The sequence below is a fragment of the Vigna unguiculata genome, chromosome 10 (genome assembly GCF_004118075.2).
Source record: "Vigna unguiculata cultivar IT97K-499-35 chromosome 10, ASM411807v1, whole genome shotgun sequence".
In the NCBI taxonomy this organism is placed as follows: domain Eukaryota; kingdom Viridiplantae; phylum Streptophyta; class Magnoliopsida; order Fabales; family Fabaceae; genus Vigna; species Vigna unguiculata.
The window spans coordinates 31,925,728-31,997,816 of NC_040288.1; the positions used below are offsets into that span (position 1 = coordinate 31,925,728).

Below are 72,089 nucleotides of genomic sequence, written 5' to 3' on the forward strand. Positions count from 1 at the left end.
ACCTAGGTTATTTCTACTCCTTACCTTTTATCTATTATTTATTATTGTTATAAGAATTATCAAGTCTCTTATTAATATTCTTTGATTCATATACATGTTAGTATTATTATTGTTCTAATAATTATTATTATGTTATTTCATATTTTTATTATTAATAGTATTATTTGAGTAATCATTTTCTAACATAAAATCATTGAGGAGGAGAAGAAGAGTAAGAGACTATGTGCATAGTGCAAATATGTTGTAGAAAAAATTATGAGCCAATTAAAGCTTCAGAAACAAAAACTAGTAGTGTTCAAATTAGCAAGTTAGAAGGAAGAATGCTTCAATCTTTCCCACGTCGACAAACAATCATCTTCATCTAGCAAACAAAAAGGGTGATCCAAGATCACAAAAAATATATTATCTTCACATGATGAAGGATTATCTTGTTCCTTTTTAAGATTATTGAATATGGTGTGAGTTGATTAAGAAAGCAAAGTGAAATCCCCACTGGACATTAAGATAGCAAGCTATCTAGATGTGAAGGTTCCTTTCACAAAGCTCAAGAGAAGAAGATGATGGATTGATTCGAAACAAAAAGGAAATGGAAAGCACATAAACCATAGAAAACCAAGAACAATTAAAGGAAGAAGAAAACATAAAATGGAAAGGAAAGAAATGGTAAAAATGTGAGAAGCACGCCACTACAAGGGTAGGCTAGAAGCCATGGCAACCTTGAGGATGAGTGGATGTGTGCCGCCACTTGCTATGCAAGATAAGGCTTAAAAGTATTCACTCCCAAGGGAGGAAACTCTCACAAATGGTTGAGACACAAGAGTGTTTTACTTCAAAATGTTGGTACATAGGTACACTTGTTTATACCTTTTACTTTATGCTTTATGCCTTTGCTTTACTCTCACATCCACATCATTTATGCTCCCCAATCATCACGCGCCACCTAGCATTGCTTTCTTACTCCTAATTAACCTACAAAGCAAATAAACATAGATTAGCATGTTGGCTTAAGTCAAGTCAACTATAGTCAACAAGTCAAACCTAGTCAAAGGTCAACAAGTCAACTAAAGTTGATTCAACTAAGTCAACTTAGAGAATCAAAAATAACAAACACAAATGAAAGGGATGAAGGATTAGTGAACTTCCTTTCTAAACATGCTTGGTCTTCTTAAGCATGTGCCTTTATCCTTGGTTGGGGTCAATCCTTCATCATCACATCTTATCTAGGAGTGGATGTTTGACAATGAATACTCAATTATTAGCTAGGAGTGAATGTTATTCAAAGGATATTGTTTAAGCCAAAAGTGACTTGTAGAAAGAATACTTGAAGGAAATTAGTCACAAGTAGTGTAGGAAAGAATAGTTAGTTGAGCCAATGGTGGTATGGAAAATAATAGTGGGTAATATCATAAGTGGCTTGAGAAAGAATAATTGGTTGAGTTAAACCAAGAGTAACTTGGTAAAAGAGTATTCAAAGGACTAAACAAGGGTAACTACTAGATGTAATCCGTATAATCAAACAAATTAGTATAAAAAAATATTGTGTATACCCTATCTTTTGTACCTTGCATGTTATTAATGTCTCGAGAGATGTTGTACAAACACTTAATACAAAAAAATATTTTAAACAAGTACAAAGAAAATTTCACATATAACACTACAAGAAATCTCACGTTTAGCATCTTATAATCCCATGCAAATGGGAAAAAAAATGAACAAAATAGTTTCGGTTTGCATGTGTGTGTGACCTACCTTATTACTAGGTGGCTAATGAGTTTTGCGAGGATATGTGAAACCAACTCGAGTAGTGCCAATCAGACCGACCATAGAAATGGACATTAGCGTCACTCATTGTTTTATTTTAAAATAAATGTCATAGTGGGGACAAACCCTTGCTTATTGTTTTTTTATAATAAATATTATAATTATGGACAAGTAGACCCTCACTTATTTTTTTTTCTAATAAATATTATAGTTAAGGCTTAAATACTTTTTTGGTCTTCATTTTGGTAGTGTTTATTGCAGATGGTCCTCATTTTGACAAAATGTTTAAAATGGTCCTCATTTTTACTGAATGTTTAAAATGGTCCTCATTTTCGCATTTCGTGTTTTATTTTGTCTTTTTCTGTGACACCGTTTAAATCATTAACGGAACATTGTACATGTGGTGCGATTTGTATTAGGATGTGTTACGTGCCACCTGTACAATGCTCCGTTAATGATTTAAACGGCGTCACAGAAAATGATCAAATAAAACACGAATTGCGAAAATGAGGACCATTTTAAACATTCGGTAAAAATGAGGACCATTTTAAACATTCTGTCAAAATGAGAACCATCCATAACAAACACTACAAAAATGATGACTAAAAAGGTATTTAAGCCTATTGTTAAAGACGGCCTAACCCTCGCTAACTTTTTTTTGAAAATAAAAATCATAGTTCGAGATGGTGTGGCCCTCACTACCTATTTTCTTTTAAATAAATATCATAGTTAGAGGTGGTCTGGCCCTTGTTAACTATTTTTTTTTTTAATATCAGAGAGATAGTCTAGCCCTCACTAATGAAAATGATTTAAAAAAAATATATGTTGGTCATTTATTAGCACTTATACTTATGTAATAAATGACAACTGGTGTAAATATTTATCATTATCACCTATACTTGTGTAAATATTTACAGAAATACCACGGGAGGCATTTTTAAAAATATTTGCATAGATTTTAGTTCTTTAGAGAACTAAAGTCTATACTAGTATAATCACATCTTAAAAGACGTATTTTTTCTTGGAATCAAAACCTATTAGATAATTTGAAATACGTTTTTTACATTAATGAGTTTTCTACAGCATGTAAAACTATAAAATCTTAATATAAAAGATGAGTCAAATTTGTATGTGACACATCATTAATCAATTTTAAAAAAAATAACAAATTATCTATTTAAAACATAGTGAAAATTACAAAATATTAGAATTAATTTAGATCATATTATTAAATATAGATACAAAATTATTAATTAAACTTTGTTTCTATTAAAAGTTGTGAAATAATTCAAGGTGGTTATGAGTGACAAGACTTTTATGGAACTCTAGATGATAAGATATTAGTGACACCATATTTATTATCACAATACATTTCGTTCTCAGCCACACTTTGATGGTCCATGCAAAATTGTTTTTATGGGCAACGACCATGTCAGGTTCTCATCAATAGTATTCAGACTTTATTGTTTTATTTAGCCAAGCAGATGATAAAATGGGGAAAATGAAAAGAATAAAAACTGAAATTATTTAAATTAATTTATATAACTATAAATAAAAGAATTACAATAATCTTTTTAATGTTATTTAGTTGAATAATATTATTTATTTTATTATAATAAAAATATAAATATTAATAGAAACTTAATGATATAATAATACTATTAAAAATATAATTGTGTGTGTATATAGATACATATATTAAATTTTATAACATAATTAATTATCTTAAAAATGTAATGGATTATCTGTTACATTTCTACAAAATTTTAGTTAGGCATGAGATGTTATCAGTCTCGACATAATATTGCGAGTGTAAATTCCTTCGGAATATGCAATTTAAAGATTATTCAGTAACAGCGTAAAATAACTTTGTATTGTCATTAATAAATTATTATTTATGATAATTTTTTATTTTTAAAATTAGATCAATAGTTTTCTGTAATTGACTGTGAGTACCTTATTATTAATATCTCTTATTCTCAAATATCAAATATTAATTTCAAGTTTAAACAATGAAGTACCTTTTTCAACTTGTTCTAATCACCATAGTTTTTGTAACCACTTATGTACTCATGTCAACCTTCAAACCAATGAAAACCTCAAAATACCCTCCTGGACCTTGGAAACCTGACTCACCAAAAACTTGCCAAATTTTATAAAATTTATGGTCCTATAATGAGTCTCAAGCTTGGTAGCACTACCACCATAGTCATTTCTTCTCCACATGGTGCCAAAGAAGTAGTTCAAAAATATGATCAAATCTTTTTCGACAATCCCAGATACTGGTTTGTAAAAAAAGAGGGTACTAGATTTGATTGATATAGAATTGGTACACACTTCAGAAACAAGTGGCAAGAATAAGACTGTATGTATAATTTTTTGAATTTTTACTCCTATAAAAGTTTTTTGGATCACCAATGATTTGTAGTTCTTATCTATCACATACGTCACAAAAATTGACAAATAACAAGGTTAAGTACTTTTATTGGGTCACTGGTTTGCAATAAAAGAGGCCTACCAAGTCTCATATAGGAGTGATACACACTATAGAAATAAGTGGCGAGCAGCTTAAGGTTTTATGTACAATATTTTGAAACTTTACTCCAATGAAGGTTATCTGGACCACCAATGATTTGCAGTTAAAAAACATGCCTACTATGTCTAATACATAACTCCTAAATAATACACAAATAAGGGTGAGCAGCTCAAGACTTTCTATACAAGTACAAATATGTGAGTCATTCTATCATTATCCTTCCTATAAATATCAAATACAATTCATTACAACATAAATTTACATCTTTTTCAATGTGCATTGCTATGTTTGAATAAATAACAATGTACGTTACTAAATTAGAATAATTAAATCTAAGTCTTGAATCATTGATTCTCTACAGGTATTGTCTTCATCTAGTATCCAGTCACACACATATTTCTCCTCTAATGTGTTGTAGTAGTTCTCAATGACAAATCTAAACCAAAAATTTTCGGGAAGCTAAAATAATATACTCAAAATTTATATTTTTAATTATTGTCACTAATTCAATAAAAAAATACATAATTTAATATAGCTATAACTATAAAAAAATTGCACATATCTAAAGGATTGTCTATCTTTCAGATTCTTGAACTCATAAATAATTGAATCATAACTATTTTTCAACTATTTTTTTCAATTTAAATTACCATATTATATGCAAACTACTCATCTTCAATGTTCATATATTGAGAATGGATAAAAGACTCGTGGGATTGCACGAAGGGCGGGGGGCTATATTTTTGGGAGCGAACTCCAATTGAATATGAATTCATCTTCACCGGTAGTTTTATCACTTTTAAAAAATAAATTTAATTATTTTGTTCTTCTTCAATACACCTGTTTAAAAAAAGTTTAAGACTAAAATATAATTTATAATAATCTAATAAAAAATTTAGAGACACAATTACTATAAAAACTATGATAATCAAGTGACAATTAAAAACCAGCCACGAAAAACCACATCATAGATTACTTCTTCTATATTCATAAAAAAATGAATATACACAAGAGTCATGAGATAGTGTTGAATATTAAAATAACATTTCACCATCAAGTGTGACAAAGAGAGTTACATTTTTTTCTTCAAGGATAGAAGAGAAGAAATGAAAAATAATGGCAGAAATAATGAGTGTATTTAATTTTTTTTCTTCAACAACAAAAGAAAACATGTAAGCACATAAGCATAAGAGATGAGAGATGAGTACAACATTTGAAAAACTCAAAAGATAATGAAAAGAGAAAAAAAATTATTAAACTTTTTCTCTTTTTTATATTTGATTTTATGTTTTATTATTGATTTATATTAAGTGTTATACTTTATAAAAGAAATAAATAAAAAATATCTAATTTAATTTTCATTCATTTTCAATATATTATTACCTAATTTAAAATTGTACATATAATTTAAAAAATTTAAAAATACATCTAATTTAAAAATTTTCAAAATATATATAATTTAAAAAAAATCAAAAATGGACATTGACACAGAGCAAAACATAAACAAAGGAACGAACTCTGAAACAATTGAAGGAAGTAAACAATGGTACACCCAAACAACGGACCGAGAGCGACAATGACGATGACGATGGAGCACAACGAAACAAGGACCACAACGCAAGATAAATCTGAGGAAGCCAAACCCAAACAATAGAGCGAATTGAAATAAGCTTTGTATTTTGTATTTGATTCGTTGCACCACTCAAATTTTGGATTCCATGGATAAAACATGGCTTCATCACCACCTGAAAAAGAAAAATAGAAAATTGATTTTAAAAATGTCGCATGCACGTGCCAAAATAGATACTAAATTATTAGTTGATTTTTTTTTGTTCTATTAAAAGTTGTGAAAGAATTTAACTTAGTTATGTTCCTTGACAAGACGCTTATGGAACTCTAGATTATAAGATATTAGTATCACACGATATTTATCTTTTAACAAAGTTTTTCTAACAAATTTCTCGTAATGACAACGTGGCAATCTCATTGGATGAAAACTATGTTTAGTGTGGGTTAAAAGAAAGGTTTAGTATGACTTAAAAAGAAAACAACGTAAAGGTTTGGTGTGATTTGAAAAACAAAGTAAAATGAATTTTTTAACAACTAAATTTTGACAACTTTATGTTACAATCTGAGATGACATCTTTTAAGTAGATTCTCATTTTTTTGTTTATCCATGTCTCTGTATTCTAAAATCACTTAGAAGATAACACCTCAGGTTGTAAAAGAAAATTATCAAAATTTAGTTATCAAAATATTATTATCTTATAAATTTTTGAACAATTAAATTTTGATAATTTTTTTTTATAATTTAAGATGACATTTATAAAAGTGAATTTTTTTCATTTACTCATTTATCTATATTTCAAAATCATATAAAAAAGATATCGTATCATATTATAAAAAACAGTTCTCAAAATATGATTGTCTTGTGTCAGAAACATTTCGTTCTGGCCACACTTTGATGGTCCATACAAAATTTGTTCTATCGACAAGGACCATGTCACGTTCTCATTAATAGTATTCAGACTTTATTGTTCTCATTAATAATGTTTTTTCAGTCTTCCTTTTCAGCAAAACAATGGAGTACCTTCTTCCACTTGTTCTAATCACCATAGTGTGTGTAACCATTCATGTACTCATCTCAACCTTCAAACCAAAGAAACCCTCAAAATACCCTCCAGGGCCTCGCTCTCTTCCCATCATAGGAAACATCTTGGACCTTGGAAACCTTCCTCACCAAACACTTGCAAAACTTTCTAAAATTTATGGTCCTATAATGAGTCTGAAGCTTGGTAGCACTACCACCATATGCATTTCCTCTCCACATGTTGCCAAAGAAGTACTGCAAAAAAATGATCAAATCTTTGCCAACAGGACAATCCCAGATTCTGTTCGACTTTTTAATCATCACAAACTTTCAGTGGTGTGGTTGCCACCTTCAGCACTGTGGAGGACCCTTAGGAGAGTTTGTGCTACCAAAGTCTTCTCTTCTCAGCAGCTTGATTCCACACAAGTTTGTCGACAGAGGAAGGTGCAAGAATTGATGGATTATGTGAAGGAAAGATGTGAGAAAGGTGAAGCCTTTGATATTGGTGAGGCTTCCTTCACAACTGTGCTTAATTCCATATCAAACACTTTCTTCTCCATGGATTTTGCTCATTACGCTTCCGACAAATCTCAAGAGTTCAAGGACATCATTTGGGGTATGATGGAAGAAGCTGGAAGGCCTAATATTGTCGACTTTTTACCAATCTTTCGCATGCTTGACCCACAAGGTGCACGGAGAAGAATGAATGGTTACTTTGAAAAGTTATTTGCGTTTTTTGATGGGCTCATAGAAGAAAGATTGCGTTTAAGGGTATTAGAAAATGAAGGCAACGCATGCAAGGACGTGTTGGATTCTGTGTTGGAACTTATGCTTCAAGACAATTCACAAGTGACTCGCACTCTTGTTCTGCATTTGTTTCTGGTGAGTGTGTGTAAAATTTTAATGTCAAATTGTAAATCATTTTACTAATTGGTCACATGTCAGGATTTATTTGTGGCTGGAGTAGACACAACATCAAGCTCGATAGAATGGGCCATGGCTGAGTTGCTACGTAACCCAGAAAAGCTAGAAAAAGTGAGAGAAGAGCTTCAGCAAGTCCTTGTCAAAGGTGAGAAACTAGAAGAATCTCATATCTCAAAGCTTCCTTACCTACAAGCAGTGGTGAAGGAAACTTTCCGCTTGCATCCACCTGCCCCAATGTTAGTGCCACACAAGACAGAAGTTGATGTTGAACTATGTGACTTCATGGTACCTAAAAGTTCCCAAATTCTGGTTAATGTATGGGCCATGGGAAGAGATTCAAGTATTTGGACAAACCCAGATGAATTTAGACCTGAAAGATTCTTGGAAAGTGACCTTGATTTTAAGGGCCAAGATTTTGAGCTAATACCCTTTGGAGCAGGAAGAAGGATCTGTCCTGGATTGCCATTGGCTTCTAGAACTGTGCATATTGTATTGGCCTCTCTTCTGTGTAAGTATAATTGGAAGCTCAAAGATGGAGAGAAGCCACAAGACCTGGATATATCTGAGAAATATGGGATTACTTTGCATAAGGCACAACCTCTCCTAGTCATTCCAATCCAAGCATAACACCACGGAAGATTGTGTTTTATCATAACAAATCTGGTATAAATAAGCATCTGTTTTTGCATAGTTCTTTCTCATGAAACTTCTTTTCTGCCTAAACCTTTGGTAATTGAATTTGCATAGAATAGAAAAAAACATAAGTAAATTATTGAACTTGTATTGGTTTTATTATTTTAATATATTGATATAAAGAGGATTCATTATAGAAAAAAAAAACAAAAAGTCATTATTCCGTGTAAGAATGTGGATTACCAATGTGTTGTTCCACGTAGTAGGGGACGAAGTTAATCAAGCATGTGTTTTGGTTTAGATACTAAACGAGTTTTTGAACTTGCTTAACCTTAATGGGTTAAGAGGTATTCTGAGGAGGGGTAAAGTAAGAATGTGCAGCATTCAAAATGAATTGTTTAGGCTAATATTTGCATCGTTACAAATGCTTCAATTACATCATCTGCTTATGTCGTCGAGCACTTGCAGCTGGAGCCTGATGCTTCGAATTCCTCATAGGTTAAAAGTACACCATACCAGCCTACAACTTCAAACATACTTTTCTACCATTTTTTTTTCAGGTTATTTGCATTTCCAGTTATGGAGGGATACACCTAGGAGTGAAACATGAATCTCTCCAAATAAGCAAATTAACAAATAAGCTGTCATACTTTTCTTCACCCGGATGACAAATCATGAAAAGAACATTAAAAAGTTCAGGGGAATCTTCAAATTCAGTCTTCAAAAAGCAGTTTGTTAATCAAGTCATCAATGGTGATTTGAGGTATGTTAAGGACAAACCTCTTTTCTAACATGTGGTACTCAACAAAGTAGCATCCGAGAGTAATAAGAAAGCCTTTTTTCAAATTCAGATTTTCATTTCTGAGAAAAATCTTAAACAAACGGTGCCTAAAACAAGTGACCTAATGATAATGGAAAAGGCATCCCTCCCACAAGTACATAACAAAAGACTGCCTAGTAGCCTAGTGTCACCAATCCATTCCCTAATAATTAATAAATGCCATCAACAAACGACAATATTCAATCCCCAAAGCTGGGCAGCCAAAACACATAGATACTTTTCTTTTTGGTGCTATATTCCAGTATATAATTATAGCTTAAGAAAGAATGTTAAAGCTACAAAATTTATTCCGCATCACCAGATCTACGATACGGCATGTATCTGTGGTCCTTGGCAGCATTCCTTCTCCTCCTTTTCTCCACAAATGCTTCAAGTTTGCCAGATGACTAAAAATGATGTATGGACAGATTTAGCAGAAAAGACAGTAAACAAGTGGTATAATAGGGTGGGGGCAGGGGTAAACACAAAAAGATGTTCTAAGATATATACCTTGAGCTGATTATATTTCTCAATCAGCCTTTGTTTCCGTATTTCAGCTGCAAGGAATGGAAAAGGATGTCAGCATATATAGTGATGCTTCATCAATGCATTTAACATGTATTTATCTGTTTGTAAATGGAAGAGAGCATGGCAGCAAGGATTACATTTCTTCAGATAAAAGGGACGTTTCCCCTGCTTTGTTGCTTCTCTCTCTTTCTTTTTATGATTGGCCAATATTTCTGTATCAATATTCTTCGTTGAATCAGACTTCATTTGTTTATCCTGAAAAAACATGCAGATATGATGAGTAAATCAATAAATATCATACTTTTGGAGGTAGAAGACAAACTAGTAAAAGTGAAGTACGTACAATCCATGATATACGTTCTTCTATTTCACTTATGCGCTTCGGATCTTTATACTTTTTCAATTGCTTCTTCAGACCCTGGTACAGCAAGATGATGTAATCAGAGTTCATAGAGTAAGCCCTACAAAAAATTCTACACGTATAATCTGGAAGACTACCTGTCTTTCAGCAGGGAGATCGTTTTCATATAAGAAATTATACCTCTTCTTAAACCTGCAAGTCCAAGTACATATATTACAAGAGAAGTTCCAAGATTTAGTTGAAAGCATTGTTTAAAATTAAACTACTTGGTTATGCACTAAGATACTGATCAACATAAGGATCCTTCAACATAGTAGAGGCATAATATGTTTCAAGTAAGGATATCAGAAGCTTTTTATATCAAGAAAGATAATTATTTATGACAGTGAAAAGATTATTATCCACAACAAGGATTATTTCAAACTTGACTGTTTAAAATTTCCTCACATTAAGAAAGTCATTCATTTTAAATTTACATGTTTTTCTTCACTGCTTTAACCACTCTCAGTAAGTTGACTCCTATATAAGAACGGAACTAGCGTCTTCTTTAGATATTAAGTAGTGGCACTTGGCTAGAGATGCTCTAAAACAGCAAAGGCAACCAGAACTAACACAACTTAAAAATAGCACGAAATTTCTTGAAGTTTATAATGATAACTGCATTGCAACTAAACAAGTGTACATGATGACAACATTAAAAAGGCAAAGAAGAAGAGCAAAGAGCACATGTCCAGAGATGAACATACCCATCAGGGTCAAGTGTACCACAGAGAGATTCAAATCGTGGATCACGTACAACCTGACATTATTAACGGTGTAGAAACTCAGAATAATATACATGTATGTAAAATGATGAAAAAATCATTCATCATATCAGTTTTAAAATTTAACATAACTTCCACAACTCAACATCATAGTACCAGCACAAACATTTTAAAACTTCTAATAAACACTTACATAGCCAGAGGTATTGCAATAATTCACTTAACCCATCTCATATCCAAAGTCTACATACATGACACTCATAGTCTTCATAATATGTGAAAATGTGTGTGCATGTGAAAAACAAACAAGATATAGATTGCAATTGGTCTTCCTACTCTACATAAGCTTGCAAATGGCCCTATAGGGTAGTAGCCTAGTAGGTCTAAAATATTAAAATGCTATGGAAGCTTCTACAGGGCCTCATTAGACTTTGAGTTAAACCTCACGAAGAAAGACAGTAACATAAATTTAAAGAAAAAACTAATAGAAAGTTACACTCTTTACAAGGAACAAATAAATCTACCTTCTTTGGAGCTTGGATGACCTCTCTAAAAGCAGAAACTGGCTTCTTGCTACTGGCCTCCATCGGCCTAGTAAAACATTACAAGTTTCTTTGCATCAGGTTTCATGGACACCAGAAACAAAATTAAAAAGAAAAAAAAACTCAATTAAACAGTTAAAAATGCAATACCTATTCTTGTTGGCCCTTTTTAACTTTTTGTCATCTTTGGGTTTCTGAAAAAAAGCATGTGCCCCGTTCGAGCGTGCTTTCTGCAATTCCTCAAACGTTACATCTGCTAACTCCTTCTCTATCTCCTCCTCCTCCTGTAATCATCAAAATCAATCACACTTCGCACTCACTATAAACCTAGTTTTGAAGAAATCCCCAAAAAAAATAAATAAAAACACAACAAATTATAACTTCATGAAACCTTTTCAAGTTACTCACATCTTCTGAGGAACTGTCGGTAATAGAGTCTTCTCTCTCGAGTTTTTCATACTGCGTTTCCATGGATTCTGGGACTGTGGCTCCTTGCTTTTCCCTTTTGACAAGAAAATGAAATCGATTAGTCCCCAAGAAAAAAAGAAAATTATGAATTTTACGTGAAAAAACAAAATTGTTGAAGTTGAAAATGCATAAATTGATTGTGGGAGGAGTACCTGAATCAAGTATTTTAGGGCCAATGTCGAACAAGACGGTTAACGGGTTCAGAGAAGAAAATAAAAAGACTGGTATTTGGTGGCGGAAACGAAAGGCAAAATTAAGACACAGAATGAAAACGCACCGTTTGTGACCAGGAAAAGGAAAAGGGGAAGACAATTGCTTCTGCACCCCCACTCTTGCTACCTGCACCTCCTTGTTCTAACGGGATTACAATTTTGTTTCTGTTTCCCTATTGGTTTTATATTTCAATCACGAATTAAGAAACTCTGCGCAACATCTAAAAAATAATACTGTATAAAATTAAAAATACTCAATGTGACTGTCTTAATCTTTTATTTTGATAACAAATTAAAACTACTTTTACTATAACATTAACAAAATTAAAGTAAAGAGAATAGTTTGTATGATTCTCCTTTTAAGAAAGTTTTTATATTTTCAATATAAATTTGAATGGTATTCTTAAATTAATTTTAATTTGTAATATTATAAAAAAAATGTAGATACGTTCGATGTATTTCTATAATTAATTGAAATTTAAATTATTAACTATATTATACTATGAAATATTAGGAATTTAAAATATTTATATACAATTTTATTTTTTGTAACAGAATCTACTTATGTTATATATTGTTTATAACATTTGTTCAACAAACCTATAAATACAAGATATTATTTAACATAAAAGATATACACTCGGTTATTTTATTCATTATTATATTCATATATTTTATAATTGTCCTTAAATCTCTTTTTAACTTAGGGCATATAGACTTTTGCTTTGCAGTTGAATCTTTTATTTCTCTAAAGATTTCGAGTTATCGATAACTTAGTTATTGATAGAGAAGCCCTTCATGTAAATTGGATAAGAATACTAACCAAAATAAGCAATTATACGTATAACGGTTAAATATGATTGTAATTTTTAAATATGAATGCATTCAAATCTATAATATATAAAGAGGATTTTTGATTTTGTATTTATATTTTAAAATATCAATTTTATCTTTTAAATATAATAATTTTTAAATTTTTAAAAATTGATTGTTATTTTTACAAGTTTCTTATAAAATCGATTATTTATATTTTTTTTTCTTTATTTATTATTTTATCTGTTATGATATATTTTTTTTTATTTTTAATAAATATAATTTTAGTTTATATATTAACTTTTAAATAAAAATACTAACCAAAATAAACAATCATATCTATTAATTTTTTTTACAGGATAGGATATAATATGACATGTGATTGAAATTTGTAAACAACTTAAAGTTCAATGTAAAATATTGTTTTTACGTGTAAAATAAATTTAAGATATTTATTATTTTCTAAGTTTGACAATCAAACTATATTAAAAATTTGAAATAATACATTCAAATTTCCGTCAAAGTAATTTATCATTTTATGACCACTTTTATTTTTTAAGTTTGACCACTTTTTTTAAAAAAATTAATGACATATATTGTGTAAATGGTACATATTAAAACTTGATATTTAATTAAGTTTATTCAATAATTTTATGCTCCGTAATTTTGAGATTACATGCGATTTTTACAGGACCAAGAAGAGCAGGAAAATAAAGTAGATTGATCTATGATTATTTTAAGTCTTTAATTTAATTTTATAAATATTTTATTTCTTTTTAATCCAATTAAACTTTATATCTATCATAAATATTTAATTAGTAAAATAAAAAAATAAACACCTACATATCTATCTATCTATATATATATAAAATTGCGAAATTTGTAAAATATATAAGATAAAAACAATTTTAAAAAATTACGGATAAAATTATTTAAAGAAACAAAAACTGAAATTTATAAGATAAGAAATAGTTTTTTTCACTTTAGTATAAAAGGTCTAACCCGCTTCACTTGAAACAACGAAACCACACAGTAACTGGGGAATGAAACCAATGAACAATGAACAATGAAACGACTCGCGCAGGGAAGAAGAGTAAGGAACAGTTCTGTTGTATTTCTCACGAATTCTTTCGAACAGCGTACGCAAACCCTAACAAAATCGCAGTGATTCACGCTACCGGCGGGGCGCACCTTTGCCGGGAGTTTCGCCGCGAAAATTCTGCCACCACCGACTTCAACGGCGACATTGCCACCCTCTTAGAGAAGCACGTCGAGTCCATATCTCCGCCATTTTACGACGGGGACCGGTGCTTCACTTACTCTCATGTCTTGGATGCGGTTCGTTCCCTCAGCTCACGCCTCCGCTCTATCCTGCTTGGTGGGGATGACCCACACTTGATCACTGCACAATCTCCAGGTTAGTTATTCACTCGACGATGGAATGTTTTGGTACTTAGATTGTAAGCTAGTGTGTATAAACTTGTGAAGGAACACTTAAACAGAGAAAAATAAAACGAGTTAAAATTAGTTTATGCATATAAGTTTTTTTGGTAAAGTTCTCTCATATTAGCCCATTCAGTTTTCTTCTTCTAGAATTGTTTATGGAGGAATTTATTCGAACATAGTGCTTCACTTAAGGGAAAAGGGTATTTAAAAACCGCCCTTGGCAACAAAGACCTAGCACCTAATCAACGTGAGACTTTCGGTAGGGTTGCAACGGTTAGATAGGTAGTCAGTCAGTCAGTTTTCAGTTCCAAAAGCAAGCTACTTGCTTGTAAATGGCAGCATTGAGTGAACTTGTCGTGTGAGTTTTTCTTGTGCTGTTTGATGTGTTTGGTTCCATGAAATTGAAGGGAGAGTAAGGGAGTAGGTTATTTTTCATTTTTAAAATTGTGAAAATTATGAAAATGTTTATAAAAGTGAACAACGCAGCAACATAACGTTGCTTGGAGTAGAACTGGACTCGAGTTTCTTATTCAAGGTATTGTGTTTTAGTTTTTGCAAATGGAAAAATGTGGTTGGATGGGAAAACTCTGCCTAAGGTGGCCAATCAGGTCTTATAATCAAAATTAGTTATCGGCAAAATCAGTTATATTTCACGCCTACTACATGGTAACAAAAAAGTGAATAAGGAATTATTGATGGTTAGTCCAGGTTAAGAAAATGTGTGATTCCACTTCCAAATGTCTGTATTTTAAAAGATTTTACATATGCCTGAATGTGGAAAAGTTTGTGGTTGCATCCTGTATTCTGCTGCAGGTAGCAATGGTGTCAACCGTGAAAAGAGAACTGTACAGAAACCTGAGTCCTTGGAAACTGTCATGCCCAGTGAAGAGGCGTTGGCTGAATCAAGTGAAGAGTATAGGCCAAAGATAGTGGGGATTTATATGCCTCCTTCTGTTGAATATATTGTAGCTGTCCTTTCGGTACTTAGGTGTGGGGAAGCCTTCCTGCCTCTGGATCCGTTTTGGCCAAATGAAAGGATATTGTTTGTTGCCTCTTCTTCAAATGTTGATCTCATTATAGGATCCCAATCTTCTTTTGGTAAAAGAAATTTGGAGAAGCTTGATGAATCACATTGGCTGGTAAAGTCAAGTAGTTGTCCCGTTTTGAATTACTCCATTGACCAAAAACTACTAGATTGTAGTGGTCCAACAAATTTAGCATGGCCATGTGCCAATGAAAAACAAAGATCATTCTGCTATGTGTTGTACACATCTGGATCAACTGGAAAACCCAAGGGAGTGTGTGGCACCGAACAAGGTAACTTACTATAGTGGTTTCTTGTAGCTGTTATTATTGCATATAAAAGCAATATTTTCTATCTAAAATGTTACATTATTTCTTATCCTTGTTACACATGAGAAGAAGCATGTATTATTAACATCACTTGATTGTTTCCAAATCTCTTCGATGTTTTGGCTGTTTACACTATGCATAATGTATTATTGTTGCAAATTTCACATTGACTAGAAATACGGTTATATTATAGTATATGTTGGGTTCTTCAAACGAATATACTTGGGAGAGTTAGTACCCAACCTGAGATATGTGGATATGATAAATCATGAGGTATGAACCAACCCATACATTATATTGACACCATCATTAACCCAAAATCATAAGACAATGAGTTTGTGAGTTTTTCTTCTAATATATTCCTATCTTACGTATCTTCACTCAGGGTGGGACTACCGACTCCATACTTGAATTCCTCACAATCTTCCTGTCAAGTGTGAGTCTCCTCCACTCATTGCAAACTCCCATTCCACCTCAAAAGTGTTCTAGCCATATGTCCTCTACTTGTATAACACCTTCCACAGACAACGCCAATTGTAGTTGGGTTCACAACAGTAACAAAGCAAGATACACAAAAATAAGATTGAAAGAAAACACTCTATTATCATTGGAAGGTATCACAATACATCATACTTTCTATGCCCATAACGGTTTCTACATATAAAACCTAAGCTAAGGGAATAACTTAAAACCATTCAATGAAAAACTATTAAGATAGTTACAACATAACTCACTAGACAGTCTAATTAGTCTCAACATTACGTCTCTAGTAGATAGTCTTCTATTCCCTTCCAATCAGACAGTTTAAACGTATGATTGAGCTCTCTAACATATCATCTGTTGAACATGATTTAGAGCCACTAATTACATAATAATTTTAAAATAAAAATATATAGTTGTTTTGGTTTAGGGATATATTTTTTGTTTTTTGTTTAGATTGAAGGAATGTAATATAGAACAAATAGGCAATAAACAATAACAACTTTACAAAATATGCTTATATATATGAACTTTCATTTTTTAAATTTTTATTAAAGAGGTAGCAATCATTTTTAAAGTTTTATTAAAGAGGTAGCAAAGGAAAATGATTTCAAGTGATATTCAATTCTTTTATTCCTGTTATTGTTCATGAATAAAACTTGACTAAATGCATTTTATCTTTTCTTTTTCCTTGTTATTAAGGTATTTTTCTTTCCTTTATAGGTCATTTTTTTCATTCTTTCCTACTTTTTTTTTCTTTTGTAATATTTATTTATTTTTTCACATATATAGTGTTCTATTTGTTATGACTTGGTGACTAATAAGAATGCCAACAACGATATCAAATTCTTCTAGTTCTAACTCAAAAATTGTAAGTTTATTTCATAAGTTGTTCAACAAGTTGATTATGCTCCTTTATAGACTTATCTCGATTTATTAGACAATGGAACAAAAGAAGGGGGAAATAATTGATGGTCTTGTTATTTTTGTTAAAAAACTTTTCGAAGTTCTTAATCTAGAGTAAAAGCCATTTATTGAAAATTTATGAGATTGGGATTAGTGTGGGCTCAAATGTCAATGAAAAATATTTGAGGAATTGAAATCAGTTGTTGAATTGGTAGAAAATAGGGTAAAACTTAAGTACGTTTTCTTAGCCACTAAAGATAAACATGATAATAGTTTATTAAAAGGGAGGAATAGTGATCCTTTAGAGATAACATTCAACATAGAAGATAGAAACAATCTCAAAGCTTTCATAGCTAAAATATTTTATTCTTATGGGTGTTCTGATACCCTTTCAAGAAGCCCCTATTATGTGAATTCATATTTGTTTGGTACAAATCATATCCATAGTGGCTTTATTTGTCTAGGTACAATGCATTGACGACAATTCTATTCCAACAAGAGAAAACACAAGTTGAGAGGTTACTTAAACTAATTAAATAAGCTTCGAACAGAAAAAGGGTTAGCATAGTCTTTGATAGATGGATGACTTCCTAAAGAAGACCTTTAATTAATTTTGTGCCTACTAGTGAGGGGTTCCTATTTTTGTTTTTAAAAGTTGTTGATGCTACTGATGAAATAAAAAATAAACATTACATAGCTACAAAATGACTAAAGTTATTAAAGAAGTAGGAGAAGAAAATTTGTGCAAGTTATATCAGATAATGCTTCTTTGTGCAAATGGAATATCGTTGAAGTTTGATTTCCGAAATTTCTTTTGACACCTTGTGGTGTTGTTCAAACATTTAAATCTTGCCTTGAATATCGTTGATGTCATTTGTGGTGAGTATAGTTGGATTACAAAAATTGCTAATGATGTTTCTTATGTTAAGAACTCTATCGTAAACCACTTCCTGATAGATTAAGATACACATTTTGAATATGCTATAGTGATGATGTTCATTGCAATCCATTAGCAAACAACTTCGAATGTGAGAAATGGTTGAAAATGGTCAATCTCATGGAGATGCAAAATGTGCATCATAATTTGTCATGGAGTTTTTCATGATAAAGTTCCTAATATAAGAAACATCATCAACAATTTTTGTAACCCAATTACATTCCCCGTAAACGGCATCATTTCATTTTGTATTCTTTGTTGCACATATGTTCTTCAAGGTAAGATTAATAATGTGCACAACACAAGGTATCCAAAAAACTTAAGGAAATGAAACTTCAATCTTTGCACATAGGAGCATTATTTGATATAACTTTTACAAAATTTTCTTCTTCTACTTTTTTAATAACTTCAATCATTTTGTAAACTATGTAATGCTTATTTTTATTTTATATGAAGCATTAATAACTCTTGAAAAAATAGGAACCCCTTCACTAGTGGCCATAAAATTAAATAAAGGTCTTCCTTGGGAATCCGTTCATCTATCAAAGTCTATGTTAACCCCTTTTTCCTTCCAAGTTGATTTAATTGGTTTAGTAACCTCTCATATGTGCTTTCTCTTGTTGTATTAGAGTTGTCCTTAATGCATTATATCCGGGAGGATTAAAACCATTGATATTATGATTTGCAACAAACAAATAAGAATTCACATAATAGGAGTTTCTTTCAAGGTTAAAAGGCAACCCAAGCATTCTACTTAAGAGCTTTGAGATGGTCTTTTTCTTCTATGTTGAATGCCCCTCTAAATGACCACCATTCCTCCTTTTTAATGAATTATTCTCGTGATTATCTTCACTGGGTAAGGGAAGATGCTTTGGTTCACTCTATTTTCCACCAATTGAACAATCGTTCAACTTAATATTCTTCATTGACTTTTTGAGCACTCATTAATTTTGTTCCATAAATTTTCAATAAATGAGGTCTCAATCTAGAGTAAGAAATTTAAAAAAAAAAATTGACAAAAATAGCAATACCATCTCTTGATTCACCTTCCTAGTATTCCTTTGTATAATAATCCGATAAAGTTTAGGAAGGAACATAATCAACTTGTTAAGCATCTTTTGAAATAAACTAAACTAGGAAATTTTTGAGTTAGAACTAGAAGAATTTGGTATTGTTGTTGATATTTTTTTGACTCACAAAGTCATATATAAAATATTACATTTGTTTAGAAATCAAGAATAGAAAGAAAAAAAATAGTAGGAAAGAATGAAAAAAAGTCTATAAAGGTAAGAAGAATACCTTGAGAAGAAGATATAAAATGCACTTGGTCAAGCACTTTCTAGTAAAGAATTGAATGTCACTTTAAATAATTTTTCTTTGCTACAACTTTAATAAAAAGTCTGAAGTGATAATTGACATATATAAGCATATTGGTTAAGGTTATCTCTTATCTGGATATTTGTTCTATATTATATTCTCTCAATCTAAACCAAATCAAAAATTATATTCTCAAAACCAGAACAACTATACATTTTTATTTTAAATTATCATGTATTTTGAAATGAAATGCTTAACTAGTTGAATTTTTTTCTGTTATGCGTTTTTTAATTTTTTATAATTTCTTTAATATTATAGATTTTAATTAATGTTTTGTTGTGATGCATATACTTGAGATTGAGACTGAAAATATATGAGTAGTGGGCTTATGGGACCACTCTCACTTTCTTCTATTTATAATAAAAACTTATCCAAGTACATGGAAGACTAAGAGACTCCATTAGGACCCTAGGTGCATAATTAGATACAGCAGTGGAGGTTTCCCACACTCTACACCCTATACATAGGGTTAATGATACAAAATAGAAGTAATAATTCTAACACATATGAATGTTTATTTTTATACTTTTTAAGATTTTTTAAACTGTTATAGTATTTTATTTGTTGCTAATAATATTTTAAAATTCAGTTTATAACCTATTTAAAACTATTTCTATTTACTGCTATTATTATTTTAAAATTTGTCAGATGCAAAAAACTAGAAGCCTTAAAAAACAAAAGAAAACAGAAATCGATTTTATAGTGTGATTGTTTTATATATTAGTGGAATCTTATATCTGAGTCTAGTTTTGGTGAAAGGGGTACTGTGGATATTGGGGCATGTTGTTGAGTTCAACATGGGCTATAAAGACTTCTATTGGATCAAGGTCTAACCCAAAGGATGGTGCACATTTATACAATAGGATTATTAGTTGTACACCTATAAGCAAAAGTGTTAACTTCTAAGGAATCTTTCTACATATATTAAGCACTTCTTTTTATAATTGTCAGGGTATGACACTTTACATATAAGTACTTTAAGCTTATCTAAACGTATTTGTGTCATATATGTCCTCAACATGAATACGTGGGCTTGCTGAATGTATTGGTGCATTACATACTGAGGTAGACCTAGAACGGTAGTTTTGACCATCTACTTTGTCAAAAGTTATAGTATGAGTCCATGAAGAAGAGGAGATATCCCTTAATGCAACAAAGAAAAAACAGATGGCAACCCTACGGTTGTGAAAGAGAGAAACTATGACCAACCTAGATGACTTGCCAAATGATACCAAAATAAAGAATAGAGGGTCAAAATGAGCTCAGAAGACTTTGGCGAGTCGATCTATGGTGGTCTAAAAGGCTTTTCACTATTGGAATGATGTGCATTAGATGTACTCACCTAGGTCAGTCAAGACATTGATAGTGTGTCAACCAGAATATGGATGCACAGCCATTGAGGTTTGGTCATGCTCCTCGAGGTGCCTGACCCAAGTGTCGGAGGTCGGACAAAACCATGGACGTAACTGGATGGCAATTTCTTTGATGTATAGAGATAGTCAGATAGGGGGTCGACATGCTCTAATACCAATTTGAGAAAAATACAAAAGAATAAGTTGTCTTAAATAAGATCTATTTAAGACAACTTGTTCTAACAATATTTTTTTATGTATATTATATATATTGTAATTGTAGTATATTACAATTGTTTTACTTTTATATTCTTACCAGGTCTTTCTAATCGCTTTTCATGGATGCAAGGAATGTATCCTCTGAATGGACAGGAACTGTTGTTGTTTAAGTCATCAGTTAGCTTCATTGATCACCTACAAGAATTTCTCAGTGGTATTTTGACTGCTTGTGTATTGGTTATTCCTCCTTTCAACGAGCTAAAAGAAAATTTGTATTCTATTATAGATTTCCTGCAGGTATGGTAGTTCTGATTGTGCCTTTCTGATTTATGTATTGCCAATATTATCCAACAATATTACAAATTTATATTTTAAATATCACATGTTTGGAAAACATTCTGTATTCTATTTTTTTCTGTCACAGTATCAGTTGGTACTTAGTAATAAAATTATATTTCTTTGAATTCCTTACTTTGCCTGTTATATTAATTGCTTCTGCAGGCATATTTTATTAATAGGCTCACGGCTGTTCCATCACTAATGAAGACTATTCTTCCTGGATTGAAAACCAATGCTAACATGGCGGTTGAAAATTCACTGAAATTGCTTGTGCTTAGTGGTGAAACTTTTTCTTTGACCTTGTGGGAGATTCTTTCAACTATATTACCGAAGACATCAATCTTGAATTTATATGGAAGCACTGAGGTTAGAGAAGAAGGTTATCTTGTACATTATATTCTGTTTCAACAATGTTCATAATTTAAATTTGCTGTCTGGTTCATTATGACATTCTTTCCCCATCAATTTAATATAGCATTGTTTTATTTGATGCCTCAAGGTAATTTCAAATTTTTCCTGGCTGCTGTCTTGTTTTAGTGTTGCTTTGTTCCTGCTATTTAATGCTTATCTAGCCATGCATGTTGGATATTATAGACTAAGGTAATTAATTGGAAAGGAGTTGACACGGTGCTTGTCGAATTGCACTTTTCTAGTGTTTTGTATAATTATCATTGGCTAATGCATTTATGTTTCTTTCCATTTTTTTAACTAAGGTCTCTGGTGACTGTACATATTTTGATTGCAAGAGAATGCCATTGATTTTTAAGGAAGAAAGGCTAACCAGTGTTCCAATAGGTTTACCCATTCCTAACTGTGATGTGATTCTTCTTAGTGAAAATGGTGCATCAAATGAGGGAGAGCTATATGTTGGTGGTCATTGCATCTTTAGGGGTTACTACAATGAATTTAAGGAAATGTCTTATGCATTTGCAAAGTTGCTTCCACGTTACAGTTGTGGTGATTTTGTTAAAGGATGCCAAGATCAATTATACTTTAGAACAGGTGATTTAGTCAAACAGTTGCCTAGTGGTGACTTTGTATTTTTGGGAAGAAAAGATCGCATTGTAAAAATCAACGGACAGCGAATTGCCCTAGAAGAGGTTGAAGATTTGTTAAGAAAGCATCCACATATAAACGATGCTGCTGTAGTTTGTCGAAATAATAAAGCAGAACTTATGCTTGTTGAAGCCTTTATCATACTGAAGAAAAAAGAAAGCTTGGGTGAATCATTAGTACCTGCAATCAGAAGTTGGATGATGAACAAACTTCCTTCTGTTGTACTTCCCAATCGTTTCTTCTTCATAGAATCATTCCCCCTGTCTTCTAGTGGTAAGGTTAATTATGAGTTATTGGTTGGCTCAGAATTATTGACAAAGAATGTCAAAGATGAAGTTGGTAACATTGATTGCGGCAATCTTTTGCAACTTATTAAAAAGGTATGATTTCATTATTTTATAATGACATTATCATTTGTCTCGACACAAATCACATTTTCTTAGTGGACCATGTTGTACTGAACTTTATTGTAAACTCAATAGTCATAGTTGGTCTTGAACCATGGTGTAAGCTGTAAAGTATTTGACATTTACATTGTTTTAATTGAATTAGGAAGGAATATTTTATAAGTCATCTTGTTCAGTTTTTTTTTTTTTCTTGAATGTTTATTTTATTAAATACACATCTATGATTGGTTATTTTCCTTTAGCTTTTTTTGTTTGAAGAATTCTTCACTCCTGTTCTCTCTAATAAAATTTTCTGAGGAAAGTGCCTTTTCTGAATATACATTTCTTTCCATTTTGGGATCTATATGGTGAGGACAAATGATGAATGAGTTTATGAACCTTTGGTATACATGCAACTTCTTGACCCTAAACTATTCATGCAATAACTTTGAGTCCTCTAAAGCATGTTTCCTTCTGGAAATTTCTTCAATTATTATTGCTCAATTAAAGTCTTTTACTAAGATTATGGATTCTGATTTTGGTAATTGCTTTAACAGGCATTTCATGATGCTTTGATGATTGAAAAGGTTTGTGATGTTGATGATGATTTCTTTATGATGGGCGGTAACTCTCTTTCTGCTGCACATGTTGCTTACAGTTTGGGGATTGACATGAGATTTCTTTACTACTATCCAAGTGCTCTTAAGCTTTGCATGGCTCTTCTCCAAAAAAAAGGATCTTGCACTTTGCATAACAGTCTGGACTGTTGTTTGCAAATAAACACAGACAGACAAGATAACCATATTTCTACTAATCATACTGAAAATTCTAGTCCTCTTGAGTCTAGGATGACATCCAAAGATAACAATGATGGTCCTATTCCTTCTAAACGTTTAAAGAGGGGTTTGACCAATGTTACATCATGGGATGATGAATCACTCCCATGGTATTCCCCTTCACTATTATCATTCTCATTGAACCGATGCAACAAGGTGTTGCATAAAGGACAGCTGCAAGTAATTGATATGCACCAAAATACTTGGTTTGCAGACATTCCAAGAGGCAACAGAGGTCACATGAAAGACTTTTGGAAAGTTTACATGGAATCTTGTGTCGATGCTTCACCGATGCTTGTGTTTAAAGGCACACACATTTATTTGTTCATTGGATCTCACTCTCATAAATTTCTCTGCATAAATGCTAGAAGGTAATTATGTAGCTTCATGTTTCTCTTATTATTGAACTAAAATTGATCAAAGTTGTGTTTGCTTTTTCATTTTTTAGTTTAATCTCCAGGTTCTAACGAAATTTTGCATACCAGCAATAACTCATTTTCTCATCTAATATTTGACAAATTTTTCATTTGGCATCATGATCATTTCCTGTACACTCAAATACTTTTTGTATAGATTGATGAATGATGTGGACCTGATTGAATTTGAGGTCCTAGTGGGCTAGGAAGCATTTGTTGAACGATTTGAGGTGACTACTATAATGAGTGTATCTGATAAAAAGTAATTTATCCTGCATCAGAAATTTTGCATTAATTATGTATTAGAATCTCCGTGATTGTAGCTATTCACTGAAAATAACTAATGACAGTTATTATTTCTCAAAGTAGGGTACGTGGTTAGGCAATTATATTTTTATTTTATGTTTGTTTGTTGACTGAGAACACTCCTTTTAGGAGATTTTTGTTTTGGAGAACATGTGTGTTGCTGCACTTTGGGTTATTTGTATTCAAGTTTATATTTTACTGGTTTATCGATTGGGCATGTCTCAAGTCACAACTAAAACAACTACAATCTTGATGATATAGCTTTTGTAACAAGCATCAATATGACAGAACAAAATTGATATATTATATGTTTTCTTTCTACAGTATCCTAGAACATTGGAAATTTTGACTATTACTCTCTAAAATTTAATTTGCACAATGTGGCAGTGTTATGCGTGAATTGGCAAGAATACAGGAAACACCAGCACCACTATAGTATAGTACCTTGTTTGGCACATTTCAAATACAACACTTCTCAGAAATGCCTTTGATACGACCTGTGCTCCTCAACCATGTCATAATTAGAAAATAATTCTTTTCAGCTTAGACACTTCTTTGACACAACTTGAACACAAGTGAAGAGAGTGAGTTGACTAAACACTTTATGTGCACTGCTATCATGTAGAAATAATAAGAAATTAAAAGAAAAAAAAATTATACTATAAACATTGTGAGGCTCATAATTTGTTTTCATATGAATTAACTGGTTGTTGTAACTATTAAGAGATATGTTTCTTAAAATTTTGTTAAGGTCATTGTTATAGAAAACCTGTAGAACTTTGCAAATTTGTTTTTATAGGGAGTTTTGTAGGTGTTAACTCTTATTTGAAATTTTTTTCTAGCTTAAAGCCCAAAATTTCAAGCCAATTTTTTCTCTTCAAAGCCCAGCTATTTAATAAAATTCACTCCCATTGCTTAGAAACATCCCTTAACCCGCACAACCCATTGCCTATTGTCTAAAACCACACCAGTTCTTGAATTATCTGTACATTTTAGATTTATCATGTTCTTCAATTGTCGCTGATTTTCTTGGTAGCATATAAAAAGAGGGTTAACAATGTAAGTGCCTTCAGGTATAGCAGTGGCATCCACTATTGATGCTAGAACTATATTTTGGTTTCTATTTCTTTTCTAGCACTACCGAAGCTTGTACCTAATCAATGTTTTAGTGGTTCTGTCCAGTGGGAGATCAAACTAGAAGGGCGCATTGAAAGTACAGCAGCAATTGTTTCTGATTTTTCCCAGGTTGATTTTCCTTTGTTGTTAATATGAAGTTACATTAGTTATAAGATTATACCCATCTGTTCTAACATGTGACATTTCTCTAGGTTGTTGTTGGTTGTTACAATGGAAAAATATATTTTCTTGATTTTTTGAATGGACACATCTGTTGGATTTTCCAAACTTCTGGTGAGGTATCTTCTTCTAATGCTCAAATTTCTATCCTTTCTTGTTTGTGGTTATGGTGTCTTTCTTTTATGAAATCTCTTTTTCTTTTTTAATCACAATAGAAGAGATTACTAATATGTTAAGGAGGCTTCAGTCTTAGAAACATCTGACACTTTGACACTTGGAGTGTTAGTGTCCATGCTTCATTACTTGTTTTAGATGTGGTAAAGTCATTTATACCACTCACCTAACAGCATAAACATTACTAAAGCCTCCTTGTGACCCCATTTTTTTTTAAATAAAACTGAATTTCTCAGCATAGTAAAAGTAGGTCATCAATTTCCATGTCTCCTTAGGGATCTTGTGAGATGGGGTGTCTTAGAGATGCAAGCCATTTATGTAAATGCTAGTTTGTTCATGATGAAGACAACAATGTTTGGATTGCTAAATTTTGGGTATCCAGTTAAAACCTTTCACTTTGATCAGACAAAGTCTTGAGTGAAATAACCAGATAATATTTGATTCTTCAAAATTTTCATTCTGGGAGTATTTGTGTGGAAAAAAAATATGACTGAGTTTCTTCATTTCTTTAGATAAGTTGATGTATTATTTTGTTAACAAGCAGAATATTAACAGATTGTGTTCATGGATTTATATGGATGTTCTGCTCGTGTCTGTTTCAAGGGAATTCCATTTCTGATCTGATAAGACACAACAGCATTGTGGCATTTTTTCCTTTTTAATTTTTTATTTTATTTTAGAGGATGTGATGTTGCTATTTGACTTCATTGTTCATACAGAGGAATAAGTCTATTGTTATTCTTTGTTTGTCATTTGACTTCATATAGTCCCCTGCCCCCCTCTTTTCTCTTCTTTTGTGGTCAATCTCTTATTATGTTTTTGAACTCTTGAAGGTAAAATCACAGCCGGTTGTAGACAAACGCAGACAATTGATCTGGTATTTTGTTTTCTGTTCTTGCTTCTCCTTATATAGTGTTATTATACATATTCTCCAGTGTGCAATAGCCACTCACAAGTCATAGCTACCCAAATGATTGATTGCGTGCCCAGTCATTTTCCCTGTCTTCTCTTATATACAACTCAGACTCGGTACTTCCCACAATTATTGTCATGTATGCAAATTTGTTATATAGTCTGTAATCTCTCTTTTAGAACCCTTGTAGGTGGGCTGAATGTGCAATATACTTCCTTTAGAGGATTGCTGCTGGTTTGTACAAACCAATCTTCGAAAATACTATTTTTGGCATTTTGTTTGATGAGGAGAAGAATGAAAGAGACTAAAATTCAGGAGTTGTTATAGGTTGATAAATTTGTTTTTAGTTTGGCCTCTTAGTTTTATTTTGTTGGAGATTCTATACCGAGTAGATATGACTAAATAATAATGTATATGTGAGCAAGCTAGTTCTATGAGATTGAATTAAGCTTAAAATTCCACTTTCTAAAATAATATCAAAGGCTATCTTAATGAGAGGTTTAGTAGGCCTATCTGTTACTTGCTATCAGGTCCACTATTGGACCATTCACAAATAACTAATCCCACTTTAGAGATGTCTAGTCCTCAAGCGTGATGGGGTTGAGTGGGAATGGGAAATGTCCAGTCCTCATATGTGAGGGGATGTGGTGGATAATGCACATCGATTAGAGATACTAGATGACTTTTACTGAGATATATTAAATCCTTTGTCAATTTCCATCCCATCCGAGTTGTTTTTATAAGAAATTTACAACCTACATATTTACATTCAAACATGTCTTTTTTATTTTCAACTAAAATCTAATATACTGCGGTGATTATCTGATGACCAAATTCTATCCACACGGAAAAAAATTGACACACCTTTAGGACAACACAAATTGTCAAACCTAGAAAATCATAAGGGTGGAAGGATTCTCTATAAACATATGAAAATTAAGGATTTTGATGTATGGTTTAAGATTTCATTCAAGACTCTCAGTTGTTGAGTTTCCTCGCTGTGGGAATAAATTCCCTGCCTAATGTGCTTCCCTTTGATGCCCTCTACACATTGCTGTTTGAAAGTGTTTTCATTTCTAATTAATAAACTGAATGGGGTTTTCTTTGCTATTTTTTTTTTCATGTTCTTGTTTCTTGACTTTTCTATTTAGAAGAAATCATATACTGTCTCTTGTAATACTTTTCTTCCCCCTTTAATAATTTTTTTCTGATAATATAATTCATAAAATTAGTAATCCGCCTAATAAGTACATGTTGGTGACCATATTTACAATCTTAACACCATCACACACAAAAATGTTAACTATTAGACTAGAAGCAAGGGTGGAACTTCTCCCTGTAGAGTTCATGTTCAAAGAATCTATTAGTGTGTCAGAAGGCTCTCATACATGTTGAAAAGGTATGTAACATGTAGCTTGATTGGAAATTATTTAAGTTTCCAGCATGCTTTGATGTTTATATAGGTGTGGCTCACATGATCGTAACTTATATGCTCTTGATTACAAAAAGCATTGCTGTGTGTTCAAGCTACCATGTGGAGGCAGTATATATGGGTCACCTGCAATTGATGAGGTGAGTTTCCCTTGTAAATGAAATAATACATACATATTGTTTAATTAAATATTACTATTGAGTTCTTACTAATTTTTGTGAAGGCTCGTGACTTGCTTTATGTGGCGTCCACTGGTGGTCGTATCACAGCTATATCAATATCGGTATGTGAATTTATAAATCCATTAAATACATGTACATGTATTTCGTTATCGGAGCTTCAATTCTGTATTTATATGCACTGCTTTGTTTCTGGATGTGCAAATTTCATCCTTTGGATTTAGTTTCTTATGGAAATATTTTGTAGAAATGGCCAATTCTTTCCATTTAGATTCAAAGGTGTCCATTTGATGGTAAATAAACTATGTAATCATAGAAGAATGAACCTAAAAAGAATAAAAGGAACAAGAGGAAGCAGAGAGTTTTATACTTAATGTTTTATCTTGCAAACTGACAATTATTGATGTCTCATAGAGGAAAGAACAAAGAGAAAAAGAAAAGAAGTATTATTTTTTTTCGTGATAGTATTAAATTAGCAGAATATAGAGGTCTTTTCAAGTGTCAACTAAAAGTACAGGCCAAATGAAGTCTACCAAAGCCTCTTTGCATACCTCTGACAGGATGACAAGGAGTTAGACAGTTACACTAATGTTAAACATTTGGAGTTATTATGATTTAGGATTTGTTGCCTGCCTGCTGTTCACAACTTGAGCCATTTCACACTCGATTCATGACAAATCTAGTATAAATAGGCACACATGTTTGCTTTTTCTTAGTTATTTTTCATGAAACTGCTTTTCTACCGACATCTTTGGTGATTGTTTGAATTGGCATGGACGTGAAAAAGGTATAAAAAGTAAATGATTGAAGTTGCTCAGTATTGACCCAAGAGATCAATCCTTGGTTTGAAGTTTGAGGATTAAGTGCATAAATCTGTTAGTGTTGCTGAATAATGAAGTTGCAAACATGTTCAAGTCAGAACTATTGGCATAAGTCATACTTAAATAATCCTTTTCTGAATTCAGGCTTCTCCTTTTACTATTTTGTGGCTAAATGAATTAGAAGTTCCTGTGTTTGGTTCTCTTGCAGTCGCCCACAATGGAACTGGTATGTATTGTTACATTGCCTTTTGATTATGTGTTATACGCCCTTCTAACTATTTATGTCCTGTATTTTTTCCTTATAGCAGTATTTTTTTTCCTGTTTCTTCTAGTGATATGTTGCTTGGTGGATGGTCATGTTTTTGCATTGAGTCCAAATGGCTCCATTGTTTGGAAGGTATGAAATATGGATCACGTTAGGGTTGCAATCCTTAACTCCCGGATGGAAGTAATTTTAACCTGATTTGTTCCTGAATTTTTCTCAGAAAACAACTGATGGTCCAATATTTGCTGGGTCATGCATACCTTCTGTTCTTCCTGATGAGGTAGATCTATCTCTTCATGGATTTTACGTAGTCATTTACTTAATTCTTTTCCAGTTGCCTCGTTACATCCTTTTTTCAAGATCACTAAAAGATTGTGAAAGTTTATGCTGCTTTCTGTTTAAAATACACTATAGTAATAACTAATGTGGAAATGTATTCACTCAGTTAGTTTACCTGTAGTGCATCCAAGTAAGTGATATTTGTATTTTTAAGAAAATTCCTCCATATTAATATACAAATATTAGAATTACAGGTGAAACATATTACCATCTCACTAAATAACCAACGAAAGATTTATTTGTATTAGTAATTGTTTTATTTATTCCACCTTAGGTGCTTGTATGCTCCAGAAGCGGTAGTGTATACTCATTCAAACTGGTGAGAACTGACAGATAACCTTGTTTCCTTTTTATTGCATTTTGGCGGGTGTTAATTGCTGAATATGTATCAGTTTATTGGTTGATTGCTATTAGAATTTTTTTTATCCATCCCCTTTCCCTTTCTGATAATACTCTCATTTATCGAGTTGTGTTTCATAGCTTGTAGCTTTGTTTGGTTAGGGGTGTGGAAAGTGGAGGATTGATTTGTAGTGTGATTTAAAAATATTATTTATTAATTTCCAATAATATTTATAAAACAGTTAAAGAAAAGTTTAATGAATATAATTGTTTTAAAAAAACAAATATTGAATATAGTGGTAAATTAGTAATTTATCTAACAATTCCCACAAATCCACCACTTTATTCTCTCTTTCAAAACTTTTCCTATCAATCATCATAAATCTTCACAAAACACGTAAATTAAATACACACAATCCTCACAAATCATCTCAGATCAATGGTCACAAATAGTCTAACATATTAATACGCCTTGTGTTTTCGGTAAATGAGGCGAAAAAATAACTTGAAATTTTGTACTGCTAACAACCGTTGTGCATTCTAGTCCCTCCTCAAAGTATTATACAATGCCTTAAATGTGCATGTTTAAAAAATGAATTTTTCAGTGTGTACTGGACATACATCTATTCTATACCTACCTACCACTTTAAAGCACTCATAAATTGTCCTAGAACGCAACTATTTTGAATTTGCATTTTCTTATTTTCAATAATATGCCAAACTTTGTAGAAGTTTTCTTGTGTAAGACTTGAAATAAGATGAATTTCTTCTACAAAAATGATATCAAATCATTGTCCCATATAAGAATGTGTTATATTGTGTTGGTCCAAATTTCAGGGTTCACTAAGCATATGGTTCTGGTTTAGATTCTAAGATTTATGCTTACCGAAAAAATATAATTGGGAGGTGTCCTTTCACGTATGACCACATACTGAAGAAATTATTCTCACTTATTGTGTTAATGGGTATTCTGGGAGAAAGTAAGTATGTGCAGTGTTCAAAATGAATTGTTTAGATTAATATTTATTTTGTTCCATATGTTGGATTATCATCAGGAGGAGGGGGACCTACTATGGGAATACAATGTTGGACATCCAATTACAGCATCTGCTTATGTCGACGAGCACTTGCTGCTGGAGTCTGATGCTTCCAATTCCTCGGACAGGTTAACTTGGTCTTCTTAGGGTCAATTTTGATAAACTTGTACATAAGTACTTTCAGGAGAAGAAAATAATAAGAAGAATTTCATAAGTTAAAATTAATTTAAATGCAAGTAAACTAACACAAGAAAACTTGTATCATTTTTTCATAAAAAAGTTAAGTACTTATGAAAAAATTGACTCGAAGACATCTTTAAACTAGAAGAGAAAGTGTGCTATACCATACCAGCTATCAACTTCAATCTTATATTTACAAACTTTTTCAGGTTAATTTGCATTTGTTCCAGTTCTGGAGGCATACACCTTCTTCGAGTGAACATGAATACTAATTCCTCCAAAGATGCTTATCAACAAAGAAGCTATGTGGAAGAATTTGCAAGGCTAAACTTGGCAGGGGATATATTCTCTTCACCTTTAATGATTGGTGGTCGGATTTTTGTTGGTTGTCGAGATGACTACTTGCATTGTATTGCCCTTGAAATTCCAAAACAACATGAAACTTAAAAGTTTGTATATTTTAAATTTGGTGCACTGTGTAGGTGGATTGATTCTGTGTTTAAAGTCTGAAATGTATTCAAAAGTTTTAACCTAAGTTAGACGTGTTTAATCTACAGTTCTCTAGTGATAAAAATGAAAGAATAAATAAAAAAAGTTATTGAAGGCTGATTATGCTGGTATAAATACATTCAGCATAAGATTTTATTTCATGATCAATTTTCTTGCTTAATATAAGAATTTTGTTTACTTGACATCGCAGTGTATCAAATTGTTGCCATTTCAATATAGAAAAAAAATATTATAATAAAAAATATCATGTGTTTAGATGAAATATTTTAAAAATTGTAAGAGGATGAAATGTATTTATATATGTACAGTTTATTATAAAGAAGAGTCAACGTGTACATCAAAAATAACTTTATCCCAAAGCATGAATAAGAACTACGGCTAGACATCCCTAGCCACGAGTCAACTCCTGTCTAAGAGGGGAGTGTCTTCGCTTGGATCTTTCTCTACTCACACAATTAGTAGGTGATCATTGCAAAAGAGAACATACACAAGGAGAACAAACGCAGACAAGAAGGATAAACTAACTTAAATAATAGAAATCATACAGTTCATTTATGAATATCAAGCAAGTATTCTACATTCATCAGAATTATTTAAAACCACCACAACACAGCACAGACACATGACTCTAAACTCAATATCCGGATTATGTAAGCGACATTAGATCTCTTGGTGGCGTGCTCCTGTGACGGTCCCCAAACTTTGAGAGTTTGGGCTCAAGGGGTTATCACCTGACCACTCCCAGGGTAAGTCACCTTTGTGTCTAAGACAGATCAAGTTCAAAGACTAGGATCTCCTGCTACTCCTCACTACATAATCCATTATGCTCTATCTGAGCGTGAATGATTATTGGAGTTTCAGGATACCAACCAATCAAGAGTCCTCATGTCTTTACACACATTAACATACTCTTTTGAATTTCCTTTGAAATTCTAGTTCAACCACATCTCCTCATAATCCAAATTCATAAAATTCCACCACTCATGTTATTAGTAACAACAATCCAAGCATATAATATGCTAATTGCACATTTTCACATTCAAACATATAATTTCATCTATTAAAACAGAGAATTAAACACTCAACTACAGTGGTTCTCGCTCAAGCTAGAAGATCTAGCCCAGGCGAAAGACTATCTCGCTTAGGCGGGTCATTCTCGCCTAAGCGAGGCTCCAAACAGTGGGAAATTAAAAATCTGAGTGAATTCTCGCTCAGGCTAAGTTGTTTCGCTTATACGAGAGTGTCTCTCGTTCAAGCGAACCCAGCTCGCCTAGACGAGAACTCGCACAGGGACAGAGGTGAGTTTCTAGTGTTTTCGCTCATGCGAGAACTACTCGCTTAGGCGAAAACAACAGATTTCCAATCTGTTTTCACATGCAGAGCCATGAAATTTATACCAACAATCCCAATTCAGCACAAACAAGTGATCCAAACATCAAACAAACACAAATTCATGCAATCAAAGTCATCAGGGATAATTCTATACGAAATTTTAAGCAAAATAGTCAGTTTTCCTTACCTCTAGAAATCACCAATTAGCACGAATACTTTCAACAAGGGGGCACCTCAATTGCATAAAGGAACTGGAATGCATAAACTTAGAGTGAGAATAGGACCCTAATTCGATTTGGTAAGAATGGAGCTCCAAAATTTTGAAATTTGAAGAGAATTGGGGAAACTGAAGTTGACTTACATGGATGAGAAGGAAACTCAGTTGGGGGAAAGGTATCTGTTCTGGTCTCAGGTTTGCTTGCTGCAACAGAAATGGAGGATGGATCAGAATGGAAGCTCAAGTTCTCTGGTTAGAGAGAAGGCAAATGGAAACAAAAAGGGAAGAAATGAGAAATGTAGAGTGAGAATGGAGTGTGTTGTTATGTGAAAATGGTAGCAGAGAGAGAAAGAGAGTATATGGAAAAGGAAAAAGAGGTATCACAATATTTGAATTTGAATTTTTTGCAGTTGAATTGTGAAGTGATTTTAATTCATATTTTAATTCATATTTCAATAACTTATTTTATTATTGACATTTCACTATTTTTTAAAATATTTTCTTTATTGTTTTCATCTCTAATTATGACCACTTAGCTGCAACATAAAAACTATTACAATATGTTGTGTATGAATGGATATTATATTTATAATTTATGTAGGAAATTATATTACTATATCTTTTAATGTATCTGTCTGTTGTATTTTTAAATTTATATTTACATAGGTCTCTTAAAAGTAACAACTCTAAATATAAAGTCTATCATTTCTAAGAAAAAAATTGTATTAGTGAAATAAAATATGTTTTATTATGAATCGTTATAAAATATTTATATATTTATCATTAAGTATGGATCATTAATATAGTGAGAATTTTAATATGAATAAGTATAGTAAGTTATTTTAAAATTGTGATAATTTATACGTAGATTTTTTTTGTCCATATTTATTCTTTAATTTACTTTTAATAACCACTTTTTAAAATTTAAAGAATTAATTATAATAAAAATATTATAATTTACATAATTATTTATAATAAAAAAGTATTTATATATTAAAAAATTATACAAACTATTTGTTTCTATAATTATTTTTAACAAAATTCATTTTTTAATTTAATAAATTTTACTATAATAGAAAAAAAAGAGGTTAAAATACCTTTTTGTCCCAATTTTCATCACATTTTTTTCAAATAAGTCCTATTTTTGGTTTTGTGTTAAAATAGGTTCTAATTTTCGTCAATTTTGTTCAGAGTGGTCCTTTTTTGCTAACACCGTTTAAATCATTAACGGCACTGAACAATAACTGCCACGTGTCACTTCATGGTTTTTTTGAATCTTTTTTTTAAGTTTTTTATTTTAAATTTTTTAAATGTACACGTATCAACCCAGTAGCGTGTTACGTGTCACTTCGTGGTTTTTTTAAATTTTTTTGAATTTTTTTGAATTTTTTTGAATTTTTTTTTGAATTTTTTTTGAATTTTTTAAAATTTTTTAAAATATTTTTTTAAATGTCCACGTGTCAACACAGTAGCGTGTCACGTGTCAAAGTTAATGTTATATATTCAATTTGGTCCTTATATTTGTTATTTTTGTTCAATTTAGTCTCAATTTTGGTTAACATTAACCAATTTGGTCCCTATCGAAGATGTGATCAAATTTAATTTTTATATCAAAGTTAGAATGATGTGAATTTTAATATATTATATAAAAATATTTAATAAAAAATTTAAATTTTAATATAAAAATTAAATTTAGCTTCAATTTGAAGAGGGACCAAATTGGTTAATTTTAACCAAAATTGGGACTCAATTGAACAAAAATAACAAATATAGGGACCAAATTGAATATAGAACATTGACTTTAATATGTGGCACGCTACTAGGTTGACACGTGGACATTCAAAAAAATTCAAAAAAAATTCAAAAAAATAAAAAAATAAAAAAATTCAAAAAAACACAAAGTGACGCGTGACATGCTACAGGGTTGACACGTGTACATTTAAAAAAATCAAAAAATAATCAAAAAAATTAAAATTAAAATTCAAAAAAATCACAAAATGACACGTCATTGTTCATGGTCGTTAATGATTTAAACGGTATTAGCAAAAAAGGACCCAATTGAACAAAATTGACGAAAATTAGGACCTATTTGAATACAAAACCAAAATTAGGACTTATTTGAAAAAAATTGACAAAAATTGAGACAAAAAAGTATTTTAACAAAAAAAAATAACACACAAGCGTGCATATATTTTGACTGATAACATAAAGTTAATATAAAGTTAACATAAACAAATGATAAACATGTTTCGATAAATTACTCTATAAAAAATTTAGTAGTACAAAATATGAAGTAAAATAAAATAAATTTATCATATAATAAATTTTTTTGAACAAATTAATTTGTAAATAGTTTGTTATATATTCTATAAAACTATCAAGTAACTTTAACTTATGAAAGAATTTATATTTTTCCTTTTTTTTTTCTTGTAAAAGCTTTTTTTTTTTTAAATTGTTCAAATTAAATTAAAATCAATATCCTTTCAAGATTTTAACTGCTTTATTGACTATTGAATATATACTTTAGTTCCTATAATTAAATATAATATTATGCTTTAAAAATAAAAGTGGTCTATATTCATAAAAAATTAATCAACATGAATTGGTAAGAAAATTATTTTCCCATCCACTTCCTTCTTTCTTATTGAAAATAAATAGATCTTACGGTGTGAGCTCCTCAGCGGGATCTGTTTTCGAATACTGACAGGACAAACACTAACAGGAAACAAACGGACTGTGTTGTCGGCGTCAGTTTGTTGCTGAGGTTGTTTTGTTGTGTTGTCAGGGAAATCATCCTCACTTCGTTAGGTTAGTTCCACTTCTTCTTTCCTTTTACTTTCACTCTTTGTTATGTTCTTCTTACTCTTTCTTTTGTTGTTTACATTTTCTTCATCTTCCTTTGCCAATATATTTTTTTTCAATAAAATGTAGATCGAATCTATGGTGGGGTTTCCTGGGAATAGAAATTGTACTTTTCCGTGAACAGATTTTAGAACATGTTTGTTCAATTTAGGAGGATTCTGTTCGACACTACTGTTCCTCTTTCTTCTGCGAATTTGAATTCACTGTTCAAATTAGGCCTCTTTGTAAAATCTGCTTTGTTCTATTTGAGTGATTTGTGATTGTTAAAGCAGGAAATCTCTCTAGGGTTCTTGTTTTGGGGGAAGGGAATGCATTATGTAGATAATTAATGAATTTGTAATGCTGAACTCTGATGTGTTGGATTTTACCTTGGATACTGTACCTGACAGTGTATACACTTGTAAATGTGATCATAATTTAAAGTAAGTTTAATTGGAATATACGGAAAAGGTTAATTTGTTATTTTTTTCATTCAATCATGATGTTCATGAAGTGTAAAATTGTTGATTTTAATAATAATGGTTTAATTACATGTTTGATTTCTATGATTGTAAAATCTTTACATTCTTGGTTTCAATATTAAACAAAAAAAAAATCGTTTTTGTTTAGACATAAGTAATTTTTAATCACTTCTAGTTTTTCTTTTCTAGGGACTAAAAAGGATTAAAGATTATAAGAATAAAGACTAAAAATGATTATAAGTAATGTGTACAGGGACTAGAATGGGATATGTTTAAGTATATGAACTAAGTGGTAAAGCTTTTTATTACTATAGGAACAATATGGGGTGATCTCTAGTGTAGGTTGATTTTTAATTGTTTTGAGGGTAAAAGAATTTAGTCTTACCATTTCTTAGAATTAAACACTTTTTCTTAGGATACTGACCTTTAGTTGTGATATAATATATTTCTTTCTAAGGGAAGCACCAAAGCAAAATAACCAAATTTCTTAGCAAGTTAAAATTAACCAATTCACCTCAGATTTTAGAGAGATTGAATTAAGAGCTTCTGGAAAAGTTGAAGAGCATATATTAATTTAAGCTTATGAGAGAAACTTAATTCAGTTTACCTTTCTTTTCTTTTCAGTGTGTATTTACAGAAAAAATTATCATAAAGACTTTATCAACAGGAATATAGTACTTTTGAGGTAGATGTTCTCATTGGTGTTAAGCTAGCTGTGTATGGCTATGGTTAGAGTAAACTTTAGATGCATGTATATGTGAGTTTTAGTTCAATAACTAAGGATCTTTTTTTTTTTCCTTTTACATCAATCTGATTCAAATGTTTAGTAACTATAAACTGTCCTCTAAAGGGGTTTTAGTCTACCAATTTGAAGGTTTTTAAAGAGTGAGCTGAAACTCGTGTTTGAATGATGGAAATTTAAGATCATTGTGGAAGGTTTTGGGTGATGGCCGGTTCAAAACCTGCAAGTGGTGAGGGAGAAACAATGGTTGTGGATGCTGCACCAAGGAGGCCCCGGATTCTGCTTGCTGCTAGTGGGAGTGTTGCTGCTGTAAAATTTGCAAATCTTTGTCATTGTTTCTCTGAATGGGCTGATGTAAGAGCAGTTGCCACAAGTGCATCTTTGCATTTCATTGATAGAGCTTCAATGCCAAAGGATGTAACTTTATACACTGATGACAATGAATGGTCTAGTTGGATGAAACTTGGTGATAATGTGCTTCACATTGAGCTTCGCAAATGGGCTGATATCATGGTCATTGCTCCATTATCAGCAAACACCCTTGGCAAGGTAATTAAGAATGTTATTCGGTAAACAACTCAAGTGCTTATTGAATAAATGCTTTGGTCGTTTCTACAATTGAAGAGAAAATATGATTACGCTGTTTGCAGAAAAGTTGCAACTTATAAACTGCTTTCAATAGCTACCCTGCATAAATTACGAAGGGTTAAATATGTTTTTAGTCTCTTAACTTGGACGCGAAATTGGAATTAGTACCTATTTCAAACTTTGATAGAATTGGGTCCCAAAATTTTAAAAATGAATGGGTATAGTCCTTTTAACCTAATGGCATTAAATTTTTATGGGCTTCTTAAACGGTATTCCAGGTTAACATTTGATCTAGAACTAATTAAAACGGTGTAAACAACTCACTTCATTATAAAACATGTTTGACATGTCAAAAAAATTTAATGTAGTTGGATTAAAAGGATTATATATTCATTCGTTTTTGAAGTTTGAAAACCAAAATATATCAAAGTTTGGGACAATAACGAATTTCAATTTCGCGTCCAAGTTTAAGGACTAAAAACATAGTTTAAAGACTAAAAACATATTTAATCCAATTACTTATATAATCTATTTCATTTTCTTTCCTAGACATTTGCACAAATGCTTATGTCATAAGATAAAGCCTAAATAAGTTATAAATGAGTTCTTCTGAGCATATAGTATACAAAATGGTGGTACATTGTCTTTTCTACATGGTCACAACAAGTTGAAGTTATAGCTTATATTTCTCCAAATAGATTAAACAAACTGGCATGTCTATGACATACCTAGTCTATGACACCGTGCAGGCAAGTTCAACAAAGGATGTGTTTTTCTTTCCATCTGTTGGTGTTCAGTTTTGTGTGTACATATTTTAAAGGGTTCAAATGAGTTTCTGTTAAAGTTGAATATATGTTGCTGTAGATTGCTGGAGGGTTGTGTGACAATCTACTGACATGCATTGTGCGAGCTTGGGACTACAGCAAGCCGTTTTTTGTTGCACCAGCCATGAACACTCTTATGTGGAACAATCCTTTCACCGAGCGGCATCTCATCGCCATTGATGAGCTTGGGATTTCTCTCATTCCACCTGTTACAAAGAGGTTAGCTTGTGGAGATTATGGCAATGGTGCCATGGCTGAACCCTCTACCATTTACTCAACTGTAAGGCTCTTCTATGAGTCAAAGGCTCAGCAAGGTAATGGTGATATCTGACAACGTTCACAATTGAAAACAAGTATCAATGGCTTCCTAGGACATGTCTTGGCCCCTTTCTTTTATTGCATTTCTATTTCTCTTACATCTAGTCTGATCATAGGTGGTGTGTATTATTTGGGACAAAACTTAGATGTTTTCATCTTTCGGTGCTTTTTAATGTTGTTCTCCGATTAGAAACAGAGTTTTATCTCAGTAATTTGGAAAGCAAAAAAGTTTACATCAAGTGAACATTGTTTATTGAGATAAATGTCTAATTCTGATTAGAGAACAACATCAAATGCACATGAAAAACTGTATCAAAGTTTTGTCGTATTTTTTATTGCAGAGGGATTGTGCTGCAGATTCCTTTATGTATCAATATTGGTCCATGTTCATCTCCTTAATCAGAGGACCATCTGAACTTTCTTATGCAGAGAAAAAAAAAATCAGAACATTTTATGCAGATTGCACATAATGCCAACCTTTTAATAACCAATGAGTTTTCATGAAATGTAACATCTATAAAAATAGAATGCAGAGTGGTTTTTCCATAGCAATTATTGAAATTTCCTAAATGGGTAAAATATTTACTCTTGGAATATCATTGTTTGAGATTTTTTAGGTAAAATATTTTGAAAAATGTTATCTTTGTTTTCATCTTTATACTCCTTAACACACAGTAGGTAAAATGATGATATGTCAAGGTGTGCAAGTTTATCAATTTTAATCAAACACAATATGCCATCAAATCTGGTACCTTGTGATGAGATTGAATCTGACCCCATTTAAAGGGGTTTCCAATTTAAGTTCAGTAAAAGTATGGTTCAATTTTTTTTTTATAAAAGATTATTGATGCAATTAATTATTACTTCTAAACAGTTAATACCATCTTAATTGCATGAATGTTTTTTTTTTTGTATAGAATTATAATGTTAATTGAAAAAACAAAATGTTTGTATTAATTGGAAAAAAAAATGATGTTGATATTTGGAATACAATCCAAAATTAAATGTTCATGTTAATTGATGGAGAAATCAATTTTGTTTGTATCATCAATTGGTAACACTAGTTGCAATGCATATTTACACCTGAAGTCGCTTTCTTGCACAACCACCACTCATTTCAAATGACAATAATTTTATCATATAAGCTACAGAAAATTGTGTATATACTGTATAATTTGTTAAAAAAAATTATATTTCTTTTCAAGTGATAAATTATCTTGTGTATATATAATTATTTTAAAATCGTATGAGTTAGGATTCATTGCTTATACACAAGTTTATCATTGACAGTGTATGAAAAAAATTTAACTCAGAAAGACTAAACATTCATCTATTGTATCATTAATTTTATTTTATCATTAATCACAAGCTAATTTGTTGAGATTATTACTCTATAAAGCTGAATTTAAGGATACTTAAAAACCCGAGTTTAAGGAATTAATAGTGGACAATAAATAACAAGAATTATCACACAAACGCACCTTTTATTATCTCTGTCTAAGACGAAATAATTTATAATAAACAAATCAAATTTTCTCGTTTATTATTGTTAAAATATGCAAATGAATGAAATGAAGGTTAAATATGTTTTTTGTCTCTTAACTTTCAATAAATTTTGGAATTAGTCTATTTCAAAATTTTGAACCAATTTATTTCTTTATTTTTCGAAATACGTGAATTCAATCATTTTGATCAAATTTTGTTAAGCTTATTTGACATTTCAAACACGTTTCATAATAGTATTTGACTTAACATTAAAGTAAAAATGTTTCAAACAATATAAACAACTCAAATACAATTCTGAAATGTGTACAAAACATCATATAAACCTAACAAAATTTGACTAAAAGTATTAAATTAACGTATTTCAAAAGATGAATGACTAAATTAGTCCAAAATTTTAAAATAGACTGTTAGGTTACGGCTACAACTATTCTAAAATGTGAGAGAGGGAAGAGAAAACTAATAAAAATGTTTTTTCTGCCCTTCATTCATAACAAAAGCAACCCTAAATAAGGTTGTAATGGGTCAGGTGTGTCCCTGGATTACAGAAACATTCGTATGTTATTTTGGGCTTCCAAACCATAACTAACATAATTAAAACGTGATCACCAAAACTAACTTAAATGAAATCCTTCATCCAGTGAGGTTTTTTATGCTCTCTTATGGGCCTTGTGGTGGTATTGGGTTGTGTTGTATCATTGCCTACCCCTGAAGATTGCACTTTGTCCTCAAAGTGGGGAATGGAGGGAGTTTGGGCCGAAATGGGTGGCATTGGTGAAGTGGGTATTGGGCTAGGGTTTAATGTGTGGGGTTGGTCAATGTTCTGGATGGTTGTGGGGTTGTGTGGCTCGAGGAGGTTAGGTGGGGAATTAAATTGGGGAGCCGTTGGAGTGGGTTGAGGTAGCACGGTTTTATTGGAGAGTGTGGGAGGTGGAGTTAATGTGGTAGGTGGGAAAGTAGATAATGGGTTTTGAATATGCGGGAGGGTTGTAGAGAAGGGAAACTCGAGGGGGTTAGGTGAGCTAAATTGGGGGACAGCTGGATGGGGATGAGGTGGCACATTTTCAGTGGAAGGTGGGCGGTGTAATTAAAGTTGTAGATGGGGAATGGGTTTGCACGTCTAAAGGGTTAGATACGGGTGAGTTAAGGGGAGGGTTTTCAGAATTGGAACGTGAGATTGGGGTTGCACAGGGAGGGTTCCATCTAAAGGGTCTTAACATCGAAACATGAAACATCGGGTGGACGCGTGAGGTAGGGGGAGGCGAAGCTCATATGCGACCATGCCTATGCGGCAGAGGATTTGGTAAGGACCTGAGTAGCGGGGTGCGAGTTTGGCGCAGGGTCGACGATGGATCGAGTGTTGACAGTAAGGTTGGAGGCGAACCCAGACCTAGTCATGGACCTCAAAACTTCTGTCCGAGCGGTGACGGTTGGCTTGATCGGACATACGTTGACGAGTGCGTCAGAGGTTGTTTTTGAGGTTGTCAGGGACAAGCGTATGTTGGTTAAGGAGGTCCGAAATGGTGGTGCCAGCGCGCGGTGTATGTAGCATGTCGAGGGTCGTGGGTGGGGGTCGACCATATAGTGCTTGGAACGGTGAGGTGCAATGGCAGAGTGGTAAGATGTGTTGTACCACAATTCTGCCAAATGCAGGTATTGGTACCAACTGTGCGGGTGCTCACTGGTGAAGCATCACAGGTAAGCTTCTAAGCCTCTATTCAACACTTATGTTTGACCGTCGGTTTGGGGGTGATATGGGGAACTGAACTTGAGAGTTGTTCCCTGTGCTTTAAACAGGGTACGCCAGAATGTGCTGATAAAGAGTGGGTCTCGATCAGAGATGATGGACTTGAGAATTTCATGAAGGCGGCAAATCTCAATGGAGAAGCGACGAGCCAGATTTGGGGTAGTGAAACTTGTGGGCAAGGCAATCAGATGTGCGTACTTGGTTAAGCGGTCGCATATAACCCAAATAATAGTGTGGCCTGCAGATGCTAGTAAGTGTGTGATAAAGTCCATGGAGAGGTCTTCCCAAACCTGAGCAGGGGTGGGTAGGTTGAATTAATCCTTGTGATTTATGGGGCAGGTATTTGTTGCTTTGGCAAATGGAGCATTGTTGAATGAAGGTTTTGACATCCTGACTCCACCCAGGCCAGTAAAACGAAGCTGCAACTCTAGAAAGGGTGGGTTTGAGTCCTGAGTGACCCGCCGTAGGTGATGCATGGAGTTCATAGAGGATGCACTGTCGAAAATCTTGTGTAGCTGGGAGGAATATGTGATTTTGAAAAAATAAGATCCTTTGGCATGTTGAGAAGAGACTAGGTAATCGGTGGTCTTTAGTGCAGGATTGAATGAGGGCCTTCCCTTCAGAGGTGGAATAAAAGTGTTGAAGTTCTTGAAGGAGGTTTGGAACGGGAGAGGATATGGCTAGTAGCAGTGAAGGGTTGGGGGTCTCTTGGCGGGATAGTGCATCTGCAACAATATTCTGTTTTCCAGGTTTGTATAAGATTTCAAAATCATAACCTTGTAGTTTAGCTGTCCATTTCTGTTGTTCTGGTGTTTGTATGGTTTGGGAAAGGAGTGTGTTTAAGCTTTTCTGATCTGTAGTTTGAGTTGTGTAAAAGCTTGTTAGGCCGATGAATGCCATGTAAACTTGTGATCATGTAATAAATTCGTGAGAGGAGCGGTGAGTGTGGCGTAATGGTGTACAAACTTGCGATAAAAACCGGTGAGGCTGAGGAAACCGCATAACTCCGTGTGTGATCATGGTGTGGGCCAGTCATTGATGGCCTTCACTTTGTTTGGATCAGGGGCCACTCCGTCAGATGAGATGAGGTGGCCCAAGTAACTCACTTGTGTGGTAGCAAAACTGCACTTAGATAAAAACTGTAGCCGAACCTAATTCATCGAGCAATTCATCGATGGTGGGAATAGGAAAACGGTCACAAATAGTGACAACATTAAGGGCTCTGTAGTCCACACAAAATCTCCATGTGCCATCTTTTTTGCAGACTAAGAGTACTAGGGAGGAAAAAGGGCTAGTACTTGGTTTGATGAAACCTTGTTCAAGCATTTCTGAGATTAATTTGGAAATGGTATCCTTTTGGGGGTGAGGGTAACAGTATGGTTTGACATTAATGGGAGGGGTTTGTAGGCTTATATCTAATGGGAGTGGTGAAGTGGAGGGAGGTTCCATAAATAATAGGTGGATGGAGGCCACGACATGGATGGAGAGGAATTGGCAAAATTGGTGATAACTAGCTGGGGTGGCTAAAGTTGTAGTGGTGGCTTGGAGCGTAATGTGTTGGTTGTGGTGAGTGAAAGCGATACTTGGGATGGAAAAATCAGATGTGATGGGTCCCAAGGTGCGTAACCATTCAATGCCTAAGACAACATCTGCTCCTTCAATGGGGAGGAGGTAAAAAGGGATGCAAAATGTAGAGTCCTGAAAGGAGATATTCACTGAAGGGCAAAGGCCTTGATAGTTAATGAAAGCACCGTTGCCTACCATCACTGAAAAGGGAGGGGTAGGTTTAATTGGTAGGTGGAAGTGATTGGCAATTCGAGGTTGCAAGATATTATGGGAACTACCAGAGTCAATAAGGACTATGACAGGGAGGTTATGGATGATGCCTTTGAATTTTAGGGTTTGAGGGGATGGAGTTCCTGTGAGGGCTTGAGTGGAGAGATGAAAATGGACAAGGTCATGGGTTTCGGGTATTGTGGGTGAATCAATGGGTGGATCTGGGTCAGGTAGGGTGTCAGGATCATCCAAAAGTAATAAGAATCTAGAGGTAGAGCATTTGTGGCCAAGGATGAACTTTTCATCACAATTGTAGCAGAGCCCTTGGGCTCGATGTTCTTGTAATTGTGTTGGTGTGAGACGTTTAATAGGAAGGGTAAAGGGTGTGGAGTTGGTTGGGGTTGTTCGATTAGGTGTCGAGGTGGAAGGGTTAAAGGGGTTTGTATGAGAGGTTGGGCGGAAGGGTTTAGGTTTAGAGTCACGAAGTTTATCCTCAATGACTTTGGCCAGGCCAATGGCTTGAGAGATGGAGTAAGGGTTGAGGATGGTGAGTTCTTGTCGAATTTCAGGTTGAAGAACTTGAAAGGAAGTAGTTGAGGATGGTGTCTGGAGAGAGGCCAATAACACAATTACAATTTTTTTCAAAGCGAGTTTGATATTCAGTTACAGTGTTGTGTTGTTGTAGCTTAAAAAGTTTGGCTTGATGGTTAGTGTAAGAAGAAGGGCCAAAACGGAGTTCAAGGGAACGAGTGAATGAGGGACAATCGGTGAGGAGATTGTTTTGGTGCATCCATTTAAACCAGCTAAGGGTTGGTCCTTTCATATGGAAAGCTACCATGGATAAACAGTGTTCAGGAGGTATTTGGTAGAAGGCAAAATATTGATCAGCTTGGAATAACCAATCTAGGGGTTCACGGCCTTCAAAAAAATCGAGTTGAAGGTTAGGTGGTCTAATCAGTGGTGGTAGGGGAGCAGCAAGAGAATGGGGAAGAGGTTGTGTTGTCATGGTCGTGGAGTAGTGTGCTTGGGCATGGAATGGGGGGAATATAAGGAATGGAGGTGGAAGATGAACCAGGAGGGGTTAAGGATGATACCTGCTCAAGAAGGGCTGAGAGGGAGGGCTGTAGGGATTCCTGTTTGGTTTCTATGGCATCTTGACGTTGCTTTTGGGACTCCATATGAATTTGGATGGCAAAAAGGCGATCTTGAATGGCATGAAGAATGTCTTCTATTTCTTTAGATTGGGGTTTGGAAGGCATAGAGAAAGCAATGAAAGCACCAATGTTAGATTACGGCTACAACTATACTAAGATGTGAGAGAGAGGGAAGAGGAAACTAATAAAAATGCTTTTTCTGCCCTTCATTCATAACAAAAACAATCCTAAATAAGGTTGTAATGGGCCAGGTGTGACGATAAAAAAAATATTCTATTTATTTATTTATTATAGTATACTTATAAATATTTAGAGGCGAAAATTTATACACTAAGATATAATTATATTTAAAATATTCACATTTATATATATATTTACAATACTATATACTTCCTATATCCACATTGTTTAGTACATTTTATATTTCCTATACTGGAAGAGGAAGAAGGATTATTTATTTACAGTTTCCCCCTCATATATGGTTTATCAAACAGGTGGAGGGAAAAGGTTATGGATAGGATTCACTTGGACTGTTGGGGGTAAATAAAAGGTAACTCCGATTTGTCCTTCGATGACAATCGGTGCATTCGGAGCAGAGAGAAAAGTAATGGTAGAGTTTCCCGTTCCCTGAAATGTTACAGAATTATTCACTACATTGGTTTGCCATGCATTTCCCGGAAAAACAGCCACAATGTCGGCGAAGAAGGGATCAGGCGTGTTCGGAGCAGCCATCTATGATAATGTTATAAAATTTTGTTTTTCGCACACAATCAAAAGAAATAGGGAAGTGAGACAAATATCACCAAAAAAAATAACATATCATAATAAATAAAATGAAATGAAAATTCTTCCAATTCCATAAAACGGGATCTTTATTATACTTTTATAAAGATATTGATTAATTTTGTAGTGACTAGTCAGGATAAATGAGTTCATGGCCAACAAAGTAACTCAAGAACATCTCATCTTGAGTGATACTAACTCGTTTAAATCCCCAAGGTCATACCTCCAACTACATTAATCTAATCTTTATTTATCATAATTTTTATTTCAATATTAAATCATATAATTATATAAATAAATAAATAGATAGGATCAATGAATAATTAAAATAGATATAAATGAATAAAAAGGGTCAATACGTAACTAGAAATAAATATAAATAAGTAAATAAGAATAAATATAAATTAAATAAATAGGACCAGTGCATAACTGAAAATAAATAAATAAGATTGGGAACTAAATATAAATTAGAATGAGGTTAGGGACACCTCACTTAGGGTAGATATCGAGATAAAAATTACTAATAGATAAAAACAAATAATCGAAGTAAAAAGATAAAGTGATGGATGTCTCCTTCCCTTACCTTAATTATTGTAAAAAAAACACCAAGGTGATAAGTGGATCTGTTTGCTACTACGCTCTCACTCTGTTATTTTCCTCTCTTCTATTTTTGTTCACTACAGCTTTTCCCGTATTTTTTTCCACATTTGCCTTCTAACATCTCCTTGCTATTTATAGTGGTAGAGTAATGATTACTTAGTTTCAATTAAACTAAGTATTTTAATGGTGTAGTTCTTATTAGGTTAGTTATAGATTATGGTTAGAAGATATTTTATCTTTTTTATCCTTTCAGTACGTCATTCTTGCTGCAACATATATACGTATATTTATCATGTACTTATATTCTACAATTATATTATTATTATTTTATTTACCTATTAACTAATCAGTACATGTATCAGAATGCATATTGATATGTATGAAATTTATGTATTGTAACCGAAACAAAATTATTATACCAATTGTTTTTTTTTTTTTACTTGATATGTTAGCTTACCTATAAGTTTATATATATATATATATATATATATATATATATATATATATATATATATTAATAGTAATATATAATAAAATGCTTATAAAGTAATACATTATTTATTGATTTATGGATGTTACACCAGGTGTGTCCCTGGATTACAAAAACATTCGTATGTTATTTTGGGCTTCCAAACCATAACTAATATAATTAAAACGTGATCACCAAAACTAACTTAAATGAAATCCTTCATCTAGTGAGGTTTCTTATGCTCTCTTATGGGCCTTGTGGTGGTATTGGGTTGTGTTGTATCATAGACTAACTCCAAAATTTATTGAAAGTTAAGAAAAAAAAATACATATTTAATCTAAAATTAACTCTCACATCTTATTGTAATCGGTGTAAAATAATTTTAATAGATGACGAAAACATATGTATTATTTTATCTATTTCCTTTTCTTTTGTCAACTTATATCAATCAAAATTTTGTTGTAATTCTTATTTTATAATAACAAGTAACAAATTTTGTGATTTGTCATCCATAAAAAAAACTAAGTTTCAAGTAATCTGATTTTTCTTTTTTTTTTAAATGTGTATTTTAAAGTATACAATTTAACTTACTTTGTTCTTCATTCTTTCTTTATTTGTTATTTGCTATTAGTAATATCATTTCTTCCTTTATTTTTCCTTAAAACTTTTTAAATTTTTTATCCACATCTTTTGTTAATTTCTGTAAGTTTTTTTCGGTGGAAGAATACTGCAAACTTCTAACTTCGATAAAAATTTAATCTGCATGTGTATATCACTTTTCTTTTTCTTTTTTTTTCTCATAAATTTCTTTAAATGAATGTTTTGTTCTCCTTCACTCTCATGCATTTTACAACAACAAAAACTAAAAATAAAAATAATGTGATTTGTCACGTCAACAAAATATAAATTTATAGTGAAGTGACTTTTTCTCATTCTCACGTGTTTTGTTTATATATATATATATACATATATATATATATACATATATATATATATATATATATATAATATAAATATAAATAAATAATAAATATGTATGACTTTGTATTTTATCTGCATCTTCTATTTGTGATTTTTTTTTTCCATAATATAGTTTATTTCTTCATTTATCTTAAAATCTGATTTTATTTTTGATGTACTTTTTCCATTTTGTACATTTTTTTAATTGGAAAGGACCAAAAAAAACTCTTGCTATATAGAGAAATTCACATGTAATTATTCTAATTAATTCATTACTAAATTAAATTAATTAATAACTAGTTCTCTTCGAATTTTATTGAGACAATAAAGGTATACACATTCCATGGTTTTAATAATGCAAAAAATGTATGTAAATTCCCTATTGAATTTGTACTTTTATTCTACTTTGTATCGATTGTTTTTTTTTTTAAGTTTGGTGTAATCTAATTTTTCTTATTTTTACATATAAAAAATTATATCACCTCTGACCCAAAATTTTAAAAATAATGAATTTATGGATCTTCATTTTTATATGGTGGTCAACTTTTCCACTCTTACTTAATGTGAAATTTAGATTTACACTTGAATCTTCCAATATATATATATATATATATATATATATATATCACAATCTATTTTATGCCCAATAATTTTATGAACCTCTCACATGTGAGTCAAGTGAAGGACAACCATGACTATGATATCTTAAAGGGTTAATTATGTTTTTTGGTCCATCATTACAAGAAAATCTCCATTAACAATCAATTTTAGTAACAAAAAATTGTTATTCCCGTTGTGCATAAACTATAACAAGATTTTGATTTTCATCTTTATATCAACTAACAAGTAGTTTCAATTTGGTTCCGGTTTTTAAAAATCAATGCAATTTGATCGTTTTTATTAAATTTATAGGAATAGATCAAGGATTTTCATCAAAATTGAGACTAGGATGATGTTAATTACACCAACAAAACAAATCATCTTTATTCACAACTTCAATTTTGATAAAAAAAAAATCTTGATCTGTTTCAAGAAATTTATCGAAAATGACCAAATTACATCAAATTTTTAAAAATTAGAACCAAATTGAGATTAAGAAAACTAAAGGATAAACTTGATATTGTTGAACTAAAATAGAACCAATAGAGTAATTAAACCCAAAATTTTTATATAAACTAGGAAATACAACGTAATTACTTTTTTTATGGTAATTAAAAATAATAAAATTATTATTATTGTTATTATTATAATTATAATTATAAAATTAAATATATATAATTTATATAAGTTACTATAAATAATTTTTATTTATTATGATTAAGTTTAAAAAAACAATCAAATAAAAAAAGACATTTTTCTACTATTTTTTTAAGAGTCTTAATTGACAAATAATTCCTTCGTGGGTATTTGTTATGTATTTCCTACAAAATTTGTTATGAAAAGTGTTTTATAAAAAATATTTTGCAAACGAAATTGACAGCAATTTCTTATAAATTTTTTTCATAACAAAATTTATAAGTATTTCCTACGAAAATATTTCAAAACAAAATTGACAGGAAATACAAATTTTTTTAGTAGTGACTTAAAAAATAATTATTTTAATTTTAAAAAAAATATTTAAAAGGTAAATTTGGAAAATAAATATAGACACACACAAAAATTCCTTTATATATAAATATAGATGTATACAAACTTGTGAGAATATAAAAAAATATAAAATATATTAAAAACATTTTAAATTTTATATTAGATGACATAAATATAAAAAAATTGGGTGATCATAACCCCTCCCATCTCTCGTCGTTATAAAGATCCGTCTTTATGTCAAACTTTAATTCTAATAGATCCTCAAACTTAAAAATCACATTATACTTCACCTACCAACAAATCACATTATAATTTAGGACCTAAAACATAATTCATTTATCTTAAATTACAACTTTTTGGATTTAGTTCTAACGAGTTCCTATTTTTATAGAATATGATGTATGTACTCCTAATTTGTTGATTCATGTAACACGTGTCTATATTATTATTAGTTTTATCCCATATGCTTAAATGTTTATAACATGATTGACATATATTTCTCACTCGAGTACTATATTGCTCGACTGTGTTTTTATTAGGGCTAAACATTTTTATATGTGAATATAATTTTGATAAATTTAGAAAGATTATAAAGAACAAAAGTTTTCTTTTCTTTTAAACAATTGTTTTAAACTTTTATTGCGATATGTACTATTAACAATTTGTAAAAGTAATTTCAGTATTTAAATTATTTTATTTCAGAATTTTAAATTTTTATTTTTATGAGCCTTTTGTAGAAATAATATATATGCATTCTTTCACTCTTAATTTTTCATATTTTAACATTTAAAAAAGAAATATTTCCCACAAGATATCAAAATAGTCACATTAAATTTTTAAATAGAAAGATAAATAAAGTACACACAATTAAACTAAACTCTAATACTTTTCTATGTTGGAGGGGCTAATAATTTTTTTGTTCATTTAATAGTTTTTATTATTCATGTTAATTGAAAAATAGTAAATATAGAATAATAAACCATACATATATCTTAAAATCTTCACCTGTTTATAATCCCTAGGTTGCATACCTAAGTCACCACCATACTATACTTAATTACATAGGAACCATATACTATGACATATCATGTCAAACTCTGACAAATATATAATATATAAACCATAAAAAATACAAATTAAAATTATGTAATTTTTTAAAACCGTACAAGATCTAAATGAAACAAAAGAAAGCTTTAGCTTATAATAAAAAATTAATAAATGGTTATTTGAGGATGAAGCAAAAAATGGTTTGAAAAGTAGAGAAAATGTAGTAACCTAAAATATAGGGAGTATGGTTCCTTGTGTTTTGGAAAGTAGGACCCAAAATGTGAGTAAGGAATATGATATTATCATTCTCATTCATCATCCAGCTAACACCATGCTGGATATTTTTCTCAACTCATCCCAACCTAACAATACTGCTTTTTTTTTTTTTCACTGCCCTACCCAATTCAAATTAATTAATTAATTAATAAGACAAAAAATCCATATAAAGCTTTTACTATAATAAAACATCACCATGAAATATTTTAAAATGCATAGCCTTTTAATATGCACCTTAATAGTGAAGCAACTGGGGGCATGACATGATATTGTGCTTATCTTAGCCAAATTTCTCACTCAAATAATCCAAATAATATATTATATTAGATGTTTACATAGATAGTGTGATTTTTCTTTAGGTTAGAATTCAGTTTTTAGGAAATTGCATTTTGAATATTATTGTATTCTAAAATTAGTTTTTTTTTTTATAAAAATATTTTCTTCTTTTATTTTTAAATGAAAAAGGAAAACGTTTAAAAATATTAGTTCAGAATTCAATTTTCAAAAAATCTAATTTTGACTTGTTTTTCACCATTTTTCTTTTAATTTCAATATCAAATTTTTAGTTTTTCAAAAATCGAACTCTAATATTCTAATCTGAGAAAAGAAAAAGATATGTTTTTTATATAAATATTTGATTCAATATGTTATCCAAATAATTTTTGGATTCATATATACTATACATACTATTTGTATGAGAAAATCTATCTTATCCAAGAATGGATTGAAAGTATACAACCTACTCCTAGAAGAAAGGGGTTTGAAAATTGGATTTTATATTTGAAAATAATGCATTTTGGACAAAATTGTTACTCGAAAAATAGATGAGAGATTGATATATGATATTTCAAACGTAGAACATCTCAAATCAATGAAAAATTCATTTGTCTGAAAGTGTGTGTGAGACGATAATGTAATCTTTATGGTAAGTTATATTATAAAACATATCTCACAACAATTTTTTTTTTATGTCATGTATTCAAACTAACTAATGAAGTATCAATTTTATAATTCTCACCGGTAGAGATAAAGAACCTCTTAACATGTTACTGAATATTCAAATTTATCATATATCATTCATTGAACAATTCAACCATAAATCCATCAGAGACTATTCATCAAAAACCTAATATGTATTATTCATAAATTAGTAACAATTATGCAATATAATTTAAAAATTAATGTTAAGTCCATAATAATAACAAACATAAGGTAATAATTTTATATAATAAAATTATATAAATACAACAAAAATCTTGTAAAAACTTGATGTAAAAACTTGAGAAACGGAGATGAGGGTTTCTTATTTATTGAAACACTTTGTAAGAGAAAATGTAATGGAATTTTTTAACTCTAAAATTTGAGTAACTGGTATTTTGAATATGATAATTCTAACAATATAAATTAATTTAAGATTATAGAACATTAATATCAAAAAGAAGAATCCAGGCCACTCTAACTCTCATTTATATATCTAAACATTCCATGCACCTTTTCAACTAAAACTCAGATGAACATTAAAATAGACGATACTTTGAATGTGAAACCTTTAATTCAACAGATTTGAAGTTATGACAAAGTATTTTTAAAGAGTTTTTACTTGTATTCTTTTAAAAAAGATACGTTCCTTATATTTAAAAACACAGTTTAAAAATGATAATGATTACATAATATCTTTCAATAAATTAAAACCACAGAATAATTTTTAAACTTTAAAAAAAAAACTTCTGAATTTGTGTGTTATCTAATTTTGGACAACAATGTGAAGTTATAAAAGGGATGATGAATTTATGAGTTATAATAAAAACAGAAAAAGTAGTATCTGAAACTGTTGTAAGAAATGGAAATAACTGATACACAATGAATTGTGAAGGCAAATTTAGGTCCCCAAAACCCTATTCAGAAAACAAGTTGGTCTGAAAAGTGAAGGTAACACATGATTTTCCCCAAAAAATTGGTTAGGCTGGTGGATATGATAGGACAAAGACATTGTGAGAGTAGCAAGAAAGAGACAAATTCCAAGTGTCATCAATGCACTGGAAATAACACCTTTCATTTTTTCACTTTCCTCAGATTTTTCTTTCCATAACCAAATGGTCAACACCCCACAAATCTAATTTTCTCAATTAACTTATAAAGCACAAAAATTTGTGTCAAGTTTAAATTTTTATATGCAAATAAAAAGTTAAAATTTATGGAAAATTATGAATGAGAAAATGACTTTTGCTCTTTCTCCTTGTCTGTTGACTTCATAAGAAAAAAAAAATAATGCTAGAATCACTCTGTTTATTACAAGTTCAAATTTATTAGTTCTCACTTTTCACTTAGTTATTCTATCTTGAATTAAAGGAGGGATTCATCACAATTTGTAATTTTTAGTAAATGTAATAAAAAATAAGATTTTTATTATGATTATACCAACATGTGTCTAATTGGTTGATGTTGTAAAACAATTTTAGCATCATACTCATATTAAATTTGTGACATTTAACTTTTGAGTTAATAAACATTACTCTAATTTTTATTAAAAATTTTAATGAATGAAAATAATTTTAGAAGAGATCATAGAGATAAATAAATTTACAGAAAGTGATGGGAAATTATGAATAGATAAATAGATAAATAAATTTACAAATGGCAACAATGTTGAAGATGTGAAGACCCTACAAGTCAGCTACAATGCTTTTAATGCTTTTTTTATAATCTTGTGGAGGGAGAGAAGATGAACCCACAACACTGAAAGTAACGTTAGAAACGAGAAGGTTTGCATAATTTACAGTTCTGAAAACTCACTCACACGACACTGTAAGGAATCCTTGTAAATCCAACCAATACCACAAAAATCAACACTTTGGGATTTTCTTTTTGCTTCCAACTTTTGGTCTCTCTGCAAAATCTCATTCCAATTGGCGTTCATCCTCTAAAGTGAGACCCTTTGGGCTGTTTTACTCGAATTTCGCTTTAAGTTTTGTTTTTGGCTTGACTTGGGTTTTGTTTTGCGGGTTCGAGGGTTGAGTTTGTGTCTTTTTCTCATGTGGGTGTCTCTGCTTTGACTTTTGGGTTTGTGTTTTTTGTGTTGGAAGGGGAAAGGTGGTGCTTGGCATCTGGGAAAATGGGTTTGTTTTCTGGGATTTTCATGGGGTTGGTGTTCGGCATCGCATTGATGGCTGGATGGGCACGCATGATGAAGTACCGAAGCGCTAAAAGAATTGCAAAGGTATGGGTTTTCGTTTTCAGTTCAATCATGCTTTGACTTTTGCTTTGTTGATTCATGTTTGAGAGATGGTGATGATTTTATAAACTAGGCTGTGTTGGGAAAAAATGTTGATCAATAGAGAACATCACGGTGGGGGAATCTTTCAGTTTTGTAATCAATAGGGAAACATGTTGGTGAATAGAGAATAAGAATTGGGTGAAGATTGGGTTCAGGGGGTTTCAATAATCTACTTGTGGGTTATAATAGAGGTTATCATATTGGTGTGGTGCAAGTAATCAATGTGAAACTGGATCACAGGGAAATGATACCTAGTTTGATTCATGAATACTAAAAGTTAGAGAATGAAACATCATGTCTCAAAAGTAGATGCTTCAACAATTTGCAGAATTTTCTGTTCAGTAAAATGCAGAAGCAAAACCTTATGAGTAGTAGTGCTGGTTAGATTTTCTTTTGGCTAGTAAAATACAATCTTCCACTGACTTCCACAACTGATGTGGAAATCAAGACGTCAAAATGATAACCTTTGTTACACTATTATGTTTATAACCGTAAGACCCTAATTAAGGTTTTACACTATAATTAACTTTGAGTCATGATTAAAACACTCAAATACCCCTTTATATGAAAATGTCAGCAATTAAACTCTATTACAACATTAAAGCAGACAAACGATATTTGTGGATCTTTAAACTTGTGAATTCAATTTATTTTTTTCTACCTCTTTCATGAAGCAGAGTTTTGTTTTTTCATGCGGACTTGAGAAGTGAACAAGTCATAACGATGTTGCACTTACCGAATAGACCTTACATTAGTTAGTGCCTCCCTTAGCTACTGTCTCACCTTTATAATAGAGAAGTTAGTGAAGTACAACCTCTTATTATCTTTTGCTTATTCATAAGATAAGACAATTTGGACTTTGTATTGTTCTGGCAGATTTTCTTCTAGACCCTACTTTCAATTTCTAAACTTCATGTCTAGGAATCTAAGTTCCCAATATTGGCAAGTCCATTTTGAAGTCCAAATATCCCTCAAAAGGTTATGTCTAATGGTACTTAACAAGACTAATACTAACAACATGTTGCATTGCATATTCAGAGGCCTCATGTGGCCCTTTCTCCTGATATTTGTACTTGTGCAGAATCAGTTTAGAAACAGTTTCCATCTTTCCATGAATTGTAAATTAGCCACTTTCCATTGAAACAATCTTTAAGTATTCCTAGATAAGCATTATGTGAATGTGTTTCACAACTTTGGTTTGGAGCCCTTTTCGGTGGTTTAGAACAAAGGTTATGGTAAAAATGAAGGAAGCTAAAAACTATAATGCTGTTTATACAACGTACAGTGTGTGCTGTTTATTTGTAGCCACTTTCCCTTGAAACAATCTTTATGGGTTTTGCAGCCATGTGCTGTTTATACAAAACATGCTTACACTTTAAGAGTGTTTCTTTGCCCTTGAACTTGTTATGGGATAGGACTATGTCTGTGGCCTCTTTTTGGTGTTTCTCATGGTTGTTTCCAGTGGTAGCTTGCATTGACTTACATGAACTGCAGCTTTGCTGCATTCTTGAATCTTCAGATGTGTTGTTTTCTGCAGTATATCTCTCTCCCTAGTTGTATTCTTCTGTGCTCTCTAATAAAGTTTTTTTTTTCTATTAAAAAATTTAATTTGTGGAAATTTAAACACGATGGTGAGATCTCTAGAATGTGATTGCTTGATATTTCAGGATGATTGCTTGAATATTCTGTCATTTTAGGTTGATTAAAAATCACATGAAATTTCATGATAAAAATGGCAAATGATGTAGTAGGGAAGGGAGACAGATTTCAATGTGTGTTAGTATTTTTGTGAGTAAATGGAATGAAATAGTGGAAAGAAATGAGATATGTGGAAATAATGTTCCCTTTTTCGATATTTATAAAGGAGTTGATGTAGAATGCATGAAAAGTGTAAGTCATCTGATTACAAATTTCCATATGTGTGGTTCTGATTCTAAACCCCAGCCTTAATTTTTTTCTTTTAACTAAATCTCTAAAGAAAATTTATCAATCAATAATTTAAATCAAATGACCAAAAATTAGTTGAAATGTTGCGGTCTGAACAGAGCACATCAGTTTTGAAATGTATGTAGGAAAGAGAAGTAAAGAGAAAGGAGAAAGTTGTAATTGTGTTCTAAGCTGTTCATATGTTCTGTTTAAACAAATATCTTGTTTAAACATTTCTTTTCTAGTCTTACTTTACATTTGGATAGGAAATTTCATAGTTTCTAAGATATTCAAATACATTAAATTTGAATTTTTCTCATTTCAAATTGTATCAGATTTCATATTTCAAATATTTTGCTTCTTATATAAGGCAATTCAAATTTGTTGAAATTTTTCTCATTTGGATAAAGTATTTCATTTACCACCAAACGCAAAAAAAATATAAAAAGAAAAATCAAATAATTGTTAATAATTCAAAAAATATCAACATTGATGATATTTTTTAGTTGATATCGGTTGATGTTATTTTTAGTATTTCAATCACCACCAAATGCAAAAAACTGAATAAATATCAAACAATTGTTAATAATTCAAAAAAATATCAATATTGATGATATGTTTTAGTAGATATTGGTTGATGTTATTTTTTGGTCATAGTTTGTCAAGATTGTTTAAACTAATATTGATGAAGCTGTTTCTTGATTGACATCTTGTTGAGTTTTCGATCAATATCGCTGAAAAATTTCTCCGAGTGACATTAGCAAAAAATTCCCAGTTAATGTTGACCAGAAGTTTTCCTAGTAAGCATTAGAAAAGAAATCCTGACATACTATCAACAAAGAATAACGTTGTTGTCAATGATAAAAAAGTAATTATTGCAAACATCAATAAAAAAAATAACCAAGACAAATGTCATATGCTAGAAAATAGCCTCCTTGACATTGGCTGATAAAACCATAGCTGATAGCGAGCGAGAAATAACCATGGTCTACAACAACAACAATAATCCTAACAATTTAAATAAAAAAAAAACTCCTATCACCATCAATAGAAACACTTTAGTTGACGTCAATAAAATAAAGTCATCCCAATAATGTCTTGGTCTTAGTCAAGTTGACGATGTTCTAACCAAGAGTAGGGTAGAGAAGACACATGAATTTGAAAATATGAAGAATTTCAAATTTTTACTTTCTAGGTTGAATTTGAAATTCTTTAATTTTAAGTAATCTATTTACTCATAATTTTTAAACTTCAGTTTGTTTTAAAATTTCTTACCCAAACAATATGTAAAACCTTTTAAATTCTCTATAAAATTGATTTACCCTCTTAAAATTCCTTATCTAAATTCACCATTGGTGTTCATTATTTATTTCCTCTGCAGGCAGCTGACATTAAACTCCTTGCATCCCTTAACAGAGAAGATTTAAAGAAAATTTGTGGTGAAAATTTGCCCGAGTGGATATCATTTCCTGTATATGAACAGGTGGATTTGAAACAACTTTAGTTTACCTATTATTCTAATATGATTGTGTAGTGTGCTTGACTTTTCCTTTCATGGGCTATTACAGGTGAAATGGCTAAACAAGAAACTGACCAAACTTTGGCCATTTGTAGCAGAAGTGAGTATGCTTGCACACTATAATATATTTGTATAATGATTTACAACAATTTGGGAAGTTTACAAGATTTGCTTTATATGTTTGAACTTAAAATCTATGAAAATTTTTAGTTGGGATTGTTATTTTATAAAACATACTTTATTTATACTTTGTTTGTAGTCAAAATTAGATTGTTTATTGTTCGAGAAATCATTTTAATCGCGGTTACTCTCGTCCACCTTAGTATTAGTCTCTAGTACTGTTTTATTTGCAGTCTCTAGGGTGATGTTTAGTCTCACATTTAAAGCTTATAAAGTCTTGGCGGTCCTTACATTATAAGGGTTGAGTCAGATATTAAATCTAAATTCTGTAATGTTATTGGAGTTTATCCTAGATCTATTGTTGAACCACTCACATTACTATATACTGCAAGCCAGTGAAGTGATTTTGGAAAATTTCTGTAATTAACATGCCTTAGTTGGGACCACTTTGGGACTGCCTTAATTATAGGCTCAAGAGTGGTGTTTAATTTCATGATACTAGAGTTATGGTTTAAATAGAGCTTATAAAGCTTGGTCAAATCCTTACCTTACAAATTGACTTTGTGGGGTTAAGCTTCAATAATTTCTGAATTCTGGTATTGGACTATATTGTTTTTAATACTCCAGTTTGAAAGAAATTTTTCCTCAAGTATTAGTTATCGCGTGTTCATGACTCTTGTTTTAGCAATAGCAATGCAAGAAAAGTTGTGTTCCAACATATCATCTTTCTAATTATTTATACTGTATTATTATTCACATAAATTGAACAGTTGTTAATTTGTTATTTGGTAATAACCTTTATTTATTAGTGTGATGAAGTAGTAGTCATGTTTAACTACTTTGTTAGAACTTTGAACTTAGTGGTTGGATTGGTTTATTTCATATTTTATCTGAAGTTATTAAGTGGTATAAATACACAGGTTTGAAATCTAGTGTTTGTTATATTTTGTTTTTAGTAAATATTATTTTATTAAACATATTGTTTAATGAATTTTTAAGGTTTAATGTTATATATTGCTTTACTCTCTCTCTCTCTCTATATATATATATATATATATATATATATATATTTATATAACTCATAACGATTGACAATTTACTAGGTTAATATTTTGTGACTTTAGCATTATATGTTTTATTTATTTTATTATTTGGTATGCCAACTTATGAATCATTCTTTTTATAACTTTTTTTAGTTTCAAATTTTGTTTGGTTAATCCTATCCAATCTACAACCCACTAGATAGGGTGAAATTTTCATCCAATCTTAAAATTATCCAACCTAACCCACTTTTTATGACGAGCTAAGAGTTGGTTGGGTTGACCTATTTCACATCTTTATATGAGTGATCAAGATTAAAAGCTCTTTAAATTAGTCTTGTCCATTTTCTTTTAACTTTTACCTTCCAAATAATATCCAATGTCCCATATTTATAGTTCTAATTTCTTATTGGAGATACGGTATCAATTAGAGATACGATCGTGATATATATATATATATATATATATATATATATATATATGTATATGTATATATATATATATGTATATGTATATATATATATATGTATATGTATATATATATGTATATGTATATATATATATGTATATGTATATATATATGTATATGTATATGTATATATGTATATGTATATGTATATATATGTATATATATATATATATATATATATATATATATATATATATATATATATATATATATATATATATATATATATATATATATATATATATATATAAGCAGGGCAATTATCTTTGAGCTAACTTTTAGGATTGAATAAATTCAAGATAATATTACGGTCTATCCTAGAAATTGTTGTTAAGTTTATTGAGCCACTCACTATCTAGCCATAAAAAGATGTTTGATCATGCCAACTTTACAATTAAGATATTCAATCCTCAAAGTGAGGGTGTATTGGATTGAGTATGACTCAATTTGACCTATTAACCCAGCCAAAGCCAAGGTTGATTTGGACGGGTTCAGGTTATGCTTTTAAAGAGTAAATTTCTTTATAACAATTACATATTAATAATAATTTTTTTTATTTAATTCATAATATTTTGTTAAACATGATGTTATATTTAAAAAGATATTATTTATTTCAAATATATATTATGAAATATATCTTAATTTAAGTTTGTTCTTCTTTTGTTCTACTATTTCACTACACATGATATTAACATTAATATATTATGGTAAATTAACTAGTCAAGATTTTTTGTCGAATAAGGACATAGACAAACTTGTCTCAACCCATTCCTTGCTAACCCCTTTGGAGATATATGATCAAAACAGAATATATAAGTGAACAATTCTCTGCTATTATTGACTTAATCTTTATGGTTGATTTATGTTCAAATCCAAATATTAAGGTTTCCAATAAATATTCTCATTTTATGTATATTATTTCTCTTTTTTTGAAAAATTCTATGAAAAATTGTATTTAGTTATGTGCTGTTCAATATGAACCATGCTATGCTTAGACACAACCATCTTCTGTTTGTTTTGCTTAAATTTCCTTGCATGTATCTGGAGTTGTATTCCTTCTTTGCTTAAATACATAATTTGATATTGATGGATTTTGTTTGCCTATAGGCTGCAACTTTGGTGATCAGAGAATCTGTTGAACCACTGCTAGAAGAGTACAGACCAACTGGAATTACTTCATTGAAGTTCAGCAAACTCTCACTTGGAAATGTGGCCCCAAAAATTGAAGGTAGCAACCAATAGTAATTCCTCTGCACATTCTTTCTCTAGTAAATTTACCAATTACAACTGCCTGCACTTAACAACTTAAGCTTTTGGAATTTTTTTTCATTCAAATTTGGTGAAAAGATTATAGCTACGTTTTCATGGGTATCTCTTTGCCCTTTGCGTTTAGGATTTATATTTTTTTTGGATTGGATTCTGTCCACTGATTAGTATATTCTTCTATCAAAAATAAAAATTAAAGAGAGAAAAAGTCTATCTTGTTTGGATTCCATGAGATAAAAGAAAAATGTTCTCATATATTGCTATCCTTAATTTGAAAGCAAAAATCTTGTTAGATCAGTGTTGGAGCCATGTCCGAAACTTTTGGAGCTAATGATGTTTTTTAAGAAAACAGATTTTTTTAACTTGTAAGTAGTTACACACTGATACACTGCATATGGTTTCTTGCTTCCTACTGAGGGATTGATGGATGAGAAATCAAGATGATGGAAGCCAATTTGGAAGCTATTTAGAGTGAGGAAATCAGGATGTTTTAACTAGTTACATATTATATGTAACATATACTGTTCCAATTTATGATTCTAAATTTGAGGAAACAAGTAATCTATTCAATTGCTATTTTACATTTTCCTGCAATATATATTTTACATTTTCAAATACTTATATTGTTATATATAGGGGCCTTTATCTATTATACTCTATGGATCTATAAGTGGTAACCAAACATATGAACATCTATCTAAAATCATGTTAACTGGTATGTATTTAGAGAATCCCACATGAAAATAAACATGCACTAAATTGATCACGAAATTCAAGATAATATGTGTTGAATCAATGGTCTGTATCTTACTTTTTTTTCACTAAAGAATTACTTTTTCATAGTTTTGGATGTATTTGTTTCTCTTAGAAAATGGTTTAGGCATAACTCAGCCTTGCAAAATTAATTTGTAAAGTTTACGTCCATTTATATACTGCACTTTAACCATATCTTTAGTTGATGTGAATCTCTAACACACCTCATCTCGTCAAGTATTGAACATCTTGAACATGAGACTAGATATTCATGGACGATAGGCCTAATGAGCCTTTTAGGATTGATTTTGATACCATCTTATAAAGCAATTAAGACATAATTCAATTTCAAAATCAGTTTGTAAAGTGAAATTTGCATGTACTTTATACCATAATTTGGCTATATCTTTAATCAATAGGGAATTTCCAACACTTTAATCTTTTCAAAATAATTAGAAGGTGAAAAGAATCTAAAATATTTTTAAAAATATGAAACTATGATTAAAATCTTATTTAAATCAGCTATTTTTAAAATGCGAGATTTTATGATTTTAAATAAAAATAAATTAGTATTTTTTAATCTGAAAAATATCTAGACTATTTATATCATTTTTTTTTTTGTATCTTTAACAAATTGATCCTAAAGGCATATATTTAGAATCTGCATATGCATAATTCTTCATCCATGCAGGTATTCGTGTTCAGAGTCTTACCAAAGGTCAAATCATAATGGATATTGATTTCCGTTGGGGTGGTGATCCTAGTATTATTTTGGCTGTTGAGGCTGCACTTGTTGCATCAATCCCTATTCAGGTAAGATTTATCTTAGCAATGCACTTTCCCTTGAATTTTTCATCACATTCCTTGTACAATTTGTCATCGTTAGAGTTTGGTTATTGCCTTTGGTTTCAGTTGAAGGATCTACAGGTTTTCACCATTATCCGTGTTATATTCCAACTTGCTGAAGAGATCCCGTGCATTTCTGCTGTTGTTGTAGCTCTACTTGCTGAGGTAAACTTTACAAGGAGGGAAAGGAAAAAGATAAAATGATAATGTTGATTAAGAAAAAACAAACCAAAAAAGGTAGATAAAGTGTCCCTTCATATCAAACGTGTTAAATGTATTTATAGATCAATTTAAGTGAATTGCCAGAGTGATTAAGTTAGGGACATTATTAGGATAATATACTTCTCAAAGATTGTGAATGGGGGAAACTACTGTTAATAACCAAAAACTGTTCTATTTTTGGCCTAAATGTGTATTTTAGTTGATTCTTTAAAACTTTGATCAGCCTTCCACATGATCCCCACTAAACTTTTTTTCTCACTCTCTGAATTCTGACTTTGCCATTAATATATAATCAGCCAAAGCCAAGGATTGATTATACTCTGAAAGCTGTTGGTGGAAGTTTAACAGCTATTCCTGGAATCTCAGATATGATTGATGTGAGTCATTTATTTTGTCTACTGCATCTTTCCCTTGGGAACGTCTTTGAAGTAGCATGTATAACTCTAACATTTACCCACCATTTTATAGGATACTGTGAATTCAATTGTTACTGACATGCTTCAATGGCCCCATAGGATTGTGGTTCCACTTGGTGGTATTCCTTTTGATATCAGGTAAATGTGAATCATCAAGTTTTTGCTTTTGGATTTATTCTTTGTTGCAGCAGATAAAAAATACGACTAGGTATGTTGCTATATCCTTTTAACAATTTTACATTTTATTTTGAAATTTGTGCAAGCAACAAAACAACAATATAGCCTTAAGAAAATCAATCTGCCACTATGAGATTCTGTCTTGTGAGTAAGCAGGTGTTTCTAAACCCTACCTTTGAAGAAAATAAACTGGGAATGTCAATTTCAATGTTAGTGCTCAAGTATGTTTACAATCACACTGCATAAACAGCACCGTTTTTGTTTTCTTGCAGTGATCTAGAGCTTAAACCCCAAGGAAAACTTTCAGTGACTGTAGTGAAAGCGACTGCTTTGAAGAATATGGAAATGATTGGAAAGTCAGATCCTTATGTAGTTGTGTATATTCGACCATTGTTCAAGTATAAAACCAAAGTTGTTGATAACAACTTGAATCCTACTTGGAATGAGAGATTTGAGCTGATTGCAGAAGACAAGGAGACCCAATCACTCATTCTAGAGGTTTTACCATACCAATACTTTATCTCCTTTTTATGCTGCAGTCTCTACCTCATTTCTTAGGGACATTCTGTGACATTTTTGGTTTCATAAATATATGCCCTTAAATTATGGTAATTACTTACTGAAGAATTTGAAAGAACTATTTTCATATATGCTCAATATGTATGAAAATAAAAATCTGGTTAATTACCTGCTCTTGTTTCTGACACGGTGACTAGAAACATACTGCATACTTCTTTCCAAGTATGCTTACTTTTGTTTAACAGCTCAATTTGTTTGAACCTTGTTATTGTGATCCTGTACCATTCTTTTTGTAAACTAGAATATCTTTAATACATAAAATTCTGTTGGTATGTCTTGTTGCCTCAAGCGACAACAAATTTTGGATCTTCCACCAGTGGCAGTTCTATAATATCTGGTGGTATATATTATAATCTATGTTTGATTACTGACTTCTGAAAATTTGTGATTGCTTCTGTAATATTGACCGAGGTTGTGTATTTTTGTTTAGCCTAGCTGAAGCCCAATGATTTTAGCCATATTTACAGAGTTAAAGCGGTTATTATTTTGATTTGAAATCTAATGTTTTTCCCTATAACTCAACATAAATTGTTCTGTAACTTGATTTGTTTAAGAAAATTAACACAAATGATGTCCATGACTCCTCAAACAGGTTTTTGATAAAGACATTGGGCAAGATAAGCGATTGGGAGTAGTACAGGTACCCCTTAATGATCTAGACGCACAAACTGAAAAGGAGATGGAGTTGAGGCTGCTGGCATCACTTGATACACTGAAGGTGAAAGATAAGAAGGATCGAGGAACCTTGACAATAAAGGTACCTATAATAATCTATTGTACTTGGCAGTGACAATATTATGGAGCTTTGCATGGTATATATGAAGTTTTTTCTCTTCCCTATGTTCTGATCTTACTATCATTAAGCTCTCCTATGTGATGGGAAGACGGATTCAGCGACTTTTTCCAGGGAAAAGTCACGTAACCTTCTCTTAATGTTCATGTGTTGAATGATCAACTTCAATTTTCCAAAAAAATATATAGAACAAACCAGTTAAAAATTGAGCAAAGTTACGTGACTTCTCCCGAAAAAAAGTTACTGAATCCATCCCCGTGTGTTGGTCACTTGTAGCAATCTTAGTTGATTGAAAATCATAATTATATTTCAATTTCAGGTGTTATACTATCAGTTTAACAAGGAAGAACAACTGGCTGCACTAGAAGCTGAGAAAAAGATACTAGAAGAAAGGAAGAAACTGAAAGAAGCAGGAGTGATAGGAAGCACAATGGATGCGCTAGACGGAGCAGTATCAGTGGTAGGGTCTGGCGTTGGACTGGTTGGTGCCGGTGCCGGTCTTGTGGGAAGTGGCGTTGTGGCTGGTGCCGGGCTAGTTGGCAGTGGCATTGGAAGTGGTTTTGGAGCTGTTACCAGTGGATTGAGCAAGGCAGGGAAGTTCATGGGAAGGACAATCACAGGCCATAGTGGCTCCAAAAAGAGTGGCTCTTCAACTCCAGTCAATAATGCACAGGAGAATGGTGGTGGTGCAAAGCCTCTTTGATTCTTTCCTTTGTATTGTAAGACTAATGGATGAACAACCTTTGCAGCTTCAAGCTTTGATAATAGATAGATTACATGTGTATTTGTTGCTTTATTTTCTTACCATAATGTTTTCTCCATGGCTGTTATAATGTTTCCTCCATGGTTGTATCATCTTTGTCTGTGATTATTATGTTTACCTGAATTTGTATTTAGACTCAACAAATTGTAAGAATTCTTTGTTTAGTTAAGTTACCTGATGCAACATATTGTTTGACATGGACTTGTAATGAAACTTTAAAGGGTAAAAGAAAATCCTATTTATCGGTAATAATATGCTTATAAAAACTCACCAGATTAGATTTCATGTTATTTTAAATAGCAAGGATGACCTAGTTCATGAACAACATAAGGATCATATTCATGTCAAAATTTGCCACATCAACCAAAAACAACCATTGAGTTCTATAGTGTTTTGGTTGTTTCAAATCAAATTAGAAATAAATTTTTATAATGCTCATCTGTCGTGATTAAATATTCCATGAGCTTTTATTGGGAGATGGGATATTGACAAATTGAGAAAAAAAATACAGATTAATGAGAAACAGTGAAAGATACATAACATTAAGATTCTAAAACTTTGTTGAACCAGGTCAAATCTCATCTCCTTGACATTAATTGGATATAGAGCTGCAGAAAGATAAAAAGGGAGGTGCAGAAAGAAACATATAATAATTTTTTGAAATATGTAATCTAAAATAATTTTTTAGATTTAAAAATATATTTAAAATTTTGAATTGTAATTACAATCTAAACATCTAATTTTAAATTAAAAAATATTATAAATTGTACAATTGAGAAATATATTTCCCATTGTAAAATTTAAACTGCAGGATTCAAAATATATTTTCATACTATATAATGACTAATTTTTTCTATCCATAAACAAGGGGGAAATTAGATGAAAAAGTTATGGAAGTATTGACAGAAAAGGCTTGGTAGAAGAAATGGGACCCAGTTGATAAAAATTAGGAGCAGAAATTAAAGAACGTGTCTCACGGGATTACTATGGTGAGTTTTGTCACTTAGTTTGAGTGGCATGAGTCACAGGTAAGAAGCAGTTGAAGGCACACACAGTCACAGACACCATTGTTAATTCCTCTGCCTCTTTAATTTCAAAACTGAACCCTCTCATGGAGATTTATTGTACCTTCTGAATTTTGGTACATGTCTTGTTGCCACTTCATCAAATACAAATATTTTTTTTTCATACCATTAAACAAATATATTCAAAATCCCAATTAATATTAAGATAATAAAAGAGGAAAAAAAAGGTATAACATAAGATTGTTTGGATTAAGTAATAGAAATATAATTATCAAGAACAGGTAATAAACTAATTCTAAGTACTTCTATTATACAACAAAGGTATCCCTCAATAATACCTTGTAATGAATACCTTTGTTGAAATATTGCTAACAAGAGGTAAGAATTCTTGGTTACAGCTTCAGCGTAGAGAGTAACTATAAAATACCTCATAAAATAATATTAGTATTAAGCATATCTCCCTTACTTAATATTAGCAAGTTTTCAAAGTTGAAATGATAGGGATTTTATTTTCTGTAATACCAAATATATTAATAAAAAAATTATAATTATATAAATATCAAATAAAAATATACAATAATTAAATAAAGGTTAAATAATATAGAAAAAATTTATCAAATACTTGATTTAGAATAAGTCACGAAGTTAAGAACAAAAAAAAAATAATAAGTGTTTTGAATTACCTAATAAAATGAAAGTGATTTAGTAATTTAAAACAGAAATGGAATGTTATGAAGACGAAGAAAAACAAATTTGTATATGTTCATTCTCATCTATATATCCAAATATGTTTTTAAAGTATAAAGATTTGTGTCGATCTCTATTTTGCTCAAACTTTTAAGTTATGGTTTGAACTCTGTGTTTGTATATAAAGCAAAGGATATTCCTCTCTTTTTTTTCTATATTTATTTTTTATTTTTCCTTTTTAATATATTTTTAAAATTAAAATAATTATTTTATTAATTTTAATTTTTAAGTAATTGTTTATTTAAATTTACCTTTTTTATTTGACTATTTTTTAAACATAACTAAATTTTAATTAAAATATTACTTATAAGTAAAACTATTTACAATAAAATTATAAAAAATATTTACATTTAATTTTGTAATAATAATAATAATAATTTTATTATTTTTTATTATCATAAGAACAAATTTGTGCGTAGAAATATATTTTTGCTATTATTATGCAAAATATTTGTTGTATTTTAAATATTTTATCTTGATAATAATTTTGAAAACGATTAATAATCATCCTACCAAACATGCACTGATTTGGTTGCATCATAGGTCAATGATATGATGCAAGGCGACAAGATACGTAGGTTGCAACAAGAGGTTGTAATTATTAGTTATTTTTAAAATAGTATAGTTGTAACAAAATTAATCTTAATCAATAGTTAATTGTTGCATGTCTAAGATTTAATCAAACCAGAAGAACCAATAAACCTTTTTTCATTTCCAAAAAGGGACATCTCATCCTTTGTGAGAAAGATATGTCAAAAGAAAGGCTAATCAGCAAAAACAAATCCAATAATTGACTAGTATATCCATGTAAGATCCTAACATGTTATTTCGGTGTATAAATAAGTATTTCACAATAATAAGAGCTTTTTTTTTATTTAAATTAAAAAAAAAAAAAAAAAAAAACTTGAGTGGTCCACTGAAATGAAAAAGAATGTCGAAGAATAAAATGATAGAGCAGAATGAGTAATTTGTTGTGTGCAGAAGAGAACATGCAGAGGTTATGTGAGAAAGAAGAAGACAAGAATACAGAAGAGCATGCATTAATACAATAATGAACAAATGAATGAGTAATGTTGAAATAACGTTAACAGGACAACCACTGAGTTCTGATTTGAAGGTTCATACAAATGCATTGAAGATACCAAAGTTACTCACCATTGCTGTCCCCTTACTTTTACCCAAATATAATCAAAATCTTTATTTTGGAAAAAAGTGATTGTGTTACTTCATTATAAATTTATTGAATATACTTAAATTAGTGTATTTGATATTAGGTGAGTTAAAAGTATTTTAATGAATAAAAATGAGTAAGATAAATTGTGTTTAAGATTTTTAATTAAAAATAGTGTTTTAATTCGTATGTTTACATCATTTTATTGGTATGGAATATTTTTAGTTTTTCTTTCCTGAAAATCTCGCATTTGACATATAATCTATTATAGGTTTAATTTTGAATTTGTCATAGTTTTAGTCTTAGAAAAGGACTACCATACTTTGACAAAAAAAATTTAAAATTTTTTTTTAATAAAGTTTGACAAAGTTTGTTTTTTAATACATATCAAACTCAAACATTTTTCTTCTCTTTCCGGTCATATTAAACATTTCTTTCATCCATTGAAGTGTTGTCACGTGTGCATTGTTAAAAGTTTGTAAACAAAACTTTGTTAAAACATAATTTTCCTATAAGAAAACAAGTTTACATTTTGCATCTTATCTTCATCATAGGAAATCTCGTTTAAAATATATTTGGTAAATATGTTTCATTGGAAGAGATATCCCTTAATAATAGTTGATATTTCCTAATATTTTATTCTACAAGTACAATTTCAATATAGATAGGATATCCTACACAAAATCTCAAAGTTCAATATACAACCTAAACTTTTCAACATAATATTCCATACCTAAAAATAATTATATTTATAATAAATCATGCAAAATTCATCACATAAATATATAATCAATATTCTATTACATTTAGATTTAACATTCACGTTCAATCAATCAAACCAACAAAAGAAGAAAACAATTGGCTTGTACGAAAAAGAAAATTCACTTAATTGAAAATTTCTTCGCTTGTACGAAAATCTAATTGAGTGAAATTGTACTTATGCTCTATTTTTTTTTTCTTGAGCAAGATTGATTTCCTATTACATTTTTACTTAAGAAACAAATGGAACCAAAAACAAATGTTGATTTCCTTTTATATTTTCACTTGAGCGAAAATCTTTCACTTTAATGAAAATACTAGAAAAACAACTTCATGCATCATGATCAAACTTCATTTTAACACTTTACCCAAAATCAATATAATAATTTGCAACAAATTTACAAACTTAAAATGGTCATCATAATTATATTTTGTTTAAATATAACTCGCACTCTCATTGAGTTCATAAATTAATCCATAATAATTATAAGAAATGAACTATGATCATAAAAAATCATATTGAAAACTCAGTTTTAGAATATTTCATAATTTAACATGCAAAAATACATTCACCATATCAATATCTCAACAATGGTATTGAATCAAAAGTACTCGAGAACAATACTCTATTAATCGAACACTCAAATGACATTCTACTCCATTTCAAACACTTGCATATTTTCAACCAAAAACCCAAAGTTTACATAAAAACTAAAATAATTGTGACCAAATCACATTCACATTCAGATCATCTAGTCCAAAGCATTATCAAAATATAAATAACTCCCCTTACCTTTTTAACTTGCATAAATCAAGTTTAAACTCTCAAGCCAACTACTCTGATAGGAAATCTAAACTTATAGATTAAAAATTTTGGTCAAAAATTTAAACATACTCTCATGTTCTTGAACTAGTATAATTGCATATTTACGAGAAAAACAACAATGCAAACCTCTATCCTCAAATATACAACCATTTCCACTAGGGGTGGTAATGTGGGCTTAGCTCAGTCAGTCGGTTCGTAGGCTCACAAAAAAATGCGAGGTGGGTTGAGATATTGTGTTCGTTGGTCCGCACAAGCCTGATCCGCATAATTCGCAGCCCGCGTGGGCTGGTTTACAACCCGGATAAAAAATAATAAAAAACTTGTACTTATATATATTGATTACTTTCTTTATGGACTTCTGCATCAACGTTCCAAATTTTTGAATGAGTGGAAAAGCAAAGAATTATCAATTTATCATTCAACTCTCCAAAGTCTTTGCTTTTAATTTTGTGAACCTGTGAAAGTTTCCCAATTTGTTGAACATTGAAAGTTTTATTATAAGAATTAAAAAAAAAAGGTAGCCCGCGGGCAAAACAAAATGCGGGGCGGACTAGACTTTTCAACCAACATTTTTTCTACAAGACAGGCTTAGTGCAGGCTGGGCTTAAGGGGTCGGGTGAGCCTACATTGCCAATCCTATTTTTCATAAAATCAAGTCTAAAAAAAAGAATAAACAAAAACTTATCTAATAATGATTACTCTCCACCATGATTGCTAAGGTAGGTTTTGATATAAAAAAAAATGGACAAATTCTTCAAGCTTTTAGAAATAAGTTTGACAGCAAATATTTTAATAGAATAGTGATTTTTTCGTAATGAAGTATATTTTTATTTATAAATTTTGTAACTTAAATAGTAAAATATTTGTATTTTATCTCATTTATACTAGCGCAAAAAAGTCTTTTTATACCGATTAAAAAATGTTTTCTACACTAATTACCAATGAAGCATTGATACTTTAATTTGGGTCACGTATCCATAATCGACACATATCTGTATCTGATACTTTAGGATATTTTACCTATACTTATTAATGAAGTATGTAACATATAAAGCAACAATACTTTTAAAATGACAATAATTGATAGTTTTTTATGTTGACAACCTTAATACTTGTGATTTTAATTTGGATACATACGATAACATTAATATATTTATCATGTTTTTAAAAAATATTGTACATTTTTCAATATGCATATATAACGTATCATATTATATTATTTTTAAAATAAATGTATCTGTGTGTTGGATACGTGTCGAATCCAATACATATATCGTATTCATGCATCATATCTAATTATAGAACCGTTATAAATACATGTTGTATAGAAAAAAAATTCAATATAAGTTCCAGAACTAGTATAGAAAAACAAAACTTTTTATATCGGTCAAGGTTATAACCGGTATAGAAAGTTGTCTTCTGGTAGTTCGTCATTTTTCTTTTTCTTTCTCTTTTTCATGTATCCCATGTTTTGCTTACATTATGAAATGTATGTGTTTGTTCATCTTTGTCGGGTAATTGTTCAAAACTTATTGTGACCATCTTCAATCCCATTCCCCCTCCATCATGTATCTCCAAAATATTTTCTCTCCACCCACCAATCAAACACGTAGCCACCCATTGCCTCTTTCACAACTTCACCAATATTGCACCTTCACCATCTTTTCTCAATTTTTCATCTTCTCCAACACACACAAGAAAATGTGAGAAAAGAAGTCCCATATGATGGGAACTTACTTTGGGGCTTACTTTTAATGTTATAAAAGGAGTCCATTGTTTCCTTAGGAAATCATCCCAAAGTCTCTCCCTTTTCTATTTCTTTTTGCTTTATTTGCTTGAGAGAAGAATTAAGAGAGAATATTAGTTTCTCCTCTAAGAGAGAAGGTTAGTTTCTCCTTTAAGGTTCTCCTTGTATTAGTTTTTCCTATTTCCAAGAGAGGGGTTGTCATTGTTTTCTCCTTAGGATTAGAGAGAATGATATGTAATTTTTCTTTTTCTTGAATAAATTATATTCGTTGCCTATTATCTATTTTTGTTCCTTTATTTTCATCTTGTATTTTAGTTGTGAGTACTTGTGCTGGTACTCTGATACCCAACAGTGGTATCAGAGTTGTTGGTTCGTGTAATTATCTTCCGCTGCTATTGTCATTAGAATAGTGTTGTGATAGTGGATAAAGTGTGGTAGTGTGAAAGTGCTTGTCTAGGAAAATTCTGGCTAGGAAAGACTTGGTACTTAAGCGTGTCCATTAGTGACCCACCTCTCTTTCCTGGGAATTACCTGGTGCACTGGTTCACGGTCTGCTTCC

The 72,089-nt window shown here is 31.1% G+C and overlaps 5 protein-coding genes across 11 annotated transcripts; 4 read left to right on the forward strand and 1 right to left on the reverse strand.

Annotated features, from left to right (window-relative positions):
• Window positions 1–6,878: 6,878 nt before the first annotated feature.
• Window positions 6,879–9,933, forward strand: LOC114166695 (geraniol 8-hydroxylase-like). 2 transcript variants are annotated; one of them, XM_028051466.1, is made up of 3 exons: window positions 6,879–7,769; window positions 7,833–8,474; window positions 9,822–9,933. In XM_028051466.1, exons 1-2 carry the CDS (start codon window positions 6,879–6,881, stop codon window positions 8,436–8,438), a joined length of 1,497 nt encoding a protein of 498 aa, XP_027907267.1. In that variant the 3' UTR covers window positions 8,439–8,474; window positions 9,822–9,933. The 2 variants fall into 2 exon arrangements, with proteins under 2 accessions (XP_027907267.1, XP_027907266.1); XM_028051465.1 differs by lacking the exon at window positions 9,822–9,933 and having other exon boundaries at window positions 7,833–8,512.
• On the reverse strand, window positions 9,281–12,220 carry LOC114166696 (ribosomal RNA processing protein 36 homolog). Its single transcript, XM_028051467.1, has 10 exons — window positions 12,080–12,220; window positions 11,868–11,961; window positions 11,610–11,743; window positions 11,442–11,508; window positions 10,900–10,952; window positions 10,291–10,345; window positions 10,136–10,210; window positions 9,930–10,047; window positions 9,775–9,821; window positions 9,281–9,671 (listed from the first exon to the last, which is right to left on the reverse strand). The coding sequence occupies exons 2-10, from the start codon at window positions 11,928–11,930 to the stop codon at window positions 9,570–9,572; spliced, it is 714 nt and encodes a 237-aa protein (XP_027907268.1). The 5' UTR covers window positions 11,931–11,961; window positions 12,080–12,220; the 3' UTR covers window positions 9,281–9,569.
• A 1,766-nt stretch (window positions 12,221–13,986) lies between these two features.
• Window positions 13,987–31,910, forward strand: LOC114166697 (putative acyl-activating enzyme 19). 3 transcript variants are annotated; one of them, XM_028051468.1, is made up of 17 exons: window positions 13,987–14,369; window positions 15,212–15,715; window positions 21,123–21,319; window positions 21,524–21,727; window positions 22,075–22,797; window positions 23,361–24,010; window positions 25,531–25,606; window positions 25,690–25,776; window positions 26,665–26,708; window positions 28,208–28,316; window positions 28,400–28,459; window positions 29,321–29,402; window positions 29,509–29,573; window positions 29,662–29,721; window positions 30,055–30,099; window positions 31,175–31,284; window positions 31,546–31,910. In XM_028051468.1, the coding sequence occupies exons 1-17, from the start codon at window positions 14,012–14,014 to the stop codon at window positions 31,781–31,783; spliced, it is 3,612 nt and encodes a 1,203-aa protein (XP_027907269.1). In that variant the 5' UTR covers window positions 13,987–14,011; the 3' UTR covers window positions 31,784–31,910. The 3 variants fall into 3 exon arrangements, with proteins under 3 accessions (XP_027907269.1, XP_027907270.1, XP_027907271.1); XM_028051469.1 differs by lacking the exon at window positions 30,055–30,099; XM_028051470.1 differs by lacking the exons at window positions 22,075–22,797; window positions 23,361–24,010 and having other exon boundaries at window positions 25,544–25,606.
• Window positions 31,911–36,005: 4,095 nt separating this feature from the next.
• On the forward strand, window positions 36,006–39,677 carry LOC114165040 (probable phosphopantothenoylcysteine decarboxylase). 3 transcript variants are annotated; one of them, XM_028049669.1, is made up of 3 exons: window positions 36,006–36,203; window positions 37,593–38,009; window positions 38,913–39,677. In XM_028049669.1, the coding sequence occupies exons 2-3, from the start codon at window positions 37,665–37,667 to the stop codon at window positions 39,201–39,203; spliced, it is 636 nt and encodes a 211-aa protein (XP_027905470.1). In that variant the 5' UTR covers window positions 36,006–36,203; window positions 37,593–37,664; the 3' UTR covers window positions 39,204–39,677. The 3 variants fall into 3 exon arrangements, with proteins under 3 accessions (XP_027905470.1, XP_027905472.1, XP_027905471.1); XM_028049671.1 differs by having other exon boundaries at window positions 36,041–36,203; window positions 37,642–38,009; XM_028049670.1 differs by having other exon boundaries at window positions 36,054–36,203; window positions 37,578–38,009.
• A 14,074-nt stretch (window positions 39,678–53,751) lies between these two features.
• Window positions 53,752–65,450, forward strand: LOC114167171 (synaptotagmin-5). Of its 2 annotated transcripts, none has more exons than XM_028052160.1 (12): window positions 53,752–54,017; window positions 54,176–54,309; window positions 57,674–57,775; window positions 57,861–57,911; window positions 60,548–60,668; window positions 62,151–62,272; window positions 62,372–62,470; window positions 62,824–62,904; window positions 62,996–63,081; window positions 63,393–63,618; window positions 64,292–64,456; window positions 64,812–65,450. In XM_028052160.1, the coding sequence occupies exons 2-12, from the start codon at window positions 54,205–54,207 to the stop codon at window positions 65,193–65,195; spliced, it is 1,542 nt and encodes a 513-aa protein (XP_027907961.1). In that variant the 5' UTR covers window positions 53,752–54,017; window positions 54,176–54,204; the 3' UTR covers window positions 65,196–65,450. The 2 variants fall into 2 exon arrangements, with proteins under 2 accessions (XP_027907961.1, XP_027907962.1); XM_028052161.1 differs by having other exon boundaries at window positions 53,831–53,854.
• The last annotated feature ends 6,639 nt before the right edge of the window (window positions 65,451–72,089 follow it).

Excerpts from the sequence above, each read along its gene's own strand:
- LOC114166695 (XM_028051466.1), top strand. The coding sequence starts at position 6,879 with ATGGAGTACCTTCTTCCACTTGTTCTAATCACCATAGTGTGTGTAACC. Across the intron at positions 7,770-7,832 it reads TTGTTCTGCATTTGTTTCTG|GATTTATTTGTGGCTGGAGT; the intron begins GTGAGTGTGTGT and ends GTCACATGTCAG.
- LOC114166697 (XM_028051468.1), top strand. The coding sequence starts at position 14,012 with ATGAACAATGAAACGACTCGCGCAGGGAAGAAGAGTAAGGAACAGTTC. Across the intron at positions 14,370-15,211 it reads GATCACTGCACAATCTCCAG|GTAGCAATGGTGTCAACCGT; the intron begins GTTAGTTATTCA and ends ATTCTGCTGCAG. Across the intron at positions 29,403-29,508 it reads AGTCGCCCACAATGGAACTG|TGATATGTTGCTTGGTGGAT; the intron begins GTATGTATTGTT and ends TGTTTCTTCTAG.
- LOC114166696 (XM_028051467.1), bottom strand. The coding sequence starts at position 11,930 with ATGGAAACGCAGTATGAAAAACTCGAGAGAGAAGACTCTATTACCGAC. Across the intron at positions 10,953-11,441 it reads TCATCCAAGCTCCAAAGAAG|GTTGTACGTGATCCACGATT; the intron begins GTAGATTTATTT and ends TAATAATGTCAG. Across the intron at positions 10,211-10,290 it reads ATCTCCCTGCTGAAAGACAG|GGTCTGAAGAAGCAATTGAA; the intron begins GTAGTCTTCCAG and ends TTGCTGTACCAG.
- LOC114165040 (XM_028049669.1), top strand. The coding sequence starts at position 37,665 with ATGGCCGGTTCAAAACCTGCAAGTGGTGAGGGAGAAACAATGGTTGTG. Across the intron at positions 38,010-38,912 it reads CAGCAAACACCCTTGGCAAG|ATTGCTGGAGGGTTGTGTGA; the intron begins GTAATTAAGAAT and ends ATGTTGCTGTAG.
- LOC114167171 (XM_028052160.1), top strand. The coding sequence starts at position 54,205 with ATGGGTTTGTTTTCTGGGATTTTCATGGGGTTGGTGTTCGGCATCGCA. Across the intron at positions 57,776-57,860 it reads CATTTCCTGTATATGAACAG|GTGAAATGGCTAAACAAGAA; the intron begins GTGGATTTGAAA and ends GGGCTATTACAG. Across the intron at positions 62,471-62,823 it reads TTGTAGCTCTACTTGCTGAG|CCAAAGCCAAGGATTGATTA; the intron begins GTAAACTTTACA and ends ATATATAATCAG.